We start from the raw sequence: 72,089 nt of genomic DNA, 5'->3' as shown, positions 1-72,089 counted from the left end.
AAATCCCAGCTACCTGTCGCTATCGTTTTCTACCTCCATATTCTTCCCTGTCTTCCCTTATTTCTTTTTTTTTTAAGACCTCCTTTAATCCAGGACTGGACAACCTTCGATCTTCCTCTTCTTCCCTGAGGTTACCTAGTAATATTATATTAGTATCACACACGGTCAACCTTTATGTAGTACATAAAACAGTCTAACAGTTGGCGTGGCAACAGTAATTCCTCAGTAGAGCACTAGCAACGCGCATTTTTTATCTTCCGCATTGTTCGATCTCCTTAACCTTCTCAGTACCCGGACGGCAGCCATCGCACACTCTGACAATACACTGGGCACTTCCTAGGTTGTGTTGTCAGATGCTGTACTTATTACATGTTGCTGTCAAACGCATATAAGCGGGTCGACTTCCGGAAAGTTTCACCGCCAGCATGAGCTGCTTCCTTTCGCTCATTGGTGGTCCCCAAAACATGTTGGAAATAATTTTTCAGTGTATTTCACTAGATTAATTTTATTACTTTTAGTAACTAACTTTATTTTATTCTTCATTCAACCCAGGATCCGGATAACATTTACGAGGGCCATTTTCTGTTGGTTGACATAGACTGACTGGAACATTTTTATCCGAAAAATGATTGTTCGTGATTTTCACACACGTCAGATCCGTTTTTGACAGTTGTTCCAACAATTTCCCTGAACTGAATTCATAGTACAATTCTCACTTATTTTCCATAAAAGAACAACTTCGTAGGTAGATGAATTGTCATGATATTTTTTCTCATTGTCAGTCTTCTTTTTGTCGACATCATTTGTTTAGCACTCGCCAGTGATCGTTCTAATTTTACTGGGTAAAGGTGCAGAAGTACAGTAGTATCGTCCAAGCCAAAGAAGACACGTAGAAATATGCAAGTTGAGACATATCGTCTGCAAGAAACGTTGTTTGACGTACTGTTGACGGCGGGGTCGTTATATGGAGAGCACAAACGCGGATTGGACGAAGACTCAATAAATCTTCCTCTCTTAAGAGGAACGAGGGGAGACGCAAATCTGGGTGGCCGGAAGAGTCGTGTATTTTAAGTGAACCCTGTTAGTGATCTATAAACATAGAAATGTACACACACAGTGTACCCATACATCCACAACCAGCACAGATCTTCGTAAATAGAAACTCTTATGGGAAACTATGCTTCAACTGCAGCAAACTTAAGACGAGAAAACCAATAACAACTGGTTATAACAGCTGTCGAAGATGAGGATGCCGAGAAACGTGTTGTCTACCTCCTCTTTATAGATGGGTGGTAATGTTATTTAACTAGCTCCTCTTTCGTTCACTGTGGTTACCAGATTTATCTACACGAATGGTTCCCAACCCCAGAAGGTCTGTCCCCTATATTTATTTCATTTATTTAATTTCCTTTCAAAAACTTTTGACCATAATCTGCAATGCATATTTTAGTAAAAGAGGGTTGTCAAATGTAGAGTAATACAAAGCTACAGTGCTTCAAAGAACTTGGTACCCATAACATAAATTCAATTTTTGTTATTGGTACTAAAGAAAAGTAATGTTAGCTCTAATTTCATTTCATGTGTTAAATTTCACATAGGTATAGTGGACTTTTTCAAACAGTAGTTGGTATGTTACGCCAAAGACGTTCTCACATACAAGCACACAAGAGCCGTGATCATTGGGTGCTAGTAGCATTGTCGTTGCAGTAAGCATTCCAATCGTAAGAGCAGCTAGTGTGAGAGTAGCTAGTGTGAGAGTCGACTGTTGAGTAAGCTACTCAGTCGGTGGAAATGGCTGGCAGAGCAGAGATAAAGACATACAGAGAAGGCTGCATTTTCAGTAGTTAGCCAATACCTTTACGATGGCACAAGTCTAGTCTAATTCTGATACTATAGTCCACACTTTGTATCATGTTCGATACCGATTACTAAACTACCTCCCTTCAGCACTGCTGTACGTGGTGTTGCCTTGCCGTTGAGTTTACTCTGAACGCACCGCCATCTGACAGTTACAACTTGTTGCGTTCCTCTCGGTTGACGTCCATCTTGAAGTGGCCTTTAACAGTCGCACGTTTCTTGGGCGATCTTGTGTTACATAGTCTCCTACTTGCCCTAGGTCATCTGAACTGCACAGAGATGTTGAGTGAATATATATTGAAAATCACTTGTTACCCACGTGTAAGGGCTAATACCGACCTCCGAACATTGATTGTTCTTGTAACAAGGACCGTTCGTTTCACTGGTATGACTTCAAGACGGCAATGGTCAGTAAAGTTCCATTACAGAAACTGGATGTAGCTTCCCATTGGCTTTCACTGCATTTAATTTAACAGACGCTTGGGATGCTGGCTATATATAGATTAACTCGGCCTGTTGCATCAAGCGTGCGATACATTCTCGCTAAAAAGCAGCCAAACTGCAGTTGAGGCGTTGGTAGTACGAACAAATAACTCTCGCTTGGAAGTTCCCTTGGCTGTTAATGACTGGCCATGGCTAGCAGGACTAACGCACTCGGCCGCTGTTTCCATTACAGACCTGACCTCTCGGAATGAGGTGTATTGTTTACACCCGATTCTCACAACCATTATTTGTTGTATGAATAAAGGGTCCCCGTAAATTGAGCATGAAGTTCCTTTTTCACGTCTTTCTTTCCATTATTATGTTTCGAGTCGCTATGTGGAGTTTAATAAACGTAAACATCGTCCGTAGTAGTCTGTAGTGCGATGCTTGTTTAATCGTGTGATTATCTGATTTAGAGTAACCGTGATTGTCAATTACCTGTAAAACCAAGATTAAAAAGCACTCAGAATCTTTATTTTGGCGCCTGACCATGATTTAGTCCAAATTAGCTGATCGCACGATTAACATAGCATTACAGCCTACTACAGACAACGCTTCAACAGACCTTTTTAGAAGCTCCTTTCCCTTACCTTTAGAGCTTCCGATCCAGGTACTTAAATGTGTTGAACAATTTGTGGTTCACTAGGATGTATGGTTTATGGAATGAGTCAGCCGTTTCCTTTGCGGATATGATACGTAGTGTGTTGCTCAGCAGGCACGAATAAGTTTAATGATGAGCTGTAGTAATAAAATTAACCATATGTCCCCTTTCCATTTTACAGGTGTCTGGCATTCCCCACATTGCCGGAGTCACCGTGGAATACGGGAGTTAGTCTCTCATCTGTAAGGTGGTCTCCTGTTGCTGGAACAGGACGCCGCAACCAACGTACAGCGGTAGGTGGACATTTCGCAAAAATCGAAGCGCACCTTAAAGACCTGACGCCCAGGAATGTTAACGACAGGCTTCCTTCTACCGAAGGGTAATGCACGCCCACGTGATGCCAAGGCTGTGTAAACTACGCTGCAGAAGTCTGGCTGGGAAGCCCTTACATACTGTCCACACATTCCGGACCCCTCCACATACGATATCCATATTATTGGAGCTATGAAGAAACGCATTAGTGGCAATCTATTTGCTTCGGACGAAGAGGAGCGCGCATGGGTACGTTGATGATTTCGTAGGCAGCCGCAAACATTTTCAATAAAGGCACTGACCGTCTTGTCACACAGTGGGATAAATGTTTTAACTGTTACGACGATTATTTTAGAACATCTTACTTTCCTTATGTCCATCTGTGTCATTTTCTTTTGACTGTCTCGTATACTCAATGACTACGTTAGCTGATGGGTCCTGAAATTACTCGTCAGATTCTTATCTCCTGCATTCAGAAACCATGAGCGTGAGGGACGCCGGCTGAACAAACGGCAAACGCCCACGAAACAGACCAGTGTCTGCTGAGTCGACACAGCAGGCTGAGAAAATTATTGGAGAGACTGACTGCTGGAGCCTCCGGTATTTGTCTCCACTTGAAGCAGACTGCTAAGGGAGTCGGGCATAATATTTTTCGTTCATTCTATTCAGGGATTTAAAACTTTTTATTGCAGCTTGTGGTCTTGCGGTAGCGTTCTCGCTTCCCGAGCACGGGTTTCCGGGTTAGATTCCCAGCGGGATCAGGGCTTTCTCCTGCCTCGAGATGACTGGGTGTTAATGTGTCGTCATCCATCATCATCATTCATCCCCATTACCGTCGGAGGAAGGCAATGGCAAACCACCTCCACTAGAACCTTGCCTAGTACAGCGGTGCGTTTATCCCGCTTTGTCCTCTACGCCCCTCGGAGTATGGAACCTCATCAACAACTTGGTATTCGGGTGTGCATCTGGAATCGCTGTTCGCATAACTGAGTACCTGTGTCTCAGGTTCCTACGGCTTGCGAATGGCAAGCGAAACGCAGACGTTCATCGCTGTTGCCAGAAAGAGCGAACACCATTTGCAGCGAAGCATCTCGTAACGAAGTATTCTCAAGCGGCAACTGGCGAATTGCGGTGCGGGGTGTGTCCCTTCATCTCTGCCGCGGGATCCAGCGAGATAAGGAGGGGGATAGTCTTAAGTAAACAACACGCTCTCCACTAGCAGAGGTCAGGTTTCCCGGACGCTATAGTCTTGCATTGTGCTGTTGTGTTGTTTAGGGACGAGGAAATCTCACTATTTCCTGCAGTACAAAAATTCTGACATCCTTGAAAGGAAAACTGTGTGGCCAACAAAGGAGGGAAACAAAAGCATTTAGTTTGGGCTGCTTAGCTTGTAGTTATTTCACGTCAGATAACCCAAGTAAACAGGCATTACAAGACAACAGTGAAGGCAGAAAACGGAATCTCCTACACAGCCTGTGTGTCTGTCCTCGTTGCAATGGTTACAACAGTGGAAACAGAATATCAAGCTGCAAAAGAGAATGGATTAACTAGCTTGGCTTTTTGACAAGAGTAATGAGTAAACACAATAAAATCGAAAATGCATAGTCTTGGGTTCACCATTTGTCACCTGAATTTTTAGCATTCATGACCAACACCTCTAAAATGCCTGGTTTAGTACGTAATTGTAAAATGTGGCTGCCTAGACATAGCATGGATATTTTAGACTTCGTTATCCGTCAATAATAGGATTATATGAAGGTCATATTTCAATATTGATAAAAGTCCGTTACCTCCTCTTTTCTGCTTATAATGCTTCTGCAATTAATGATCCAAACAAATAGAAAGGTTCATCTCTAATCTCTAGCAACAAGCCATATGCTTGGATATATCTGGTATTTCTACTGCAGATTTTTCAGCGCTCATTAGCTTTAGGACTCTGTATCTCACAATGAACAAAACTGGACTTGTACCACTACTGAAATAAGCCCTTCATATAGGCGATTATTGTTGCTTGTAACACAGAACATACATACAGAACTTATGTACGCTATTCTTAACTACATTCGCGAAATATCTTCAGAAGCACTGTTCTCTACTGTGTCGCACAAACGTACTGCTTCGGCAATGCTTTGTGGCGAAAGTTAACGCTTAGAAGCAGTTATGCTGAAGGCCAACACTCAATTTGGAGTCGCAACACATGGGAATAGGGTGTTAATGATGGTAGTATCCCGTAACACAAAGATTTCTTCATATTAGGAAGTCCTGCAAATGACAGCCATTCTGGGAAGGGAGGGGGAGGGAAAGAAGAGGAGAATTTCACTGCACGTCGACATAGTGAGAAGAATGGTGGCCGGGGGGGGGGGGGGGGTCGGGGGGCGGCTTGGGGAATCACACTCCCTTTAAGCGATTCGTGAAACCATAAGGGACATCGGCCGCGATGCATTGGCGGGAATTTCAGGTTTGTCTATCTGGAAAAGGAGTCCAGCATCCTAAAGCACTGAGACACCTCGGTCAGTAATTTGTTAGAGGCACACTGGAACTCCAGTATTAGCAAGGAAAAGAAAAATGTTCTCCACGTGTTGTGGTCAAAGAGGGTGTGGCGCGAAGCATTAAGAATTTGATGCGATTGGGGAGTGTGGACGCCGTTTCGAGGAAAATATAGGTGGACACGGGGATTTGCGGTCGCAGCCGGTTCACGGAAGACGCTGCCAAGTCTCTCTCCCCTGTCGCACGTCTCGTCCAGTACATCCCGCCCTCCCCCACCACTCAATAGCTGTGTCAACGTCGCGCTGGGGGAGATACAAATTCCTGTGCTTACTTTCCTTCCGGATCCACAGTGCGGCATGGTGGTGTTTAAAATGGGAAACGCAAATTGTTCAAGTATTAGTCAACATTTTCTAGTCTCTGAATAAGTAGAAAGCAGATTTGGGCCCCGGAATATGTTTGAAATCGCATTACGTGAATCCATGCATAATTTCTTGCTACATATGTAAAACGAAACAAAAACAGTTTCTCATATTGAATTTTCTTGAATAACATTTCGATACGAAATTCTTAGGTAGCGCACGTTTATGCCACAATAATTATTTTTAACATTTTGGAGCGTTGTTTGCATATGATTATGAGGGAAACTGTTTTTATTTTAGATACTAATTCACAGTTTTAGCTTGTCGAATTAAATCTCAACAGTATTTTGCATTAGATCTTCAAAAATTAGAAACTTTGTTCCTGCAGTACAATAAGACATTATAGATGTTTAAGTTTACTACTGTCAGACATTCCAGTTTAATGAACAGAGGTTTACAATTTTCTGTTTATCAGACTCAGTTATATTTTTTCTGCAAGAGTAAAATGTCATACACAACTATTACCCAGAAATAAAATTCCATATGGTATGATACCCCAGAAGAAAGCAAAATATGCTGATATAACATACTTATTCCGAAAAAATTTAAAATTTATAATTAAATAAACAGCCCTTGAAGGCCTAATAATTTAAGATTCAAATTCATGATGGTTAGGAATCCATTTGAGGCTGAAGTAATGTACTGATCTGAGCTTTTATTTAGAAAACCTATGTCGTCAGCATACCATTTTGTGTAAGAATTTGAGTAGACAGGTCATAGTTGTTGTTGTTGTGGTCTTCAGTCCTGAGACTGGTTTGATGCAGCTCTCCATGCTACTCTATCCTGTGCAAGCTTCTTCATCTCCCAGTACCTACTGCAACATACATCCTTCTGAATCTACGATTTTTACCCTCCACGCTGCCCTCCAATGCTAAATTTGTGATCCCTTGATGCCTCAAAACATGTCCTACCATCCGATCCCTTCCTCTAGTCAAGTTGTGCCACAAACTTCTCTTCTCCCCAATCCTATTCAATACCTCCTCATTAGTTACGTGATCTACCCACCTTATCTTCAGCATTCTTCTGTAGCACCACATTTCGAAAGCTTCTATTCTCTTCTTGTCCAAACTGGTTATCGTCCATGTTTCACTTCCATACATGGCTGCACTCCATACAAATACTTTCAGAAACGACTTCCTGACACTTAAATCTATACTCGATGTTAACAAATTTCTCTTCTTCAGAAACGATTTCCTTGCCATTGCCAGTCTACATTTTATATCCTCTCTACTTCGACCATCATCAGTTATTTTACTCCCTAAATAGCAAAACTCCTTTACTACTTTAAGTGTCTCATTTCCTAATCTAATCCCCTCAGCATCACCCGGTTTAATTTGACTACATTCCATTATCCTCGTTTTGCTTTTGTTGATGTTCATCTTATATCCTCCTTTCAAGACACTGTCCATTCCGTTCAACTGCTCTTCCAAGTCCTTTGCTGTCTCTGACAGAATTACAATGTCATCGGCGAACCTACTCCGAATTTTTCTTTTGTTTCCTTTACTGCTTGCTCAATATACAGATTGAATAACATCGGGGAGAGGCTACAACCCTGTCTCACTCCTTTCCCAACCACTGCTTCCCTTTCATGCCCCTCGACTCTTATAACTGCCATCTGGTTTCTGTACAAATTGTAAATAGCCTTTCGCTCCCTGTATTTTACCCCTGCCACCTTCAGAATTTGAAAGAGGGTATTCCAGTTAACGTTGTCAAAAGCTTTCTCTAAGTCTACAAATACTAGAAACGTAGGTTTGCCTTTTCTTAATCTTTCTTCTAAGATAAGTCGTAAGGTTAGTATTGCCTCACGTGTTCCAACATTTCTACGGAATCCAAACTGATCTTCCCCCGAGGTCCGCTTCAACCAGTTTTTCCATTCGTCTGTAAAGAATTCGCGTTAGTATTTTGCAGCTGTGACTTATTAAACTGATAGTTCGGTAATTTTCACATCTGTCAACACCTGCTTTCTTTGGTATTGGAATTATTATATTCTTCTTGAAGTCTGTGGGTATTTCGCCTGTCTCATACATCTTGCTCACCAGATGGTAAAGTTTTGTCATGACTGGCTCTCCCAAGGCCATCAGTAGTTCTAATGGAATGTTGTCTACTCCCGGGGCCTTGTTTCGACTCAGGTCTTTCAGTGCTCTGTCAAACTCTTCACGCAGTATCTTATATCCCATTTCATCTTCATCTACATCATTAATCATTAATAAAAACAATAAAGGTATGAGCATCGATTCTTGCTGTACTCCTGGCCTGACATAAACCAAACTTGACTTCTTGCTTCCAATGTGCGTAAGTTGATGGCGCTTCCCTTGGAAAGATTTAAACATATTTCCTCTGTTGCCATCAAAACCATAATAGAATAGCATTTTCAACAATGTATCATGGTCTACGCAGTCAAAAGCTCTACTCTGGTCACAGAACGTAGCATATGCGTAGCCCCTAGCCATGAAAAAATATAAAACAAATTTTACTAGGGAATCCATTGCATCAGTTGTGAATTTACGTTTTCTACCTCAATATTATCACTAATTGTATTTAATTTATCCATACATACACTAACTTGATAATAAATGTTTCAAAAATTTCAGCTAGTACAGGGGTTGTGGATATAGGACTGTAACTAGTGAAGTTGTTCTTTTTCCTTTTTTTTTATATGCACGGACAAATCTAGAAATTTTTATTATGTCAGGCAATTTATTATCAACTAGCTTTTTACCTCATTGGAAGCTTCAATTATACTAATCCAATGGGCCATTTGACATAAATTTCAGCTTGATACCTCTACCCCTTCCTGAACACGGATAAAAAAATGATATAAATACAAACTACAGGTTTTTGTTACGGCATTAAGTCAAGCGTAGGCACCCCAGTCGGAAACGATAGAGCGGAAAACGCCGTGACGTCAATCAATTCCAAGCTAACAAATCACATGCAGAGAGTGAATTTGTCCAGAGGTTCCAGGTGGTATGGCTTGCAATGTCACACTTAAAGGACGTGACATATTGCTCTAAAGGATTTCTATTTTTATACACAGACCAGGAATCGAGAAAAAGCAAGTTAGTTTGACCATCTACTGGCCAAAAGCAGTGGTCATACTGTAGTTATTTTCTTATGCCCATTTTCCCACTTTTTCTTGGTGTGACGTAAATATTCCCTACTGCCATTGAAAGATCACGTACACGAGAAAGAATCTTAGGTGGCAGAGCAGCTCCATCCAGATTAACAGTCGGCGTAATTGTATACGAATGCGTTAAGGCACTGACGCCACTTGATACATCTCTCTTGGTACCACCAATTTGCAGGGTTGCTATAATGTGCATTTCCTCTTCAGATCCCCATTGCTCGGAGTTGAAAATAAATTCCGTACGGAACGATGGGAAAGGTTTCCGTCTACTAATTTTCGGTCCGACCCCGCAGTTTCCCATGCATCGTGAAGTTGATGAATTGTCCGCAATTTAATTAACTTACGTCTTCCAATTCTGTAGCACTGTTTGAAGTTCCGCAACCATCCACTGGTTCTCTTTAAATCACTGTAATCTATATCGTGCGGAATTTGATGTGGATATCGTAGTAGGCCGTTATCATGCATATATAGTAAATTGCATCGAGCATCCTTCAAATTCCCAAACACGAGTTTTTGTAAAAAGTGCACCCTGACTTTCGTTTTCCTTACGCACAACACGGTCATACTCCTGCTGTCTTAACTGTTTTTAATTGCTTTTTTTTACTACGCTGCGGAAGATTTGCATGTGAGTAATTATGTTTAGCACCCGCTCCTAGGACAACTATTGACCTTTACTACGTTTCAGTGGGGGTGGAATTTGTGGCTCCCTCTCTCACATCGATAATTCACTACATGGCTCGACACCTGTTTCAATATCACTTTCACAGGTTATGTACGAATCGTCATAATTGTAGTGAGCATGAACATGGACCAAACCGTCGAAAGTATTAAGACACAACACATTCCACCGACCCGTCTTACAGAAATGCTAATATTTCATCTTTCACGTCACTACTATGAGAAATTTCGTAGCGTCTTATGACGAAATGTCAATTTCGGCAACTGTTGTAGATTTAACACAATGTCGATTTCGGCAACTGTTGTAGAATTAACACAATGTTTGCTTTGTTTACCGTTGCCATAGCCCTGCTTTGTATCAACACCACTAGCACTGTAGCAGTGTTGTGAGCCACTCGTCGACAAAACAATTCAGTACGCTTTGGAGCATCATTCTGTGCTCACCATTGGGTACGTACATCTCTCCTCCCCCCCCCCCCCCCCCCCCCAGCCAACCCTGTTGCCATTAGCTGCCAGTCTTGTGGTTGCATAATAGACAATATGTGGGGTGCCGAATGCCGTAAACGTTATCGGCCTTTGGCGACCTCGCTGTCAAGCGGTTTCTTGCTAGGAGCTTAAACTTGTTTCACCGCCGAGGAACCGTAGACCTTAGTATGTGACATAAATCTCAGCTTGATACCTCTATTAGTTCCTAGGTAAAAGGGCTCTTAACTGCCAGATAGACGTATTATATCCCTATCGACTGAGGTACGCAACCGTAAAAACAGATTGCTACATCCCATCGCCTGAGAATTAGAATCTCAGAAACGAAGAAGCTGACAGCCTGCTTGTGTGCTGCTGTCGTTAGAATCCGTGGGAAAGTGGTTGAAAGACTACGTATCCACGAATACACGGCAAAATGGTGGACGCTCGCGTCTCACCACAAACCGGAGGCTTACTCGGTCTGTAAAGCATGTTAGGCGGCGATCTGTGGTAGATCTGGCAACAGAGCGCAATGCTGATGCAGGCACAACAGTGTCTCGGAGCAACCGATTGGCGCCCGTTGTCAAATTTAGACATCTGCAGCAATTATGTGAATCGGACAATGCAGTCAACTGCGATAGCAGTGGGCACGGCATCATCGAATTAGACCATGGATAAGTGGAAACGCGTCACCTGGTCTGATGAAATCCATTTGTTACTCCACATCGATGGTTGTCTGGATAATTGATCATACAAACGAACAACTGCTCCAAGTATGTATCGCGCCACCGACGCAGGACTGTGGGTACGTGTTACGCTAAAGGGGGATGTGGGGATGGGGGAGCATTCGTCTGGGGTTTCATGGAACCATCGGTAGTAATCGACGGCATCTTGACGTCTCTGGGCTACGTGATCTTAACAACATATCATTTCAATTTCTTTTTGCTTATGTTCCCGACACGATTACATTTTCCAGCAGGACAACAGCCCCTGTCGTAAGGTACGAATCATGGAACAGTGGTTAGAGGAGCGCGACAGCAAAGTCACCAAATTCTCCGTATCATAAGTGTGACGCTATCGTGGAGCGAGCTCCGCTCCCATAATACACCGGCCGAAAACTGATGCAAATTACGTGACGTGTGCTTAGGCGTCTGGCGCTATGTAACTCCGTAAACGTACCAGGGTTTGGGCGAATCCAGATCAGACAGAACAGCTGCTGTATTTCGTTCTAAGGCAATATTAAGCAACTGGTCGTAATTTTTCGGCTCGCCAGTACCTGTGCAGATGGTTCCAGCAACGCAGCTGACATACGCAGTTACATGCACAAAAAATGAAACCACCTCACTGTTTCTTTGTTGACGTGCATATTTAAACTCGTCTCACATGAAATACAGTACTGCACTAGAAACTGCAGAAAACTGTGATGTGGTAGGTGCTCACCAAAGTCCAACTTAAAATGAAAAATAAGTTTGGTCACCAGTAATTGACGTGATTAGGAAATATTGATCTTGAAACCCAAATGACCACACCCTTAGAACAAATGAAGTAGAGTAGTTGATGCAGACCTGCTGTAAATGCAGTTTGTATTCAGTAACTTGATACATCGCGAGTACACATGCACACGGAAATATAGTCCACTGACTTGACACCAAAAGAGGTATCAAGCCTACTGATTTTCGCCTGTCTGTGGAGCTAAATGTTAGTAAAACAGTCTGTATACACTGGTTTTACTTTTGAATTCCCTTTTAAATTAAAAATCACAAAATTTTTCAGTATTTCTCCCTTTCGTACCACAGGTAATACCCAGTTATTGCCTGAAAAGAAATCTACAGCTGTCCAAAATTACTCAGTGATAGCAGCACCTCTTGCAGTAGTTTCTTATTAACCTCCCACATTAGTAAAGATATTGGTGCTGGTGTCTCTTCGGTAATTCAACATACAATTATACCACTTTCTCTCTGGTCTTAAGAATTCCAGTCACACCTTTGATATGTGTCCGTAACTTTAGGATCCAAGAAAATTGCTCCATTCGAAGTATATCGATCTGCATTAAACCGAGAGTTCATCAATCCTGTGCTTGCCATCTTTGTGATTTTACGAACCTCACTAACAAAGTTAATATATGGCTTTCAGTCGCTACGAGGAAACGTTCAAATTTCGTTCAGTCTTTCGCAAATGAACTCTGAAATTCAACAAGGCAGGAAATAATTTCCGCTATTACTTCAAGTGAAGTCATTTAAACAGACTGGAATTCAGCAATATAAAATACAATTTGCACATACTGTTTCCGCTGCTGTTCTAGACGTAAAGAGTGCGAAATAAAGTGATAGCTACACCTCCATTAATATGGAGACCCCTGCCCCCTGGACTTTTCAGGTTCGAACATCGATTTATTTCTACGTAGTACGGTAGTTCATCAGGATCCACAAATTAAGAGAGAAATTGTCACCAGACCTCACATGGAGAGGTCAGACCTCGCAATCCATCGTTCTACACGAGCGTCGGCGTGCTGCACGGGGGCTGCTTGTAAGTCAGTCAAGTGTCGTTTTTCGAATAATTGGAGATCAAAGTTAACGACGCAAAATCACACCCAGACCTGCCGAATCGTTAGAAAACTCCAAAATAATAAAATATCTGAAGGTATTTAAATCCGTTTTCGCAGCTGCAAGGAAACGCGTATCGCTTTCGTTTTATTCAAGTAAAACATCATTGCTCTGTAATGAAAGTTGTCTATTTCGAATTTGGCTTGCTTTCTAAATCAGTATTTCGATATTCCTTGTGCGATTTTTGTTCACATCAGGAACGCCGTCTGCTTGCAGTTTTTTTGATATATTTCCTCATTTGGCATTGCTGTTTTCATCAAATCCCATATTCCAATGCGGAGCTATGTATTTCTTGATGTGAAAAACGGCGTAGTGAAGCATTACTAATGTTTCTTTACATCTTTCTGGCTGAATATGTTTGTGTGTTCTGAGAGTAGCGTTGCCAACCTAACCAATATGTTTCCTTTTGATCTAAGCAAAAGTGTGAATCGGCGATGCTAGCCACTGTGTCAAAGCTTGGGCTAAACTAGTTATTCACCAAAGGCCGCGATCGTCAATGCAGGGACCCAGCCCTGTGTACACTACTCATGTCCTTAATTCCCCGAAAACTTCGAACATGGTTTTCTCTGAAACGGTAAGTAAACTACGGATAAGCCCAGATACGTGTTCGCTGATTTTTGACTGCTCCCACTGAACGAAGTTCAGGTTATGGCACTTCCGTGTTCTCCTCGTGAATCCCACGTAAAACGTATGGTAACTGCTTGGCGGCGTAGCATTCGATTCGGTGTGGTTCAAACTCCATAGGAGGTCCCATATATGAGACGCCGTAGGGGGCTGGCGAGAGTGGCCTGGAGCTAAACTGCGAATGGAACCGACTGCTGGCGATCGCGCCGCGGCGGAGGACTATCCACGGCCTCTTAGTGTGCACGTGGCAAGCGAACGCAAAGTAGACTCAGACAGCAGCTCCGTCTACGGACGATGGCAGTGTTAATGACAGTGATGGTGGCTTCTTGTGGCACTTGACAGCGTTAAGCCCTCAAACAGAAAGCTTGTAATGAGCACCGAATCCAAACACACGATTTGCTAACGAGACGCGTGAAGTCTTTAGGGGGAGCGCCTGAGGACCGGGGGCCGGCAACCCGCATAGCGCAGGCGATGGGCCGGAAACTGGTGTACCCGACGACGCAGGGGCCCAGCCCTGCATGCGCTACACATGCCCTTAATTCAGCGACAGACATCAGTATCACGTAGCTGTCACACATGCACGTTCATCACAGTTTTTAATATTTCAGAAAAAATATTTTAACCAAAATATTGCACAAATTTTCCCACGGCTTTCATTTTCTTCCCAGACAATGAAACACGTAGCAAGAAACGCGACTAGAACCGAAGCACAGAGAAGTTGACTTCGATCTCTAAGCAAGGATGATACCGCTTGTTCTTCTTCTAAGCCTCCATCCTTGTTAACAGACTTGGGTTTCGCTCACTATTCACATCTTATATGGCCTGTCTGTACTACCACATCTTCTTGGCCAGAACACCAGTAAACAAAATATTTCCTAATTTATGTTTGCAGCGGCTTAGAAATGACTATTTCTTTAGTTTCTCGGAAAATATTAGGTCGTATGCCTGGTATCTTGATATAAAATTCACTTATTTTCGATTGCCTTATCAACACACACCAAAAAAGTTTTACGTCACCCCGGTTCCCAGGACTCCTGAAGATAGACGTTGACTGTGCATATTGTATCACAGACACAGTCTCTTTGACTGTTCAGAGATGTCACTAAACCCGCCCAAAGATGTAAACAACCATGCATGAGGAGCGCCTACTAGATGGAGGGGGTCCGACAGTCGATCAGTCAAACCACCAGGAAGGAGGTACACACAGCTCGTGTTGTCTGTAGTTGAACCATGCCTAGACGGTCAATACCGCGGTTGTATCGCGTCCACGTTGTTACTTTGTGCCAGGAAGGGCTCTGTCAAGGCATCTCGGAGTGAAACAAAGCGATGTTATTCGGACATGGAGGAAATAGAAAGACAGGAACTGTCAACGATATGCCTCACTCAGGCCGCCCAAGAGCTATTACTACTGTAGGAGATGATCCGTACCTACGGATTATGGTTCGGAGGGACCCTGACAGCAACCCCGTCATGTTGAATAATGCTTTTCCTGCAGCCACAGGACGTCGTGTTAAGACTCAAACTGTGCGCAATAGACTGCATGATGCGCAACTTCCTCCGAACGTTCATGGCGAGGTCCATCTTTGCAACCACGACACCACGCAGCGTGGTACAGATCGGTCCAACAACATGCCGAATGGAATACTCAGGATTGGCATCACTTTCTGTTCACCGATGAGTTTCACATATGCATTCAACCAGACAATCGTCAGAAACTTGTTTGGAGGCAACCAGGTCAGGCCGAATGCCTTAGACACACTGTGCAGGGAGTGCAGCAAGGTGGAGGCTCCCTGCTGTTTTGGGGTGGCATTGTGTTCGGCTGACGTACGCCGCTGGTGGTAATGGAAAGCGCCGTAATGGCTGTAAGACACTTGAATGCCATCCTCCGACCGATAGTGCAACCATATCGGCAGCGTATTGGCGTGGCATTAGTCTTCATGGACGACAATTCGCGTCACCATCGTGCACATCTTGTGAATGACTTCCTTCAGGATTGCTCGACTAGAGTGGCCAGCACGTTCTCCAGACATGAACCCTGTCGAACGTGCCTGGGGTAGATTGAAAAGTGCTGTTTATGGACGGCGTGACCCACCAACCACTCTGAGGGATCTACGCCGAATCGCTGTTGAGGAGTGGGACAATCTGGACCAACAGTGCCTAGTTGGTGTATAGTATGCCGCGACGAATACAGGCATGTATCAATGCAAGAGGACGTGCTACTGGGTATTATAGGAACCGGTGTGTACAGCAGTCTGGACCACCACCTGTGTGTGGTGGTACAACATGCAATGTGTGGTCTTCGTGAGCAATAAAAATGACGTAAATGATGTTCATATTAATCTCTATTCCAATTCTGTGTACAGGTTCCGGAACCCTCATAACCGAGGCAATACAAAACTTTTTTTGCTGTGTGTATTAAGGTACCTGCAAAATGATGCTGCGTCATGGCTCTCCAGAACGCTATTCTGATTGCCTACACCCTATCACAGGAATTACTATGGAATGCGCCCCCTTCCCACCCCCCACCACTCCTCTCTACACTACTGCGTTAAACGTTACATAAGCTGGCCTCTCCTTGGCAGTCTCCAGAGTCAGAAGCAAGTTTCAGGAATTTATTGTGCTTTTAAAGGTCTCTCAACAAATATCCAGACTCCAAATGTTACATAGTAAAATAAAAGCCACCAAATGCATAGTTTTAAGGTACCTATTACACTTAGAACACAGATATTAGTTGTATAGGAAGTTGTTCTAAGACGGACATCTTGATCTGGAAACTAGTAGTATGATGTAAACGACTTCACACTACCTACAACTTATTAACACACATATGATGAGAGATTTTCGTAAGTACTACTCAGCCAAACAGCCTGACGCAATAACTTTGTGCTCAACTGTGGATAAGTGTCGAGTGCTTCCTCAGGTTCTCGCATAACTCGCCGTGGTTTCCAGTTGCTGCATGGAGCCGTGGCGTGAATTCTGTTCAGCGCAGCACCAGGAAAATTGAATAGAACACGTCTCTACCAGATGGTACAAAAGGTTTGAAGAACGTATAAACACATGTTCCAGAAGCTATTCAAGCACTGCAACATCTGAACTGGGATGACTGTTTACTTGTTTTCGTTATTTAAAGCGAGGCGACACGCCTGGTCGCTCTGCAGCGCACCGACTTACTGTAAAGTGATACTTATTCGGCAACACTCAAAGCAAGAACGTTAGTCAGCCTTAGAATTACATTTTCCAGGGGATTCAGTACGTATTACACGTAACTCATTTCTTTACAATGAAGCGAGATACTAAATTTATCAAAGACACTCATCAGGTATTAGAGCTAGGTGTCGTTATCAACAGACATTGGAGGGGTTATCGGTCGACAGTCTTTATTTCTGGCGGTTGTAGAGGTTTATAAAAAGTTAGCACTGAAGTAATGGTTAGCACACTGGACTCGCATTCGGGAGGACGACGGTTCAATCCCGTCTCCGGCCATCCTGATTTAGGTTTTCCGTGATTTCCCTAAATCGTTTCAGGCAAATGCCGGGATGGTTCCTTTGAAAGGGCACGGCCGATTTCCTTCCCAATCCTTCCCTAACCCGAGCTTGCGCTCCGTCTCTAATGACCTCGTTGTCGACGGGACGTTAAACACTAACCACCACCACCACCACCACTGAAGTAATTCTAATCTGATTCTTAATTTTCTGAGAGTTGCCTAATACGACAATCAAGGATTCGTTGCCAGCAGTATCTTGCAAATTTATACTAATTTTAAGTTTGGTCACGTAACCGTGACTTTACATTTGACAATGAATAGGTTCCTTGTTTCTAAATAACAAAACATCGAGTGTTATCTGTTAGAAGTGATTTTGTCCAGCTGCATCCTGCTGTAACTGCGACGGGTGCTTCTGACGATTAATCGGCTTCTGCAATTCGTTTCTTCGCCTCATGAAATTGACACTACTTGCATACAGGTGCTGTTTGTGCAATAAATCCTGCTGCAGAAGCAAGTGTTTCAATACAACTCTCTTTCGCGTTCCATATTCACGCACTTGGGTACAGAATACGGGTGCCTGTTTTTGAATAGTTTCCGTCTTGATCAAACTCTATTCTTTCTTCTTTCCTACCCAAGGTGAAATATATCAAGTAACGAGTTGTATGTGTAAGTAAACTCTGTCCCAAGAGTGAGCCTCAACCTCATGGTGTGTACAGCAGGCTGGCAGCTGGTATCGCCGGACTCCTGGTCTGGCAGACCGGAACGAGATGAAGAATAACCTGCTCCTCGAAGTTACAGCCGTTGAGGTCTCACCTCCTTAAAAGACACGTACAGTCTACATTATAATGGCCGAGCTTTTAAGGTTCTGTCATTTTTCATACGTTACAGTAATATGAACAGATGGAAGAGGCACAGTTGGATGGTATTAATCTACACAAACATTTGAATGTATTGAACCACATACTACCAAAAAATAGTCGATGGGGAACACTGTCTCAAGAAGAACGTAACACATACAGAGATCCCTTTAGTCCCAAGAAGCTTCAAAAAGGCACTACTTGTCAATTAAATGTCCCAAAACGAAAGCGACCACGTAAAATCTGCCGTTCCAGATCTCAATGCGTTGTGGTAATTTAATTCTGAAGGGGAAACCTAAAGCTGAATGGGTGAACCCGGATTTGAACTGTCGTCCTCGTGAATACGCGTCCAATGTGCAAACCACTGCGCCACCACTACAAGTACCACTTCCCTACATGTTGTGGTCGTATTCATGCTACAGCTATAGTCACTCATGTATCACGATTTTATGAGTTTACAATTGACGGGTCCTTCCTGTACGATTCCCTTTCCATTATGTAACAACTCTGCAGATACGGAATTAATTCTGACTTTCACAGTTCTCACTTGCCTCTACACATACGCGTCCTAGTCACGTGGTAACTCCGGCGCAACTCTGCATAATTTTTCCACAAATTACTTTACTTTTATGCGCGAACGCGAGAAACAGAGGCACTCGCGTGTGCACTGTACGCACTTTTCGGCTCGACCGACGTTTTCACGCCAAAACATCTCCAAGCGCCAATCTGTCCCCTATAGGCCTATGGGGGGGCATCCCCGCCAGCGATGCCGCTGCGCTGTTGCAAAGACGCGTAGGTGTAGCTTTGATCCTTCAAGTGTAATATCAATATCTGCAGACTTACAACTTGTAACAAATACTGCGATATTACAGTTATTGGCTTGACGTATGTTGGAAAGGTATGCATTTGTGCTATGTGATTTCTCACACGAAACGACTGTTATTCTGTACAGACGTGATAGCAGAAGTCGAATTTATCAGTGATATCCAAACCACTCCAATCCACATTGCATACGGAAACGATAAAAGTAAGTTATACCTAAACTCCTAAGTTTCCATTCTAGGGCGAACTACCAGCAATCCCTGTCCAACAACGCCACATGCTCTTCAATCACCGCCACCGTCGTAAGGGAGGAAACTCGTAATAACGGTCACTCAGTAGGTTAACATGCCTTTATTTGCATATATGTTCTAGAGGTTCTGTGTTCTACTCCTTTGAAAGAGCACCTTCGGTTGGTACCTAGGAACCACCATACTGGTTTTCATCAAGTATTTGGTGTGTTTTAGATTATGACTTCAGTCCCATGAATACATACTGTCTTCCAAAACACTCCCATATTAAGGATCTCTCAAAAACGTACAATTTGTTTCAATGAAATGAAATGGTGGAGTTTGTACCTTTGTAATGATTTATGACACAGAGAGTCACCACTTGCACTTGGACATTGTGGTGTAGTGGATATAGGCATGGGGTTACGAATTCGAAAACTCTGGTTGGTTTCCTGTCATTTGCTAAAATTTTATTATTCACTTCCGAATTTCAGAAACATTCTGGTACTTTTCTTACCAATGTCATACATCTAAATCTTAATAATGTCACAGACCTAAGTTCTGTAAAATTCTACATTACGTACACAAGAACACTATCTCACGAGTGAGTTACCAGTGTCAATAATTAATAAATTAAGCATGCAATATGGAAATAGGAGTAGCTAAATATTGAAAACATGGCAAGCCTTTGGAATCCTCTTTTTTAGGCGAAAAAATACTAAATATCACCATAAAAAAACGGCTACAATGAACTGAAGATAACTCAATTTTCTTCAAAAAATCATTAAAATCGGATGAAAATTGTAGATTGGGTGACGACAAACTTGCCGAGAAACATGCTTATCAGAGAAACACATTTAAATTTGAGAAGTAATTATCATGTAAAAATAAAGACAAAGCCTGAAACTTACGGGGTATCAACGATTCATAGTCCATAATTACTATCACCCCAGCTAGTGAATGGCCGCTTTCTGTTACTACGACCTGATAAGCCTTCCCCATTTTCGTTGTCGAAGCCCTTTTTGTTGTTGAGCACGTCGCCGCTGGCATTTCTATCTTCACATAATCCGAGAATATCAACGCCAATTTTGATTTCAAGTTAACGTGCCACGAGCATTAATGCAATATGGTCTACATTGAATGGACATTTCGCTTCGTCTGGATATCAGCTATGGAGCGTATCCTCAAATAAGGCTATTGAAACTTTCGTTCACATTTTGAGTAAAACCGCCAAAACAACGACTCAGGTCGGTATAAATAGGGCGATGGCATCGATAACGACATGTGGCAATGGTTCTCTAACGCCGAGGCGTGCCGTGCACGCTCAGCTTCACACTCTCACAGAATCGTCACTTTTTGGAGTTTGTGAATAATATTGTGGGGAATAATTCTTCAATGTATAAAAATTCGAATTTCACATTTAAAAATCGATTTTTCCAACCGTCACGCTGTCGTTTCCAGTTAAGTCACAAAGTAGGTACAGGGTGTTTCAAAAATGACCGGTATATTTGAAACGGCAATAAAAACTAAACGAGCAGCGATAGAAATACACCGTTTGTTGCAATATGCTTGGGACAACAGTACATTTTCAGGCAGACAAACTTTCGAAATTACAGTAGTTACAATTTTCAACAACAGATGGCGCTGCAAGTGATGTGAAAGATATAGAAAACAACGCAGTCTGTGGGTGCGCCATTCTGTACGTCGTCTTTCTGCTGTAAGCGTGTGCAAGTGTGCTGTAGACAACATGGTTTATTCCTTAGAACAGAGGATTTTTCTGGTGTTGGAATTCCACCGCCTAGAACACAGTGTTGTTGCAACAAGACGAAGTTTTCAACGGAGGTTTAATGTAACCAAAGGACCGAAAAGCGATACAATAAAGGATCTGTTTGAAAAATTTCAACGGACTGGGAACGTGACGGATGAACGTGCTGGAATGGTAGGGCGACCGTGTACGGCAACCACAGAGGGCAACGCGCAGCTAGTGCAGCAGGTGATCCAACAGCGGCCTCGGGTTTCCGTTCGCCGTGTTGCAGCTGCGGTCCAAATGACGCCAACGTCCACGTATCGTCTCATGCGCCAGAGTTTACACCTCTATCCATACAAAATTCAAACGCGGCAACCCCTCAGCGCCGCTACCATTGCTGCACGAGAGACATTCGCTAACGATATAGTGCACAGGATTGATGACGGCGATATGCATGTGGGCAGCATTTGGTTTACTGACGAAGCTTATTTTTACCTGGACGGCTTCGTCAATAAACAGAACTGGCGCATATGGGGAACCGAAAAGCCCCATGTTGCAGTCCCATCGTCCCTGCATCCTCAAAAAGTACTGGTCTGGGCCGCCATTTCTTCCAAAGGAATCATTGGCCCATTTTTCAGATCCGAAACGATTACTGCATCACGCTATCTGGACATTCTTCGTGAATTCGTGGCGGTACAAACTGCCTTAGACGACACTGCGAACACCTCGTGGTTTATGCAAGATGGTGCCCGGCCACATCGCACGGCCGACGTCTTTAATTTCCTGAATGAATATTTCGATGATCGTGTGATTGCTTTGGGCTATCCGAAAGATACAGGAGGCGGCGTGGATTGGCCTCCCTATTCGCCAGACATGAACCCCTGTGACTTCTTTCTGTGGGGACACTTGAAAGACCAGGTGTACCGCCAGAATCCAGAAACAATTGAACAGCTGAAGCAGTACATCTCATCTGCATGTGAAGCCATTCCGCCAGACACGTTGTCAAAGGTTTCGGGTAATTTCATTCAGAGACTACGCCATATTATTGCTACGCATGGTGGATATGTGGAAAATATCGTACTATAGAGTTTCCCAGACCGCAGCGCCATCTGTTGTTGAAAATTGTAACTACTGTAATTTCGAAAGTTTGTCTGCCTGAAAATGTACTGTTGTCCCAAGCATATTGCAACAAACGGTGTATTTCTATCGCTGCTCGTTTAGTTTTTATTGCCGTTTCAAATATACCGGTCATTTTTGAAACACCCTGTAGATTCCCATCAATAAAACACGAGCCAATAATGCGGGTCCTGAAAAACGCGTACCAAACGTCGACGGACCAAGAGGGTTGTTTTTATCAATTCTGGGTTTTCTTCTTTTTAATTCCCGTTTCTAGAACTTTTCTATAAAGTTTGCAAAACCAGATCATGAGTGTTTGTCGCGATCTGGATCCTCTTTGGCCTACAGCCGCACCGCTGCTCTATTATTTTGACGGTATCTCGTTAAGGATATTCACTTTTTCGACTATCATATATATTGTGAATGTCTGAATAGCCTTATCAGCAAAAGCAGAACACAGAATGATTGGCTTCAAGCGAACAGGTAAACACAGGAGCTATACATGAATTACGTGTTTGGTTACATTTAGTATAACAGGGCAGACGTTTGTAGAACCTCTTGTCCTAACGTGGGAACAGTGGTTTCCGGCGGTGAGCTTTGACACTGAATTTTCGTAGGAGTTCTTTACAAATGTCATAGAAAAAAATGTATATTGTTCCATTAGAAGAAACATAGTGTCGTAATTCGACGACTATAAACGTTAAAAATCACTCGCGAACATCAGGCTATAACTCGGTGAAAACTGCACCTCAGTAACGTACTGTTCCATTCTGCACCCAGTAAACAGAATCAAAAGGATGTAAGTTTCAGTAATTATTCGAAGATGATAACGCTTGCACAGGACAGAGATGCATAGAGAGCTGAAACCAGTTTTCGGACTGAAGAAAACAATATATTTGGAGTGGCCTGACTTAGCCCCCTTACCCTGTATACCTACTGATCTGGTGTCATTTATCGGGAGTCTTTCCGATAGCTTACGAATTCGCTGAAGCCCGAGACATGGGTCTATTAAAACAAAAACCTAGCAAATGTACCGCTAGGTTAAGAATTTTCCTTTTCACCTGTTGTTGGTACAACGAATCTGAAAATGTCCACTGTCCACTTCATTTTCCCATCAACACCCTTAGATACAAGTCAATATTTATGGTAAAGGAGAGGAAAGGGAACGGAGATTATAAGTTAACGTTCCGTCAACATCCAGATCCTTACACACGCAGCACACGCAGCACACGCGCCAAACAGCCAATGGTAGGGTATCAACATGTCACTGTCCGTTTCGGCCGGCCGACGTGGCCGAGCAGTTCTAGGCGCTTCAGTCTGGAACCGCGCGAGCGCTATGGTCGCACGGTGGAATCCTGCCTCGGGCATGGATGTGTGTGATGTTCTTAGGTTAGTTAGGTTTAAGTAGTTCTAGGGGACTGATGACCTCACATGTTAAGTCCTATAGTGCTCATAGCCATTTGAACCAGTGTCCGTTTCAAAGGCACCACACTTGAAATCGCCATAAATGATTCAGGCAAGCAGAACTGTGGATGGTCGGATTGAGGTTTTCACGCCACTCCTCTCGAATACCGGTATGAGTAATGAATTAACAACGTATCCCCTCCGCCCGGCCACACTAGGTGTTTGACGTATCCTATATTTCGACATGTTTACAAATTTGAGGTGGACTCTGCGCCAGCAAAACCAGCTTCTACTGCACTCGCCACGGATGCGACAAGTTCTGAGATGAGTACTCCTTATCCTCTGTTCAGTAAACAACGTGCTCTTCTGTACGGAGTTGATGCCACTGAAGAAGTAATGGGAATTGAAACATATGTCACACATCGAGACTGAACGTATCTGGGAGAACAATATCCTTCACTCAAATCTGTTGATTTATTACTGTCAAATATCTGATTTGAATTGTAATAATTAGCTTTCTTCCGGTATGGTATTTTTCGTTGAACATTACCAAAATGGCGAAACTCTGAAGTTAGGAAGGACGCCAAAGAAATAAGTGGTAAGTTGGGGGTTGGAGTCGTTCATTTGGAAGAAAACTACTTGTGAAAGGTTGGAGACTTGCACGAGTTCCGGTCCTTCACGCTACTTCAGTTTGTCTCTGATGGTGTGTTAGCTATTAAGCCATAACTAATTTAGCATCATGTAGAACACACTTAAAAACAAGTCAGCTGATGAATTATAATAGTAAAGTTAAAGCATTTTAGTTCTCTCAAGAGCACAACGTGGAACAGACCGCTAATTAGAATGTGTCTTGTCTTCATTACTCTATAATATTCTTGAACGTTGGAGAAACCTAACGTGGATGACTCAGTGATGAATCATCCTTCCATCTTCCTTGTGAAATTCCCTGCCTGCTGAGTGGTTGCTGTCTGCTGCTACTGTAGTCACATCCCACTGAACAGCCGCTATTTTGTTTCCATGAGGCAAGCTTTGACTGGAAGTTTTACTGGTGGTCGCAAGCAAGAGCAGACAATTCCTGACGCAGAACTACTGTCGATCGTTTTGCATTACCAGTGCTAGTAATGTAATGACAGGAGTAAAGTCTTAATTACTTGCACAGTAGCTACGTAACATTGTATACTTACTTAACGCAACTGATGAACCACGTAATTAGATTAACTACGCAACTGTAGGCCGTAAAATGATAGAAGTTATTTGTTTATTTGCCCAGTGAGTATAAATGCACCGCAACCTGAGATCATAGAGACAAGAGCGAAATACTGAATTCGATCTTGCAAAACTGTTTCTCAGCAAAATTCTTAAAGTCTATTTTCAATTGCTAAATAAACGCCAAAGTGCCACATATTTACGTAAGTGATCTAGGAATAGAAAATTAACAAAAATCAGTCAGCAGCGTAGAATAATCAGCACCTAGTAGGATACCTGTAAGATTCTAACTGAAATTGTGCGAAACAACTTGCTCCTTTAACTATGAGTAAAATGTTCCGGGATATTATGTCGTGTTCCAATGGATTTCACCTCAAACCCCGTGGAAAAACACCACAGGAATTTCAGCAGGAAGGACGGCGGGGTGAAAGTGAGTGACATTTGCAAATTTGGATTCCGGTGCTGGAGAAGATGTGTACCAGTCTTCCACCACGGGATTACAGCATGGCGTGTGAGACCACCAGACTTTAGTTCCGACGTACGAACGGTTTCGCTTTTGTCTCTGAAAGGGAACGTCGATATCCACAATGACTAGTGCAGTGAATTCAGAACCAAACGCGTGATGAACCAAACAACGTGGCTTCGCAACAAGATCACTTTGCATACTCTGAAATGAATAAATAAATAAATAGGCACTTATGAAAAAGTAATGACTTAATCCCTTTATTCGATGTTTCCAGCACGTTAATTATTTAGAAAGCGCTTGCTCCGTACAAGTATGAAAAATGGTACAGTAATGGAAAGGTTATATGAGACGCACTTGGTTAACTTCTAAGATCTAATTACATCAGTACTGCCTTCGTAATAGTTTAACTGCACCGGGACATTATATTAACGAAAAGTTAAGCTGTTTACTACTTTATTCACGAATTTGAATTTTACTTTCTTTTGAATCTTACTGATTTTGGTAGAAAAACATTCTACGATGCGACAGCAACACAGATTCCGCAAAAGCAGCCGGACTGCCCACCCACCAGGCTTCAGGACTTAACTCCCTCAGATAATTGTCTCATCTGAGCACTTTTACCATGCTGGTACTGGTGCTAGCTTTTGTTATGGAAGTATCTGGCAAGTTATTTAGGGAGATAGCAGCTAACTGTCGTGTGGGCAGATCGTCGGAAGAAACCGACTCTTGTAAACAAATGCAGTTCATCTGCAAGATATAATAGGAAAACTGATATCAATCCCACATATGTGCAATATATTCTGTGCAAGCAGTCATCCGGATTTTCGTTAGTCATGTGTCTATGGAACTTTACGTCACCTGCCACACAATACTTGACTCTGAAAACAGTATTTTTTTTATTGATAGTTACAAGAATGGGATTGCAAGTCCCTGATTAGTTTGTCTGGTAAAGACTACAGCTGGTCCACAAATTTTGTATCTACATCTACGGCACGCGGCGTGCGGCGCGCGGCGAAGGGTACATTGTACCGCTATTTGTCATTTACTTTCCTGTTCCACACACCGAGCGAGCGAAAAAATGTCTGTATACCACAGTACGAGCCCTAATTTCTCATCCCACCTTCGTTTTCCTTACGCGTACTGTATGTTGACAGCAATAGAATCGTTCTCCAGTCAGCTTAAAATGCCGATTTTCTCAATTTTGTCAATAGTGTTCCTCGAAAAGAAGGTCGCCTTCCCACCAGTGATTCCAATTTGAATTCCCGAGACATCTCCGTAGTTCTTGCGTGTTTTTGTAATCTACCGGTATAGAATACAATAGACCACTGAATTGCTTCGATGTACTTCTACAATCCGAGGCGCTGGGGATCCCAAACACACCAGCATTAGTGTTACATACCCTATCTCCTGTACAGATGAACCACATTTTCCTGAACTTCCCCCCAATAAACGGAAGTCCACCATTCACATTCCCTACTGCAATAATTACATTTTCCTTCCATTCCGTACCGCTTTACTCCCAGATATTTAATGTAAGCAGCTGTGTCAAGCAGCATACTGGTAACGCACTATTCGGATATTACGGGCTTGTTTTCCCTACTCATCTGCAATAACTTCCATTTTCGTACATTCATCACAACTGGAAATTTGGTTTAAATCATCTTGTACCCCCTACAGTCGCTCAATGACGACACCTTCCCGTACAACACACCGTCATCAAACCGCCACAGACAGCTGCTCACCCTGCACGTCATACCATTTATGTACTGTGTATACAGATAGTAAGAGCGGCCCTGTCTCACTCCTGTGAGGCACTCCTGGCGATAGTCTTGTCTTTGATGAACACTCGCCGTCGAGGACAACGCACTAGGTTCTGTTACTTAAGACGTGTTAGAGCCATTCAGTTATCTGGCGACCTTTCCTGTATGCTGTTATCTTGGTCTGCAGTGGGGCGCATTGTCAAGCGTTCTTCTAGAATCTAGGAATGTCGAATATGACTGCTGTCCTTCATCTGTGGTTCGCAGGATGTCATGTGAGAAAAGGGCAAGGTGAGTTTTGTAGGGTGTGGGAGTCAGTGTGATGTTCAAACGATAGTATGTTATTAGTGTCCTCCTGCGTGAACGATTTACAAATGCGAAAATTAAAACTTCAGCTTTCCTGTTGCTGTCTTCTGTTGCCACACCAGCCCGGTGGTTGAGTCTTCATTGCATTTCCTTATCAGCTGGCGCGATCAGTTATTTACAGATGACAATGCGCCGACCAGCCGCATACCTGGCGCACACACTGCGTGGCCCAGATCGCTTACGCAAGAGATAACGAGGTGAGCTTGTCGCCGCCGCTAATGCGATGACTCATCTTTCGACATGTGTTACTGGAAACTGTTGCTGTGCAGGAATGGTGTAACTGTGAAGTAAATGTGTTTTGTCTGTTACGCTTTGCACATTGAGCATGGTATCCTTCCACTCCTTGTGGAAGCCCGCACTGAATACTGAAGAGGGGTAGTTGTTGAAACGTATTGGTTGCGCTTCCAGTAGTTCCCCTGTATGCATGTATGATTCTTGAACATTTGATAATCTTTATAGAAGAAGTATACGTCTTTTATACTGTCATAAATTTTTCTCTATAAAATATAGTTTGTGGTTACATTCCTATCGTGCAGAACTATGTGTCGCACATTAATCAAGAGAGGAAAACATTTCTCTGTACGCTAAAAACAGTTCATTTTCACCAATGCTGAACTGAAGAATATTTCCCACTGATTGGAATTTTGCCATTGCGCACTAGAGCAGGAGAATGTGCCGAGAAGGGCACTTTACACCTCTCGTGATATTTTCGGCTTTTTTTCTTGAGGGGACGAGAAATTTTAAGAGTTTGTGATAACATGAACGTGGGTGGAAGTAGGCTGGTTATTAAACAGAATCAAGCACGTTATGAGACACCGAAATGCCAATTTAATCTGACTTGAGAAAACAAGCGGAATATGTCATTTATGCACGAACTAGCTACGTGTGTCGGGTGTATTTGTGATACCCTAAGAGAACAATTTCTTTGTCATTTCATTAGAGTATACGTACAGTATATTTTCTTAGTGATAAATGGAAGTGATAGATGGAAGGGTACCAAATTAGTCAAGATAAGCAATGGGATTATCCTTTATGGCGACTGTGGTGAGTGTCATCAATTACACACTGGCATTTATGACATGACTCAGCAGTGAAATCGGTGTGAGTGTTTAAATCTGTTATCAACCAAATCCGCTAAATTACCATCGCTTTCCACAAAAGTGGCGTAACGTTGATATCTGCGAAAAAATAAACAGGAAATTAGTAAAGTGGAATTTTACGCGGAATTGGACTGCGTGCATCACTCGTTGTCAAACCATAATGTTAAAATAGTACTGGGTGATTTTAACCCCAAACTGGGTCAGGAAGGCATGTATAAACCGATGATCGGCAATACCAATCATCATAAAGAGAGCAGTGACAATGGCACCCATACGAGCAATTTCGCACTCGCCAATGAATATCTGCATCGTGGTTACATTGCTTCAATATAAAAAATGCATAAAGGAATATGTATGGTACCAGACAGGCAAACCCTGTATCAGATGGACCATCTGTATACCAAGAAGTGCTACACAAACAGCATCACATATACGTAAATCTATAGAGCAACAAATGGTGACACTGATTTCTTCCTGCTGATAAGTAAGATAGACATTAAATTTTAAGGTGGGTGGAATAGCTAGGCACACCTCATTATCATGTAAACAGATTAAAAGAGGGAGAGATTATAAGAAAATAAGACTCAACAGTGGCAGAAAACTAAAGTAACTGAGAGGAAAAGGGCAGGAGACTGTGATATCAAACGCGACTGGTCTCAAATTAAAGAAACAGTAAACAGGGTAGAATCCTAAATTCTAGGCAAACGCAGGAGGTCACATAAGGTGTGTTTCAGTGAAGGCAGCCAGCAAAGTACTGAAGAGAAAACGTTTGCGGGGAAGAGGTGGTTAGAAAATATGAAGGCTCAGGAGTTAAAACACAGGCATATCACAATAATGAAGGAAATGGTAACTATACGGACGCAGGATTAACGGAAACATGACAAGGAAGTAATAGAAGAAGCAGAAGAAGTCTTCATCCATCACAGGGCAAGACAAACGTACCAAAAAGTAAAGAAAGTGACCCAAAAATACGAGAAAAAAGGATAATTTGTTAAAGATACATAGAAGAAGATTCTAACGAATGAAACTGAAACAGAATATCGATGAACAGAGAGCTCTTCGCAGTATTACTTAACTGTTATGATCCCATGACAGCGAAGTAGAGGCCTTCGACGAAGAAGTAGTACGACAAATAACAAAAAAAAAACAAAGCGCAATTATACTTTCGGTGAAGATCAAATTGCAGGAGAGCTAATAAATAATGCGGCACTTGTAGTTACAAAAATAGCTACCAAACTGCTAAAGAATGTTTGGGAATGTCGGAATTTGCCTGACGACTCTAAACTGGCCATAATCTGCCCTGGAATACGGTAATATTCGAGGGATTGCATTCTTTAATGTAAGCTACAAAATTCTATCTCAGTGTCTACTAAAGACAATCACCCCAACTGCAGAAGCAATTATGTGGAAGTAGCAATGTGGTTTCAGGAGGAACAGATCGATTACAGACCAGATTTTTGCGTTCAGACAGGTAACCGAGAAAGATTGGGAACATTGGTATTCACATGGTATTTGTTGACTTCAAAAAAAGCTTATGACAACATACGTAGAGAAATAATAACCTTTGTTTTGAAAGAATTTCAGTTTCCACAAAAGTTGATACGTCTAGTACAGACGTGTTTAGCGGAAACCTTTTGTAGAGTAAAGATCGCTACGGGAATGTCGGAGCATTTTCATCTCAGAACTGGTTTTGTACAGAGAGAAGCATTAGCTCCAACACTTTTTAGTTTAATTTTAGAAAAGGCACACAGAGAACTCCAAACATTAAACCATGCTGAAATATAACTGGATCATAAAAACAATATGCCGACTTGCCTATTTGGAAGATGGCTAATGGCTCTGAGCACTATAGGACTTAACATCTATGGTCATCAGTCCCCTAGAACTTAGAACTACTTAAACCTAGCTAACCTAAGGACATCACACACATCCATGCCCGAGGCAGGATTCGAACCTGCGACCGTAGCGGTCACGCAGTTCCAGACTGAGGCGCCCAGAACCGGCGGCCGGCATATTTGGAAGATGTTCTTCTAATAAATAGTAGTAAAAGAGAGTTGCGACTCCTGACAACTCATTACAGAGATATTGCAAGTAAATCAAGGTTACAAATTAATGAGGACAAAACTGAGTACATGGTCGTGTGTAGGGCAGCCAATAATAGTACCCTATTGACAGCTGACCTGAGCACTTATAAAAGAATAGACTTATTTAAACATTTGGGAAGCATAATTAGCGTGTAGAACAGAATGGAAACTGAGAGTAAGGCAAGGATCGCAGCGCCAAACAGAGCATATTTTGACTGACGGGACGTGCTGTGCAGTAGAGCTGTTTCGATAATTTTTAAAATCCGACTGTACCGGAGTGTGATACTCCCTGGAGCTCTGTGTGGCTGTGAAACGTTTAGTCTCCTTTACGGAAAAAAATGAACAAAACCTGCTAGTCTTCTAAGAAAGATATTAAGAAATATATTTGGCCCCAAGAGGGACACCCGGTCACAGGAATGGGCGATATTAAAAAACCAGAAACTGGCAGACCTAATGCTGAAGTGCGAAGGATGAAGGAAAGAAGACTTATGAGAGCTGGACGCCTAGTTAGGATGGAAGAGGCAAGACTATTGGGGGTATCATTCTCAGGTTCCGTGAATGGTAGAAGTAGCGCAGGATTGTCGCGGAAGAGATGGAAGGATGATATCAACAGCTACACGGAAGAGATGGGTCTGAGAAAAGCCCAAGCCCAAGCCCAGCACTTTGTGTCTGGTATATCCAGAGAGTGTGTGTGTGTGTGTGTGTGTGTGTGTGTGTGTGTGTGTGTGTGTGTGTGTGTGTGTATACCGGTTATTTATTGAAATAAATCAAATTTGTTCGTAAGTTCTTTGAAACATTTTGGATTTCGTTTCATGTTTGCCCTGTGTAAAAGGCAGGCAGATGTTCGCAGGGCAACTTAGGACACACTGTCTGTCTGTTCGTTAGCGTTCAGGTGCAGCAGTTGTTCGCTTGTAGAAAATGCAGTACGTTCGTTATTTCCCTTGATTAATGTGCTGACTTGGGAGGTATTTACTCACGGCTCAGAGGGCTGACGTATTTAATGGATATTCAATTTGCAGCATGTGGCTCGTGATTCCAAAGGAAACCAAAGAAAATACAATTTTTATTGGAATTCGTTCAATGGTGTAGCGTGATTGTTTTATAGGTGACAGACATTGATTTAACCATCGTCAATTTAATCAGTGGAATCAGCTATAATCACGTAATTTTTTTGTTTCTTTTTTTGTTTGGGGTTTAAGGGCGCTCAACTACTGAGGTCATTAGCGCCCAGTCACAATTGTTAGAGCACATAGAATCTAGTAAAACTGAAGGGGGGGGGGGGGGGGGGGACACCAGAAAGTTCTTACAAAGATGCAGATAAAATAAGTGAAAGAGTTACATGTCTTTGGACAATCCAGTCAAAGTAATGAAACGAAAAACACGAGCAGCTGCTCGAGCGTCATCCGCTAAAATATCCTGTAAAGTAGATGGCCGAGACAGGACCACACGAGATTGACTAAAACGGGGACACGACAATAAAACATGGTGCACTGTTAATGCATGACCACAAGGGCACTACGGGGCTGGGTCACCGGAGAGCAGGTAGCGGTGGCTAAACCGGCAATGCCCATTCCGCAACCTGGTCAGAAGGACCTCTTCTCGCCAAGATGGTCGGGAGGAGGTTATCCAAGCAGTTGGGAGCGGTTTTACTGCCCAGAGCTTGTTTCCTTGAAGCGAGGACCAAGTATCCCACCACAAGGACACAAGCCTCTTACAAACATCCCCACGAAGGTCAGATGACGGGACACAATGGGAGGCTGGCCGAGGCAGGAGGACTGCAGCCTTGGCCACAGCGTCAGCAGCCTCATTCCCAGGCACTCCTACATGGCCGGGAACCCACAGAAAGCTGACAGGAGAGCCACCCTCAGCAAAAGAATGGAGGGACTACTGGATCCGTTGCACCAAGGGATGGACCGGATATGGAGCTCCAAGGCTCTGAAGAGCACTGAGTGAATCAGAGTACATACGATGAATGGAGGTGGCGGCGGGCATACTGAACGGCCTGATGGAGAGCAAAAAGCTCGGCCGTAAAGCTGGAACACTGGTCGAGGAGCCGGTATTTAAAGGTGACGGCCCCGATGACAAAGGCACAGCCGACACCATCGTCATCTTTGGAGCCATCAGTGTAAATAAAGGTGTGACTGGCAAGTCGCGCACGAAGTTCGAAAAACCGTGAGCAATACACTGCAGCCAGAGTACCCTCCTTCGGGAGCGAGCTGAGGTCGAGATAAACATGAACCGGAGCCTGGAGCCGTGGTGTCGGGCTCTCACCCTCTCCGAAGGTGGTAGGGAGGGCAAAATCCATTTGTCGAAGCAGGCGACGAAAGCGGACTCCAGGGGCAGCAGGGCAGACACATACAACCCATACTGACGGTCGAGAGAATCGGCGTTCTCCTGGAGGAAGACGTCAGACAATACGGAACCCACACGTACCCTAAACTTTCGATCTGTTAGAACGGAATCAATAAAAAGGGCAGGCGACTGCGTAGACCCCACCTGTGCATAGTGTGGAGGATATCTCCTCTCCAACAGGTATCATAAGCCTTCTCCAAATTGAAGAACACGGCGACCGTTTGGCGCTTTCGCAAAAAGTTGTTCATGATGAATGTCGACAAGGTTACAAGGTGGTCAACAGCGGAGCGGCGGTGACGAAAGCCGCATTGAACATTGGTAAGTAGCCGTGGAGATTCAAGAATCCCAACTAACCGAGCGTTAACCACGCGCTCCATCACATTACAGACACAGCTTGTAAGAGAAATGGGGCGGTAACTAGAAGGAAGGTGTCTATCCTTCCCGGGTTATGTATAGGAACAACGATGGCGTCACGTCAACGCATGAGGACTCGACCTTCGGTCCAGACGCGATTGTAGGTACGAAGAAGGAAGCTTTTGCCTGCCGGAGAAAGGTGTGCCAGCATCTGAACGTGAATGGCATCTGGCCCCGGAGCAGAGGACCGGGACAGTGCAAGTGCATGTTCGAGTTCCCGCATAGTAAAGGGGGCATTATAATTTTCCAGATTCAGCGAGTGGAAGGAAGGTCGCCGAGCCATTTCTGCCTCTTTCCTGGGAAGGAAGGCAGGGTGGTAATGGGCGGAGCTTGAAACCTCCGCGAAAAAGCGGCCGAAGGCGTTGGAGACATCCACAGGATCAACAAGGACCTCATTACCTGAAGTCAGGCCAGGTACCGAGGAGTGGGCCTTAATGCCCGACAGCCGGCGCAAGCCACCCCAGACGACAGAAGAGGGAGTAAAACTGTTAAAGGAGCTGGTGAAAGAGGCCCAACAAGCTTTTTTGCTGTCTTTGATGACTCTACGGCAGTGCGTTCGGAGTCGTTTGTATCCAATACAATTTGCCAACGTAGGATGGAGGCGAAAGGTGCGTAAAGCACGTCGTCGAGCACGGATAGCGTCTCTACAAGCCTCATTCCACCAGGTGATGGAAACGCGACGTGAAGAAGAGGTAGTACGAGGAATGGAACGTTCGGCAGCATTGATGATAACAGCCATGAGGTATTCGACCTGACTGTCACAACTGAGAAAATCGTGGTCCGGAAAGGTCGCCAGGGAGGAGTAAAGTCCCCAGTCAGCTTTCGGTATGTTCCAGCTCGAAGGACGTGGGGATGGGGTGTGGTGCAGGAGACGAACGACACAGGGGAAGTGGTCGCTCGAATAGGTGTCAGAAAGGATATACCACTCGAACCGACGCGCAAGAGTGGTAGAACAGATCGAGAGGTCCAAGTGGGAGTAGGTATGAGTAGAGTCCGAGAGGAAAGTCGGGGCGCCAGTATTGAGGCAGACAAGATTGAGATGGTTTAAGACATACGCCAAGAGGGAGCCTCTCTGACAGGATGCAGGAGAGCCCCAAAGGGGATGATGGGCATTGAAGTCGCCAAACAATAAAAACGGCGGAGGAAGCTGAACAATCAGGTGCATCATGTCAGCCCGACTAACTGCGGATGACGATGGAGTGTAGACGGTACAAACAGAAAAAGTAAAGGCAGAAAGAGTAATACAGACAGCTATTGCTTGGAGTGGGGTGGTCAATGGGATGGGATGGTAATAGACATCGTCCCGAACGAGCAACATGACCCCACCATGAGCTGGAATACCGTCCACAGGGGGGAGATCAGACCGCTCCGAGGTATAGTGGGTAAAAGCAATACGGTCAGTAGGGCGCAACTTGGTTTCCTGGAGACCAAGGACGAGTGGACAGTGCAGGCGGAGGAGCAGTTGTAATTCCTCTCGATTAGATTGAATACCTCTTATGTTCCAATGTAACAGAAAAGAGGGGGAACGACACGGGTGAAGAGCTGGTCACCTCGACGGCTGCAGAGGGCCAGGTTTCGAGGGAACAACGCAACAACCGGCGGGAGGCGGATCCTGTTCCATCGAGTCGTCGCCAGCGGCGGCCGCTTTCCCGGGTTGCGTAGGAGGGGCAGCATCATTCGCCGACGAGAGGCCAGCTGAGCGCCTGGCAACAGAGCGTCCCGGCGAAACTGAGGACGGCCGGGAGCAGCAACTCACGGATGGAGCGTCGGACGAAACACGCCGGGATGGAGAGGGGGATAAAGGTTTCTTCTTGGAGGCCTTCTTGGAAGTCCGATGTGGCACGGGGATGGTGGGCTGGACCCGAAGAAGGTCCGCACGCGCGGGGTCCGTTTTGGAACGCCCGACCTCGGAAGCTTGGGTCCGGAATGTTTCCCCGATGGACAACTCAGAAGAGGATCGCTTCTCAGGCGGCGGAGGGGGAGGAGGAGGAAGGGTGGCCCCTGAGGCAGAGGGGGCAGGGGCCGCGAGGGGGAGGATTTGGAAGGGAGGGATTTGGGAGGTGGAGGCATAGACCCCGGATGGGATGAGGAGGTGGAGGGGGGACAGGATAGGGGTGAGAATACTGTGGAAGGATTGGACACGACTGAGGCAAACAAAGGTGTCAACGTCACGGGATGGAGGCGGTCATACTACTTCCTGGCCTCAGAATAAGAGAGACGATCCAAAGTTTTTAATTCTTGAATCTTCTTCTCCTTCTGATACGCGGGGCAAAGATCTAGGCGAGTGGATGCCAGGACAATTGACGCACCGAGGTGGTGGGGTGCATGTATGTTCCTCACGAAGAGGACGTCCACAATCGCCACAAAGGGGCTCAGCCCCACACCGTGACGATGTGTGCCCAAAGCGCAAACACCGAAAGCAGCACATAGGAGGCGGGACGTAAGGTCGCACGTCGCACCGGTAGCACATCACCTTTACCTTCTCCAGGAGAACGTCCCCCTCGAAGGCGAGGATAAAGGCTCTGGTGTCGATGCGATGGTCTCTGGGGCTGCGCTGAACTCGCCGGACGAAATGCACGCCTCGGCGCTCCAGGTTGGCCCTGAGCTCCTCGTCAGATTGCAGCAGGAGGTCCCGATGAAAAATAACCCCCTGCATTCTATTGAGTGCCAGATGCGACAATGGACACTGGGATGTCCCCTAGTCGGTCGCACGCCTGGAGCGCCGCCGACTGTGTGGCGGAGGCCGTCTTTATAAGAACGGACCCCGAACGCATTTTACTGAGAGCCTCGATTTCCCCAAAGATGTCCTCGATGTGCTGGACAAAGAACATGGGCTTGGAGGTGGCGAACGTCCTCCTATCGGTCCGAGAACAGACTAAACAGCAGGGGAAGTACTTCGCCCCAAGCCGGCAGGCCTGTCCATCCTCCCAGGGAGTGGCCAAGGGGGAAAGGGCAGGAGAACCAGAACCAGAAACAGTACCTTTCTTTTTAAAAGACTCGGCCGCAGAGCGACCTGATACATGTTGACGTTTCATCTGCGAAACGTCCGCCCCGATACCACCCACTCCAGGGGCTCTCCCCACAGGCTCCACCCACACTCAGCTAGGGCCACCTGGCAGGATGACCGTTGCCGGGAGTCCCGATGCCCCAAGCAGACGGGCATCTAGTCTTTGGCCGACGTGGGGAGGGTGCAGCTCAGGTATCGGCAGTACGATCCCTGTGTTGTCAGGGGGCTACAACCTAGAGGGTACATGACGACCCCACCACAACGGGCTGGCTACCGTGCTGGATTTCTGGTGCCATGGAAAGTCCATCATGATCGTAGGTGCAGATGGGGACGCACTATGGGCGTAACTTGTACAACCCATCGGGCATTTAGGCCCAATTTGAGGAATAGTGGGTATGGTTACAACGCCGTTACAATGCTGAGTGCCAAGGTCTTAGTGCACTGAGGACCAGTGATACACCACGTAAGGCGTCCTTCCCCAAAAGGCTCGTACTTCTGTAGAATTTTGAAAACAGGAGGTCAAACCCCAAGGGGGACCATCACATGGAAAGCCGAAACGATTGAAACTCCTTTTAGTCGCCTCTTACGACAGGCAGGAATACCTCGGACCTATTCTTCCCCCGGACCTGCAGGGGGGAATCACGTAATTTGTAGCTGTGGGAAGGGAGATTCCAAACTGGGGTCAACTTTGCAACAGTTCTTCCCCAAAAGAGGTCGCTAACAGAACTCGATCGAGATGCTGTCGACAATAACTCGTCAAGACGTGGAGAGAGAGCCTTTTATTGATATTCCTCGACAACAGGCCAGGAGTGGGTTACCAACCGCATTACCCACGCTGTCGGTGGTAGACGTGCCATGTGAATAAAGAGCACAGCGCTTCGAAAGCGTCAACTGAGCACCTGACATCGTGCGAAGAGATGGGAAATGGAATGAATTAACCACCTTCTCGGTCTTGAGATTGCACCACAGGAAAGCCAAGGTGTATAATCTGAGGTCCAAGAATGTATCACAAGATGAGGAACCAACATAAGCCGCCAAATCGGTAATCACACACAGCTTTCTGGCTAAACTTCAGTATCAGTCCAAACTGAAAAAAAAAAAAAAATTGGCTACGATAAACAAGGACTGTTGTAGCGCCTCTTCCTGAGAATATATAAACTAGATGGAATTCGTTGGGGAATTATTTCGTCAAAAATGCAATAACGGTGACTTCCAGTTAGACGTTACTAACTTGTAAGTAGTGTTTGGCATATTGTTTATTTTTTTAGGGGTACCTAGTAATTTCCGACGCTGTGGTTAGGTTGGGGCGAAGGAGCACAAAGTAAATTGCTAAGAGTGAAACGAGCGGAAATTGTGTTTGTAATCATGACTGTCACAAACTTTGGTGGTGCTTTCGCAATACGATTTGATATCCGATATGGTATTGTTGGGAGGTGATATCACAACGAAAATTTAACTGCACACTCAACTCTGTACCATGCCCTACAAAATTATATTTCTGTACTCCTTCGCGTTCATGTTACCTACGTAGGAATAACGTTTGTCTACCGCTATTTTCTGATTGGGTTTGCCAACTCTTGTTATCCTCAGGCGTCACACGTTGCTAACTGTTACCTCGTAATTTGGTATATTTGTCTTAAAAAGCGTATGGATCAGGTAAGTTCTGCGATTTAAAGTAACAGGCATGCTTCTGTTCCACAGTTTCGTGTCATATTGGCCTGTGTATTCATTTAATGTATGTCTATTCGCCTTCGGATTTCGCATGAATTTTAGCCTAGAATTTCCAGTTAGAGCACAGGAACAGAGTGCATGTCCTGTTCAACGTGAGGAATTTAAAAGCAGCGCTGGCGGTCTGTATTAACACGGCCACGATATGCCTAGTTCATTCGAGCGGTCCCACGGATGACACACATGTCAGTCACATGTAGCATGGTGGAAATTCCTTACAACTGAACTGGAAACGACAAACGCTGTTAATCTTAGACCCATGGTCGCAAACGTTTTTGCTCGGGAGACAATACTGACAGACATTGTGGGGTGGCACCTCGCGCCACGAATGTGTCTGATGTTATTTTTAATTGGTTATGAGCCCCCAATAGATATACAATAGGAAGGACTCGACAAGTTGGCTGCCACCACACTCCCTCCTCCCTCCCTCCCCCCCCCCCCCCAGCAAGCATTGATCGTTGAAAGTTGGCACCATTCAGAACACACTGTGTCGTTTGTTCTCTGTTTCAGACACACCGAGCGAGGTAGCCCAGTCGTTTGCAACACGACTCGAATTCGGAAGGGCAGCGCTTGAAAACCGCGTCCAGTCGTCCCGATTGAAGTTTTCCGTGATTTCCGTAAATCGCTTAATGCAAATGCCGGGATGGTTCCTTCTAAAGGGCACACCTGCTTTCCTACTCTATCCTTCCCTTATCCGATTTCGTGCTCCGTCTCTAAAGACCTCGTTGTCGACGTGAAGTTAGCCACTAATCTCCTCCTCCTCCTTCTCCTCCTCCTCCTCCTCCTCCTCCTCCTCCTCCTCCTCCTCCTGCTCCAAACTGCTTCCTCCTTCAGCGACCCCGAAGTTGTGGAGCAGTAGTTGCCAGGCGATATGTGGCTGTGTTCTCTCTGTGAGAGCGTGGTTAACTGAAGAATAGTTGTACTTACATTCAAATGCAGTATGTGACACCACCGAAAATGTTTTATAAATGTTTAAATGTCATTTTTCTTCTGTTCACGGCATTGCATTGCAACCTAATTTAGTTTCATATTCCTTGCTACAAATATGCACTGCATCTGAAGATGGTCATCTCTGTGACGCAACGAATCCATGTTACTTATGCTATGAACGTATACCATAGCAGCTGATTGGGACGAGTGGCGCATACCCAATGAGGTACAGACTGCTACGGCGTTAAGTCAAGTGCCGGCAAGCCCGTCGGAATCGATAGAGAAGAGATGGCTGTGAGAAGACGTCAGCACGGTGACCGGCCCCCCTCCAGGACGACAACGCGACATCAGCGGCTCCTGAGTGAAGATGGCATAAGCGCCACGACCGACTGGCGACGACCCAGTTGAATAGCAGCTCAAAAGTTAGGCACTTGTACAGCAGCATGAGTGGTGGATACTTCCCTTGTACTATCTATGTAGCACAGCCTTGTGGTTGTTTATACTGAAAAAAATTGCGTATTTTGTATGTCGCCCTTTGCTTGCGATACCTCTGTGTAGCTGTCAAAGTTAAGTATTGTTTCTTTTCTTTTTGTAATAAAACTCATTAACGAGATTTATTTGAGTGTTGTCTAGCGATTCGAGAAAGCAGGATTCCTAGACACCACATATTTGACAACGAGCATGCGGTTATAATACAGAACAACCTCACTTAGTTATATTATCGGTGGTGAATTCGGTCATGAGCTGTCTCTGTAACTATTTTTGTTTGTTAGTAGGCAGATAAACTACACTCTTAAGAAGCTCTTCACGTTAGTTGCTAGATGCATATTATAAAATTATTAAACTGTAAAATTATTAATTTATTATAAAATACGGCTGAGAACCGCGAGCCGCCAGAATACCTCACTTCTGGCCACATGCGGCCCTCGGGCAACTGTTTGACGACCGCCGCCCTGGTCAGACACTGTGCCTACAGCGACACCTACGACCTTACTGCTTGATGTCTTAAAAAATTCTTTTCTTTCTCATTTCTTATGTCTTTTGACTTCAATGAATGACTTCTAAATGGTTCAACTATTAATACAGTAGCAGTGTACTGGTCCGCCACTACCACCGGCCATCTCCCTCTGGTGCCTGAAGAGCCACCCCACCGCTGCAGTTGAAGCTGGCCGACTTCACTGCGCCATCCGCTGCAGCAAAAAGTGTGACACGCTCACAGAACGCAGCTGGCACTGCTTCGCATCCACGAAGCCACGTGACGCCGGTCGCTTACTGCTTTCCGTACGCTGGGCGGCCTTTATAAGAGCGCCCTGCCAGCTCTCCGTAGTCCAACGCCGAGCCTGACGCAGTGTGTGACTGAGTAAACGACCTGACAACAACGCAGCGCTGCTGGACCGAGACAAGATCTTTGCACCACCGAATGGTGACCGAGACCAAGTCTGACCTTACGAAGAACTTTTTTTTTATTCTTTTTAGGCTTCATACTTACGGCTGGGTATGCTGCCCGCCAAGAATTCCTCTCCCGTACCAACTTGTCCACCCCACAGCAGCAGTTACAATCTACGCCACCAATTATTTCCTGTATGTATTCCAACCTCTGTCTTCCCCTACAGCTCCATCTAGCATCGAGTAGTACAAGAATTTGTTTCCTGATGACGTAACACATGTCCTATTGTCCGGTCGCTTCTTCTTGGCAGTGTTCTCCATGTTTCCCTTTCCTCACCAATTCTTCGGAGGACCTCCTCATTCCTTACCTTATCAGTCCACCAAATTTTCAACAATCTTCAGTAGTACCACATCTCAAATTCTTAATGTTTCGGTTTTAATACAGTACATGTTTCACTACCATACAACACTGTGCTCGAAACGCATATTCTGAAAAACTGCTCTCTCATATTAATGTCTGTGATTCATATTATTAGACTAGACTTCTCTTGACCAGAAAGCAATTTTGCCTTCGCCAGTCAGCTTTTTATACTCTCCTTCCTCGTCCGTCATGGGTCATTTCTCTGCCTAGGTAGCAAAACTTTTTAACTGCATCTACTTCGTGATCACCAGTTTTGATAAGTTTCCTGATCTTCTCATTTCTGCTACATCTCATTACATTCATCTTCCTCGGATTTATTCTGAGTCCATATTCTATAGTCATTAGACAGTTTATTCCATTCAAGAGATCCTGTAACTCCACTTTCACTGAGCATAGCTATATAATCAGGAAATCTTACTACTGTCTTTTCACCCCGAATTTTACTCCCACTCTTGGAACTTCCTTTTATTACCATCAGTGCTCCTTCCAGGTATTGCTTGAACACTAAGGCGAAAGACTACTTCCCTGTCTTACACTGTTTTTAATCCGAGCACTTCGTTCTTGGTTTTCCACTCTTATTGTTCCCTCTTGGTTCTCCCTTACTTCGTAAGGTCAGAATTGGTCTCGGTCACCATTCGGTGGTGCAAAGGTCCTGTCTTGGTAAAACAGCGCTGCGTTATGCTCAAAGTCGTTTACTCAGAATCACACACTGCGTCAGGCTCGGCACTGCACTTAGCCGAGAGCTGCCAGGGCGTTCCTATAAAGGCCGCCCAGCGTATGGATAGCAGTAAGCGACCGGCCTCACGTGGGTTGGTGGGGCCTAAATAGTGCCAGCAGCGTTCGGTGATGGTGACACACTTTTTGCTGCAGCGGATGGCGCAGTGAAGTCGGCCAGATTCAACTGCAGCGGTGGGGTGGCTCTTCAGGCACCAGAGGGAGATGGCCGGTGGTCGTGGCGGACCAGTACACTGCTACTGTATTAACAGCCGAACCATTTAGAAGTCATTCATTAAATTCAAACGACATAAGAAATGAGAAGGAAAAGAAATTTTTAAGACAAGACATCATAGGAGATTGGAATACTATCTGATATGACAGCACAGATCAAAAGGGAATACGCTAAAACTATTAAGTAGAATGAAAGAGTAAGGATGAAAATAACTAAAAGCGACTAGTAAGGGATTAATTCTTAAAAATTATATACTGTAAAAAAGGTCTTTACGGTGACAGATCATGTGATACGTGAGTGAAATGACAAGACTTACGGAAACGAGAAAGAGGCACGGGGAACTTGGTAAGTATTCTTACAGCATAAGCAGGATTATTTCCAAGCGGACATTGCAAGAGTTGGAGCGTCTCCTTTCAAACCGTTTTCGAAGGGGAAGGTATGAGGTATCCGATATGATATAATAAATGAATGTGAGAGGGCATGTTCGCAGTGCTGGACATTACACTGTGTCTGGGCAGACCTGTGTCTGTGACCTCTGCAGTGGGAGCGACGGCCGTCCACCCCAGTGTGTAGGCCGAGGGCGGCAGCCGCTGCCGTCTGTACAACAGGTGGCACCGCAGGATGGGAGGGAGGGTGGGAGGAAGGGAGGGCTTCAGAAGGCCCGAGCGAGGCCAGCAGGCGCGGAACACGAGAGAAGCCGATGACCAAAAGTGTCATTTAATCATCAGAAAACAGAAATGACTATGGAGGATGCATGATGAACTCTGAAGTCATCGCAAATACCTTAGTTTAATAATGGAAGTAGTAATCATTAACAAAGAAACAGTACATGTAGATCTTGGTGGAAAGGGGGGGGGGGGGGGTAGGAGACTCCTTCTGATTATAAACTGTATCCGCTTCTTTTGGGTGACGGACCGTTTAGAACTGCAACATCGGTTATTTGGCTTGATGGTCTCGATAGAGAAGGACAATATTCAGAGTTCAGACCGACGGCAAAGTGTAGAGTATAAGCTCTCACTTTTCCAGTTTGGCTGTCAAACCTGACTGCTTCTTGAGCCATTCCCCACTGCAACCTATCTTTCACGACATCCGAATGGATCTTCATAGAGCTGGTACTCCGTTCACGAAGATTATTATTTATCAGAGTAATTTGTTTCAAATTTCTAATTAAATTGCAATTCTTACATTTGGATGCGTGTGTGTGTGTGAGTGTGTGTGTGTGTGTGTGTGTGTGTGTGTGTGTGTGTGTGTGTGTGTGTGTGCGTGTGTGTGTGCGCGCGCGCGCTTTTAAAGGAGTTCTTTCGAACTGTTTGCAGTCTGATTGTTAAATTAAGAGGCCAACGTATTGACTGAACTTTCTAAGGCGCTATTTGTTTAGACTGGCTGTAAAGGTGAAACCAAAGTCCAATAAGTTAATTGAAGTGTTTACGTCTCTGGCCGTTATTTTACGTGCGTGCGAGTCGACTTGCGAGTTGGCTTGTGCAAGCTGCCTGCCCACTCGCGAACTCAACACACAAACAACCAAACAAGCGACTCTGTGCTCGGAAACCAATACAATCGTACAACTGCTAAACAGATAATTATTTACGCTGCTGAGTGCTAATCCAGCTGAAGTTCCACTATCTACACAGTAAAATTTAATACAATTCATGCAATTAAAAGGGGCCCAGCTAACATTCCACATTAAAAGAAATGAATGTTTCTCGTAACGGCACTTGTGTTACATTGGAAACTGCATCGCTGAGACTGGAATTCAGTAAGCTGAATGCCCTCACCATATGCTTTTAATGTAAAGGGTCATCTCATGGGATCGTTGTCGATGGAAATGACGGAGTGAGGAAAAGTTATCTTAAAAATACTTATCTGCTCTCAGTCAATATTGTTCAGGTAGGGATTAGAATCATTTAAATTAATTTCGTCGAAAAATGTGGATAGCAATATACATACAATCTTAAGATTTTTTGAACCAACATTATGATAACATCGAGTTTTATAATACCGTATCTGTGCAGATGTCAGCCGAATACTCTGTGGAACACTGTAGACTGAGATGGAAATGACTTTCCAAAGTGTGGCCAACACACAAAAGGAACAGATACTGGATAGCGTCGACTTTTGATCCTAGTATGATAGAGGAGTGACGTTATAAAGCTTTCACATACACTCATACACACACACACACACACACACACACACACACACACACACACACACACACACCAAACGAACTGTCGTGTGAGTGCTCTAGCTTCCTCCATGCAGGGAAAGCATCTAGAATTTTCTCCTCCAGCGCTCTTTCTTTCAACCATCTAAAGTTGGCATTGTACCTGATACGCTATTAGATTGGTGTCCATAAGGTTTTCGTTCATCAGTGCACACACACACACACACACACACACACACACACACACACACACACCAAACGAACTGTCGTGTGAGTGCTCTAGCTTCCTCCATGCAGGGAAAGCATCTAGAATTTTCTCCTCCAGCGCTCTTTCTTTCAACCATCTAAAGTTGGCATTGTACCTGATACGCTATTAGATTGGTGTCCATAAGGTTTTCGTTCATCAGTGCATATAACAGGTACTTGAATAGTGGACATGTGATATAGAGTAACATTTGAAGGCATTGACGATGTCCTTATGCTACAACACGACTATAGTATCACTTAAGTGTTTGATAAAAGAGAATTTGTGATCTTATTACGTGACTTGCGAGATTATGTGTAAGTCATCACATAATGACGAAACACGTGAAAACAGTTATCCTACACGAAGTGTGGTACTGTTACAGTAAAATTAACGTAGAAATATATTTCATCGGAAATGGGGAGGAAAAAGAAAACGATTTTTTCATTCCTACGACTATACGAGTTTGAATCGATATTTTTGATTCGTCTACATCTACATCGATACTCCAGAAGCCACCGTGCGGTGCGTGGCGGAGGGTACCCAGTTCCACTACTTGTCGTTTCCCTTCCTGCTCCACTCGCAAATACAGCGAGGCAAACACGACTGTCTTTACGCCTCAGTATGAGCCCTAATTTATCTTATCTTCGTGGTTCTTATGTATGTTGGCGGGAGCAGAGTCGTTCGCAGTCTGTTTCAAATGCCGGTTCTCTAAATTTTTTCAGTAGTGTTTCCCGAAAAGAAAGCCGCCTTCCATCCAGGGATTCACATTTGTGTTCCCGGAGCATCTACATAACACTTACGTATTGTTCGAACCTACGGGTAACGAATCTAGCAGCCCGCCTCTTAATTGCTTCGGTGTCTTCCTTCAATCCGAACTGGTACGGATTCCAAACACTCGAGCAGTCCTCAAGAATAGCTCGCACGAGCGTCCTATATGCGGTTTCCTTCACAGGTGAACTAGTCTTTAAAAATTCTCCCGAGAAACCACAGTCGACCATTTGCCTTCCTTACGACTGTTTTCACTTGCTCATTCCCCATCATTTCGCTCTGCATCGTTACGCCCAGATGTTCAAACGACTTGACTGTGTCAAGCAGGACACTAGTAACACTGCATCCGAACATTACAGGTTTGATCCTCCTGCTCATCCTCATTAACTAACATCTTTCCACATTTAGGACTATATTCCATTCACGAAACCAACTGGAAATTTTGTCTAAGTCGTATTGCATCGTCCTACAGTCACTAAACTTCAACGCCTTATCCTACACGAAAGCATCGTCAGCAAACAATCGCAGACTGCTGCCCACGCTGTCCTCCAAATTATTTGCGTGTACAGAGAACAACAGCGGTTCTACCACACCTCCGTGGGTCACTCCTGACGATAGCCTTGTCTCTGATGTGACACTTGCCGTCGAGGGCAACGTGCTGGTTTCTATTATATAAAAAGGCCTCGAGCCACTCTCATATCTATGAACTTATTCCGTATGTTAGTACCTTGGTTAACAGCCTGCAATGGGGCACCCGGTTAAAGGCTTTGCGGCAATCTGGAAATACGGAATCTGCCTGTTGCCCTTCATCCATAGTTCTCAGTATATAATGTGAGAAAGGGACAAGCTGAGTTTCGAACGAGCGATGCTTTCTGAAACCACGCTGATTCATGGTCATAAGCTGCTTAGCCTCCAGGAAGTTTACTGTATTGGGACTGAGAATGTGTACAAGGATTCTGTATTAAAGAGAAGTTAGAGATATTAGTCTGTAATTTCGCGGATCCGTTCGTTTACCTTTGTTATATACTGGAGTCACCTGCGCTTGTTTCCAGTCGCTTGGGGCTTTGTGCTCGGCGAGAGACTCACGATAAACGAAAACTAGGTAAGGGGCCAATGCCACAGGGTACTCTTTGTAAAATTGAATTGGTATTATATCCGGATCTGATGATTTATATGTTTTCAAATTATGTTGCTTGTCTCCGTCAGGTTTTCGTCATAAACGCATTTCTATAAGATGGGCGAAATAATTATCTTGACAGGTATACAACTCAACATTGAGAGGATTTTTTTTTTTGTGGTTTTAAGGCGCACAACTTCAATGGTCATTAGCGCCCAGACTACGTTAGGAATGCACCGCGATGCACAAGTTTAAAAAAGCAACTAAAAGGGAAAACACGATAAAAGATAGATTTACAGGCATAGGATTAAAAAACCGCATAATCAAATGTCCTTAGACAGGTTTGTCAAGTTGATAAAACTAATAACGCGAGCAGCTGCTCCTGGGGCATCCGCTAAAATGGCATCTAAAATGGCATCTAGAGTACATGGCAGGCCAAGATCAAGACGCAGTGTAGTAAAATCCGGACAGGACGTTAAAATGTGGCGGACCGTCAGCAATTGCCCGCATGGGCAGAACGGCGCCGGCGCAGCCGGCAGCAGATGGCGATGGCTGAACCGGCAGTGTCCAAATCGTAACCGGGCCAAAACGACCTCCTCCCGCCGAGAAGGGCGTGAGGAGGACGTCCAAGCCGCGGGAAGAGGTTTCAAGGCCCGAAGCTTGTTGTCCGTAAGTGCAGCCCAATCGGCATGCCACAACGATAAAATGCGCCAACAAATGACCCTGCTACAATCTGATGAAGGGACACAACAAGAAGCAGTTCGAGGCTGGAGGACCGCAGCCTTGGCCGCGGCATCTGCAGCTTCGTTCCCAGGGATACCGACATGGCCAGGAACCCACATAAAGGTAACCAGAGAACCGTCGTCCACCAGCTGCTGAAGAGAGCGTTAGATCCGGTGCACGAAAGGGTGAACCGGATACGGATCACTGAGGCTCTGGATGGTGCTCAGGGAATCGGAGCAGATGACATAAGCAGAATGTCGGTGGTGACAGATGTAAAGAACAGCCTGGTAGAAGGCAAAGAGCTCAGCTGTGAAGACCGAACAATGGCCTTGGAGCCGGTATTTGAAACTTTGTGCCCCGACAATAAAAGAACACCCGACCCTCTCATTGGTCTTAGAGTCATCTGTATAAATGAAGGTCATATTAATGAACTTCGAACGAAGTTCGACAAAACGGGACTAGAACATCGAACCGGGGGTAACCTCCTTTGGAAACGAGCTTCGGTCAAGGTGAACGCGAACCTGAGCCTGGAGCCAAGGTGGCGTGTGGCTCTCGCCCACTCTAAAGGTTGCAGGGAGTGAAAAATCAAGGTGTTGAAGGAGGCGACGAAAGCGAATTCCAGGGGGTAGCAGGGCATACAACCAGTATTGCCTGATACATCAGCTGGGAGGCAATCCATTATTGGATTGATCGCTATGGCGAAGAGAGCGACGCTCAAAACTGAGCCCTGTGGCACCCCATTCTCCTGGCGAAAGGTGTCTGACAGGACAGATCCCACACGTACCCTGAACTGTCGATCCATTAAAAAGGAACGAATAAAAAGAGGGAGGCGACCGCGAAGGCCCCATGTATGCATGGTGCGGAGAATGCCCGCCCTCCAACAGGTGTTGTAAGCCTTCTCCAAATCAAAGAACACAGCCGCGGTCGGGCGCTTCCGCAAGAAGTTATTCATAATGAAGGTCGACAAGGTAACCAGATGGTCAACAGCAGAGCGGCGCCTACGAAATCCACATTGTACGTTGGTAAGTGGGCGTCGAGATTCGAGCAGCCAAACCAAACGAGAGTTAACCATTCGCTCCATCAGCTTACAGACACAGCTGGTAAGCGAGATGGGTCGATAACTAGAGGGCAAGTGCTTGTCCTTCCCCGGCTTAGGAATCGGGACAACAATAGACTCGCGCCAGCATGCGGGAACATGTCCCTCAATCCAGATGCGATTGTAAGTACGAAGAAGAAAACCTTTACCCGCAGGAGAAAGGTTCTTCAGCATCTGAATATGAATAGAATCAGGCCCTGGAGCGGAGCACCGTGTTCGGCCAAGTGCGTTTTCGAGTTCCCGCATGGTGAATGGGGCATTATAACTTTCACGATTCGAGGAGCGGAAGTTAGGTGGCCTAGCCTCCTCTGCCTGTTTTCGGGGGAGGAGGGCAGAGTGGTAATGAGCGGAGCTCGAAACCTCTGCGAAAAGTGGCCGAAGGCATTGGAGACATCCTCAGGGGCCACAAGGACGTCATTTGCGACCGTCAAGCCAGAAACTGGTGAGTGGGCCTTAGTGCCAGATAGCCGGCGCAGGCTACCCCAGACAACAGAAGAAGGAGTAAAACTGTTGAAGGTGCTTGTGAAAGCGGCCCAGTTGGCTTTCTTGCTTTCTTTAATAATACGACGGCACTGCGCACGTAATCGTTTATAAGTGATACAATTCGCCACTGTAGGGTGGCGTTTAAAGGTGCGTAAAGCACGTCGACGAGCACGTAAAGCGTCTCTACATGCTGCGGTCCACCAGGGGACCGGTACGCGACGTAGAGAAGAAGTAGTGTGAGGGATGGAATATTCAGCAGCAGTGAGGTGTGCGACCTGACTATCGCAGCTTGTGAAGGTTTGATCCTGAAAGGTCGCCCTGGAAGAGAAGAGCCCCCAGGCTGCTTTGGAGATGTTCCAACTAGTTGAGCACGGAGAGGGGGTATGATGCAGGAGATGGATAACACACGGGAAGTGGTCGCTCGAATATGTATCAGAAAGTGCATACCACTCAAACCGGCGTGCAAGTTGGGTAGTAGTACATATAGAGAGGTCTAAATGGGAATAGGTGTGAGATGTGTCCGAAAGAAAAGTAGGGGTGCCAGTGTTGAGGCAGACAAGATTGAGCTGGTTGAAAAGGTCTGTTAACAGGGAGCCCCTCGGGCAGGATGCTGGAGAGCCCCAAAGGGGATGGTGGGCATTGAAGTCTTCAGTTAACAAAAATGGTGCAGGGAGCTGAGCAATAATTTGCATCATGTTTGCCCTGGTAACGGCAGACAACGATGGAGTGCAAACGGTACAAATGTAAAATGTAGAAGTGGGGAGAGTAATTCGAACGGCAACTGCCTGCAGGCCGGTGTGCAGTGTGATGGGATCGTAGTAAATATCATCCCGGACCAGCAATATAACCCCTCCATGAGCCGGAATACCTACCACAGGGGGTAGGTCAAAACGCACAGAGGTATAGTGTGCCAAGGCAATTTGATCGCATGTTCGTAGATTCGTTTCCTGGAGGGCTACGACGAGCGGACGGTGCAAGCGGAGCAGCAACTTCCTCTCGGTTGGAGCGAATGCTGCGAATATTCCAGTGAATAAGTGGCATCGTGAGAAGAAGAAAAAGAAAAAGAAGATGCAAGAACGGGGTCACTTCGAAGGCCGCTGAGGGCCTGGCTTCGAGCGAGCACTGCCGCCGCTATCAGTAGGCGGACAGTCATCGTCCATTGGTTCTATAGGTTCATCGGCCATCTTGTTAAGATGGCCGGGAGGGGGAGCTTCTTCCGCCGGTGAACGGCCATATGTTCGGCTACCAGCGGTGCGGCCAGGCGAAACGGATGACGGCCTGGGGCGGCAACCGCTGGGTGGCGCAGGAGAAGAAATGCGCCGTGGCGGAGAAGGAGAACTGTGCTTCCTATGAGCCTTCTTGGAAGGGCGTTTAGTGGAAGTACTGGGCGATGGCTGCGAGTTCGAGGTACGTAGGAAGTCTGCACGGGACGGTTCCTTCTTGAAGGCCCGTGCATCTGACTTCTGGGACTTCGTCTTGGCAGAAGCTGATGAAGGTGCTTGTGTCTGAGGGGTGACGGGAGGAAGAGGAGACGTCGTCCGGGCGATCTTAGCACTGGCCGAACGGACGACCGTGGTGCTGAAGGTCAGATCGCATGTCTGTGTCGCCACCTCCCTGGTAGTCCGAGGAGAGGCAAGGACAGTACTGTATTTTCCCGCTGGGAGCAGCGAGGGCTTGCTACTAGCAAATAGGTGAGCAGCCGAGGTGGACATTTCTCTTTGAACCGAATTTCTTGGATACAGCGTTCTTCCTTGTAGATGGGACAGTCACGGAACGACGCTGCATGGTCACCCTGACAGTTCACACAACGAGGAGACGGAGGTGGACAGTCACCCTCATGGGCATCCCTGCCACAAGTGACACATTTAGCCGCATTGGAACAAGACTGGCGAGTGTGATTAAAACGCTGACACTGGTAGCAGCGCGTAGGTGTCGGGACATAGGGACGAACAGAAATAACCTCGTAGCCCACTTTGATGCGCGACGGCAACTGAACACTATCAAAGGTCAAGAAAAGTGTCCGGGTCGGTACAAGATCATTGTTGACCTTTTTCATGAGCCTATGGACAGCCGTCACGAGGAAAGACTGAATCTCCTCGTCAGTCAATCCGTCGAGTGATCTAGTATATACCACACCGCGAGACGAATTCAAAGTGCGGTGGGCCTACACCCATACAGGGAACATGTGCAGGAGTGTGGCCCGAAGCAGTTTTTGTGCCTGAAAGTCGCTCTCAGTTTCTAGTAACAAGGTACCGTTACGCAACCTGGTACAAGACTTGACAGATCCGGCTATGGCATCTACGCCCTTCTGGATAACGAAAGGGTTGACAGAGGAAAAATCGTTTCCGTCCTCAGATCGAGAAACTACGAGGAGCTGTGGGGCAGGCGGTAGTACTTTTGTCACTGGTGGCTGGTCAAGTTTCCGTTTTAGGGCAGAAGTCGAGAGAGAAGGAGAGAAATCCATTGCGGAGGAATCCCCCATGATTGCCAGCGTCTCCGATGGCGCGCTCCTTCCTTGTGGGGACCCCCTCAGAGGGCACTCCCGCCTTAGGTGAATGTTTACACCTCAAGTCACAACTCCCGAGAAACGGACGGAGGGACCAATCGGCATGGTCGGAAGATGTCAGCTCAGGCAATCACCCCTCCCTGGGCCTGGCCTTTACCAGGGGGTACGTGTGTGCCTTACTTGTCTACCCAGGGCGGAGAATTACGCGTTACCCCGTCACCGGCTACGCGTGCGAACGCGTGGGTCGGCCTTCAGGCACGCACAGGGAGGAAGGAAGAAGAGAAAAAAGAAGGGAGAGAGGGAGAGAAAGGACAGACTGTCTCAAACGCCGAGGCGGAGACCAGAGAAGGCAAGGAGAAGAAGGCAAGGGAAAGAGGAAGTAAGACAGTGAGACGGAGAAGATCAAAGAAAGGAACCAACCAAAGGAAGGAAGAAACGAGAAGATAGGAAAAACCAAAATAACCGCAAATATAGGTCGTGGAACCGTCCGGACGCAGGCGCTAACTACCCCCTTGAGGGGGAGGGATTCCTTTTAGTCGCCTCTTCCGAAAGGCAGGAATACCTCGGGCCTATTCTAACCCCCGGACCCGCAGGGGGGCACATTGAGAGGAAACTTTGAAAATTTAGTCCAAAAAACATGAACCTCTTTATGCGGAAAGCTGCTTACAAACGTTATTATCCTGCAAAATTACAGTTCATTTAATGAAACTGAAATGGCCGTACAGCGTTTTGGGTCGGGAGACTCCACCTGAGGTTTTTCGGCAGCCTGGCGCAAGTGATTTTATTTCACGCCACATGGGCGACGTGCACATCGATGACAATGAAAGGATGATGAAGATGTCACAACACCCAGTCCTCTATTGGATAGAGTCTCCGGCTAGGCCAGGAACAGAACCCAGGGCTCCCTGATCCAGCAACGTTAACCACTGCACCAAGTGCTGCGTGGAGTTAATCTGCTAAAAATCATCGTAATGAGGACGTGTGTGTTCTTGGATATCACTGCGTTATAAAATGTTGTTGTTGTTGTGGTCTTCAGTCCTGAGACTGGTTTGATGCAGCTCTCCATGCTACTCTATCCTGTGCAAGCTTCTTCATCTCCCAGTACCTACTGCAACCTACATCCTTCTGAATCTGCTTAGTGTATGCATCTCTTGGTCTCCCCCTACGATTTTTACCCTCCACGCTGCCCTCCAATACTAAATTGGTGATCCCTTGATGCCTCAGAACGTGTCCTACCAACCGATCCCTTCTTCTGGTCAAGTTGTGCCACAAACTCCTCTTCTCCCCAATCCGATTCAGTACCTCCTCATTAGTTATGTGATCTACCCATCTAATCTTCAGCATTCTTCTGTAGCACCACATTTCGAAAGCTTCTATTCTCTTCTTGTCCAAACTATTTATCGTCCATGTTTCACTTCCATACATGGCTACACTCCATACAAATACTTTCAGAAAAGACTTCCTGACACTTAAATCTATACTCGATGTTAACAAATTTCTCTTCTTCAGAAACGCTTTCCTTGCCATTGCCAGTCTACATTTTATATCCTCTCTACCTCGACCATCATCGGTTATTTTGCTCCCCAAATAGCAAAACTCCTTTACTACTTTAAGTGTCTCATTTCCTAATCTAATACCCTCAACATCACCCGACTTACTTCGACTACATTCCATTATCCTCGTTTTGCTTTTGTTGATGTTCATCTTATATCCTCCCTTCAAGACACCATCCATTCCGTTCAACTGCTCTTCCAAGCCCTTTGCTGTCTCTGACAGAATCACAATGTCATCGGCGAACCTCAAAGTTTTTATTTCTTCTCCATGGATTTTAATACCTACTCCGAATTTTTCTTTTGTTTCCTTCACTGCTTGCTCAATATACAGATTGAATAACATCGGGGAGAGGCTACAACCCTGTCTTACTCCCTTCCCAACCACTGCTTCCCTTTCGTGTCCCTCGACTCTTATAACTGCCATCTGGTTTCTGTACAAATATTGTAACAATTATTCTTTATTTCAGCGGTATTTTGCTCTATTCCACACAGACGTCTCCATACAGATTTGAAACATTAACAAGTGTTAACAATGAAAGCGGATTCTATCATTCTCTGTCTTTTGCTTGTGCCTTTGTACCGCATCTGCACATGCTCGGTGCGGTTATTAACGGGTGAGGCTAGGTCACTTTAAGGGGTGGTCGGGTGCCCCTCCTGTCGTCAGCCTGCCAGCCGCCCCCCTCCCGCCTAACCTCCCACCGTGAGGGAATATGTGTACCTCATCTGTCTGCGTGTAGAGTCAATCATGTGTATTTGAACGGAAGTTTTCGAAAAGTTGGGGAATCCTGTACGTGAGGCGGAACATTGTAGCACATGCAATATGGGAAACCGTCTAAAAAACCACAACCAGGCTCGCTTTATAGTTCGTTAGATTTACCAGAATAGCAGCTCTATATGACAGTGGTGATTAGCGTCATCGGAGTACAACATTCCGACACAGGCTGTGCGTTCGCTGCCTGTGGGCGGGTGGCAGAGCGGCGCCTGCTGCCATTGGTCAGTCTGGCGGCCAATGGCGGGACCCTCCGTGCTGACGTCACAGCCACCCACGTGGCGTCCTGGCGCTGAAAGCAGATACCGATTAGAATCACCGACACGGCTTTCGCACCTGAGTAGCTCTAGTATCTAATTTTACGCCGAGACAAGGCATATCGACAACAGCCTAAGGACAAATCTCCGCCCATGTACTTGTCTACTTGTGGAAAGAAATATGGAATGATAATTAAAATTTAACGTCACCTGGATGTACTTAGAGATGGAGCACAGATAAAGGCAGAAGTCGTTTCAGATTTAAGAAAGCGTCTCAGCATCGAGTCAGACTGATGTAAGGAAGACAAAAAGAAATCCCGATAGTTGGGCAGTAATTTGAGCAGCAGTCCTTCCCGATATGAGGCGAGTATTTTAACCTATACACAAACTGTCTGCTAGTGACACACAAGCACGTCAATCTAGCGCTTAGAAAATCATTTAGACTGCGGTATCTCGAGAATACACGTCGGACGAACTTCAAGTAAACTGCTTGTCTCCATATGCGTTATCCGCAATAGAAGACCTTCAGTAGTTCATCAGAATGAAATTATCTCTGCTTGAAAGTGAAGTGAAACCACCCATTCGGGAACATCTTGCAGTAGAAAAGAAAACATAAAAAAGACCCCAAATAGCAAACATTTTGATGTAATAAGCCAAAGGACACTTAACATTTCAATACAGACCTAAGAATTTTTACTTGTATCAATGGTTCAAGCTAAAAGTTTTGAAACAGAAGGTGTTGAGGAATATCATCTGTATTCGAATGGTGCTGGAATAAGTAAACTTATAATAAAAAATGAACATCTAGTAAGCCTTGAAAAATTTAGAAAATGGAAAAAACTATAATACAGCTATAAAATTCCAGGTACTCTTTGGAGACATATCCGTTTTAGAGCTCGAATTAACGTAAATAGAACTAATAAAAACCGAAGACTAACCTTCTGAGAGCGAAAGGACGGAAATGTAGCTACCTCAAACTTCCTGGCAGATTAAAACTGTGTGCTGGGCCGAGACTCGAACTCGGGACCTTTGCCTTTGCCGGCCGCGGTGGTCTAGCGGTTATAGGCGCTCACTCCGGAACCGCGAGGCTGCTACGGTCGCAGGTTCGAATCCTGCCTCGGGCATGGATGTGTATGATGTCCCTAGGTTAGTTAGGTTTATGTAGTTATAAGTTCTAGGGGACTGATGACCACAGATGTTCAGTCCCATATTGCTCAGAGCCATTTTAACCAACCTTTGCCTTTCGCGGGCAAGTGCTCTACCAACTGAGCTACCCAAGTACGACTCACGCCCCGTCCGCACATCTTTACTTCTGCCAATATCCTTTCTTTCAGGAGTGCTAGTTCTGCAAGGTTCGCAGGAGTGCTTCTGTAAAGTTTGGAAGGTAGGAGACGGGGTACTGGCAGAAGTAAAGCTGTGCGGACGGGGCGTGAGTCTTGCTTGGGTGGCTCAGTTGGTAGAGCACTTGCCCGCGAAAGGCAAAGGTCCCGAGTTCGAGTGTCGGTCCGGCACAGTTTTGATCTGCCAGGAAATTTCATATCAGCGCACACTCCGCTGCAGAGTGAAAATCTCATTATGTAGCTACCTGTTAAAAAGGCTCAGTACTAGCTGTAGGTCTCTGTGTAAATACGACGGTTGCTCATTAACTTTTAGTATCAGCTCTGCAAAATAAAGTTACATAGTTATTTTTTATGTATTTTCAGGTGCATGCATGCGGTCAGAGCACACGATGAAGTCTGCGCTCCATGCTAAATAGACCTGAACGAAAAGAGCCGCGTCATTGATGAAGTGCAGTATCGTGAGATAATTCATTTCTGATGTCGCCGAGAACGAGTTGTTGCATCAGTGGGCTAATGCTACGGCTTCTTATTTTGGCTCTTGTAGCGGCGTGCTAGGTTTCTGTGGTGCGGATATCTCAGAGTGCACACACAGCCTATACCTGTCACCAAACAAAAACTTTAAGGAAAAATTGAAGTATTTTAAGACGCACCTGATTACTTTCACACTGCAGGAGTACTTGAAACGTCATGTGGCTCTGATGAAGCGTATTTAGGCGAAACAAAAGGACGGTAAAACACGAACGGCTGAGGCGCATAAAACAAAAGTGTGAAATGTGCTGCAATGAATCATCAGCAGGACTGCGGATAGGCTTCCAGGTTTGAGGCTTCCCGCCAGCAAACACCGACCAGGAAGCCACCTCTGCGTGGCGAGAGTAGCACTTTTCTCTGTTTCGTTACCTATCTTGTAGCGATGGCCCATTAATAATCGCTGGAAAACTTTGACCGAATAGCCATATCTCTTCAGAATACTTATCAAGTAACAGGGGCACCGGAAGATCCGGAAAAAGGTACCAAGAGAGTGGTCGAAACGACGAGGCCTAACAGCCTAGAAGATTTTATCTCCAATGACAACGGGCACGAAACCCCGCAGATTGATTGTTAGTTGCGTGGCATTATACTTCATATGTGATAATTTAGGTCTGCGGCAGGTGCTTAGATGGATTCGGAGGCTTTCCTTTCGTATCTCACGTGTCTAGTAAGGCCATTTGCGAATACGCGAAACACAAACGATGACGATACTACATCTCGTGGAAGCTCTTTCGCCTTGTCGCAGGGTCCGCTTATTTATGTTACACTTTTAATACCGACGCACTCTCAAGAGCACTTGTGGTACACTGTGGTTAATTATTTTAGAGTGTTACTGTCAATGATCTGTCGAACAGTTCTTCAGCAGACTGATGGTCACAAAGCTGGTAGTCATTTAGTGTGGCTGTAGTTTCGTAGCTAAGACATACAGCACAACGTAATAGGCATTATGTGAACGCCGCCACAAGATATCCAATTGCAATTGCTTGAAGTTGAGAGTAGATCTGGGAATCTGACTTGTTTACACAACCTCACCAACCGCAGGTTTTTTTTCCAGGACCTGTAGGTGGCAGATTAGCAGCTTATGAGCTTGTCTAGGCGTATGAGTGTAAGCAGCACTCGCGAGAGAAAGAGACAGAGTTTGATATGAAAGACTCCTGTCGACATACAGTCCGGAATACAAGCTTCAGAGTCAAACATTTTATCAAGACGACTGCAGAGGGTTTCTGCCCCTGCACCAGCAAGTACGGTAACGGTGAGCGAATGTGTGTTGCCTGGATGCAGGGCCGTGCTATTACGCAGCAGCAGTAATCACTTCATCTCCTGCACAGTCTTTTTTTTTTGTCTTGCTTCTATTATCAACCGCAACGTCAGATCAGCGTCTCTCGTGCCTTTACCTTTTCTGAAGCCAAACTGATCGTTACCTAACGTATCCTCAATTTTCTTTTCATTTTTCTGTATGTTATTCTTGTCAGCGACTTGGGTGCATGAACTGTGAAGCTGATTGTCCGATAATTATCGCGCTTGACAGTTCCTGTAGTCTTCGAAATTGTGTGGATTACATTTTTTTTTCCGGAAGTCATATGGTGTACCGCCAGACTCATATTCTACACACCAACGTAAATACTCCTTTTTGTGCCACTTCCCCTAACGATTTTAGAAATTCTGATATCCTGTTATCTATGCATTATGCTTTATCTCACCTTTAGGTCACCCAAAGCTTTTTAAATCTGATACTGGATCCCCGAGCTCTTCTAAATCGACTTCTGCTTTTTCTTCTACCACATCATCAGACAAATGTTTCCCCTCAAAAAGGCCTTCAATGTGCTCTTTCTACCTATCAGCTTTCTCCTCTGCATTTAAAAGTGGTCTTCCGTTGCACTCTTGATGTTACCGCCCTTGAATTTAATTTTACCAAAAGTTATTTCGATTTTCCTATATGTTTCGTCAGTCCTCCGCCGATCATTTATTTTTCGATTTCATCACTTTTTTATTTAACCAATTCGTCTTAGCTTTCTTGCGCTTCCCGTTTATTTCATTCCTCACATACTTCTTTCTGTATTTCTGATTTTCCCGTAACATTTTTGTACTTCCTTGTTTCATCAATCAACTGAAGCATATCTTCTGTTACCTTTTGTTTCTTCGCAATTTCCTTTTTGTACCTATCCTTTTCTTTCCAACTTCTATTAATATCCGATTAAGAAACGACGATTCCTCTTCGATTGTAATGGCTAGTGAGCTCTTTCTTATGGCAGTATCTATAGGCTTAGAGATCTTCAAGCGTATCTCTTCATTCCTTAGTGCTTCCGTATCCCACTTCTTTACATATTCATTCTCCCTTATTAATCTCTTTGGTTTTGGTTTTTTTTCTTGCTTTAGGGCGCAGAAAACCACTAGCGTCATATGCGCCCAAGACAAAACTATAGAACACGAAGACAGAGAGGAGTTGAAAAGCAACTATATATCATTTCCTATTGACATAATAGAAGACAGCTAAAAACAGGCATGTTGGAAAAGGGCTAAAAAATACACCATACTGAGACGAGGTCCAAAAATAAAAGTTAAATGGTCTTCATCATATCGCTTTGGTGGATAAAAAGTAGAACGCGGTCGACAGCCCGTGCATCAGTTGTTACAACAGCTTGTAACACAGACGGCAAACCCAAGCGAGAACATAAACAGTTTAAAAATGAAGATTCCATCAGGAAGTGGTGGACAGTTTAAACTTGTACGCAATGTGTACAAAGTGGTGGGGTAGCGCCACTTAGCAAATGACGATGGCTAAAAAGGCAGTGCCCAATACTCAGCCTTAAAGTGACTCCTCCCTGCGGCAGGGCCGAGAGGAGGTCGTCCAAGCCACTGGGAGAGGCTTAATAAGCCAGAACTTATTCTCATGAAGCGATGCCAAAGGGACATCACATCCTGACAGACGGCAACGCAGAAATAATCGGAGGGAATATAGAAAATCGTGGGCTTTGGTATGAGGACTGCAGCCTTGGCAGCAGCGTCAGCAGCCTAGTTTCCTGGCAGACCGACATGACCAGGAACCCACAGAAGCAACACACTGGCTCCACCAAGAGTGAGCAAGTGACAGTTTTCCTGGACCCACTGCACTAAGGGATGGGAGGTGTACAGGGAACATAGATTTTGAAGGGCGCTGAGTGAGTCTGAGTGGGGGACACAATTGAAAAAGCTGTGTCGCCGAATGTATTCTGTGGCCTGATACAGGGTGAAGACCTCGCCTGTAAATACTGAGCAGTTTGTCAGATGCCAATACAGAAAGACAAATGTGCCAATGATGAAGGCACACCTGACCCCACAGTCAGGCCAAGAGCCATCAGTGTATACAAAGGTACTATCGCTAAGTTCCATACGAAGAACTTTAAACTGAAGGCGATAGACCGAGGCTGGAGTAGTGTCCTTAGGAAGCGAATCAAGGCCAAACTTAACACAGGCCACTTAATGAAACCGAGGGAGTGAAGTGTTCACACACACTGGGTAAGTGGGTAGTGTGGAGCTAAGCAGCCATATCAAGTGCAATAAGTAGACTCCCAGAGGTAAGAGGGTTGGGTTGTTTGGGGAAGGAGACCAGACACCGAGGTCATCGGTCTCATCGGATTAGGGAAGGAGGGGGAAGGAATTCGGCCGTGCCCTTTGAAAGGAACCATCCTGGAATTTGCCTGGAGCGATTTAGGAAAATCAGGGAAAACCTAAATCAGGATGGCCAGACGCGGGATTGAACCGTCGTCCTCCCGAATGCGATTCCAGTGTCTACCAGAGGTAAGAGAAAAGAGGGATGTGCCCCATACTGGCGATCAAAGGAATTGTCAAAGAAGGAGGCTTTGCATACGAATGGCATGCATACCTGCTGAGGAGAAAGTCACAGCAGTACGACAGTGGTAGTTCAGCATACAGACTCTCGACCAGACTAGTCTAAAAGGGACCCGAGGCGAAACAGGTACCACGATGGTGGATAGTGTTGAGACAATGTAAGAGGGATGAGGTGCAGACGCATAGACAAAACACCCATCGTCAAGATCCGAATCGACAAGGACCAGTACACACTGAGGAGGGTGGTTCGACCAGCACCCCAGGACGTACCATTAAGGACATGTAGGACACTGAGGAACTGAGTCCAGTGGGCTGCCAGGTAAGACACGGGGTGAGACCAACAGAGATTCCTATCGAGCATGAGCCCCAGGAGTTTCGTAGTTCCAACGAACATAAGGACAGCAGGACCCAAAAGTAAAGATGGTGGGAGAAACCATTGGCACTGCCAGAAATTCATACAGACAGTTTCATCAGTGGAAAAGCGAAAGGCTCTGTCAATTCTCCAGGAGTAAAGACGATCAAGACATTGCTGAAGACGCCGCTCAGTAGGACAGGTCCATGGAGAACTACAATAGATGGAAAAATCGTCAACAAAAAGGAAGCCAGAGATCCCTGGCAGGAGACAGGTCATTATAGGGTTAATGGCGATAGCAAAGAGGATGACGCTCAGGACAGAACCTTGAGGCACACTGTTTTCCTCGATTAAGGTATCCGACAAAGGAGAGCCCAAAAAGACCTTGAAAACTCGGTCGTTTAAAAATGCCTCAAGGAAACAGGGCACACGGCCATGGCAAGAGTGAGGAGGACACCAGATCTCCAGCAGGTGTTGTACGCCTTCTTCAAATCGGAAAACACCGCCACAGTCTGGGATTTCTGCAGAAAACCATTAATGACATGGATGGACAGAGTAACGAGATGGTCAACTGCAGAACACTGCACTCAAAATCCATGCTGTGCATTTGTCAGTAAATTGCTAGACTTGAGCCACTATAGCTGCTGGCATGAATCATAGGTTCCATCACCTTGCAAATGCAGCTGGTAAGAGAGATGGGGCGGTGGCTAGAAGCAAGGTTTTTGGTCCTTACTGGGCTTAGGTCTGGGTATGACAGTGGTTTCACGACAGCGTCCGGCGAATGTTCCCTCTGCCCAGATGTGGCTGTATGTGTTAAACAGAAAGTGCTTGCCCACAAAAGAAAGGTGCTGCAACATCTGAATGTGGATGGAATCTGGCCCTGGAGTGGAGAATCGGGGTGAACTGAACTGAGAGCATGATCTAGCTCCCTCATAGTGAAGGCGGCATTGTAGCACTCACGATTTGGAGAAGAGAAGGGTATAGCTCGAAACTCTGCCGTTCGTTTCCGATGGAGGAAGACAGGGTGATAGTGGGAAAAGCTCTAAAATTCCTGAAAATGGCAGCCCAAGGCGTTGGAGATAGCAATAGGGTCAATGATGACATCATCAGCTACTGTCAGGCCGGAAATTTGGGAATGGATGTTGGTCCCAACGAGGCGTCGGATGCTGGCCCACACAACAGAGGAAAGGGAGGAACTGTTAATAGACCTAGAGAATGAAATCCAGCTAGCTCTTTTGCTATCCCGAAGAAAGCGACGACACTTTCCATGCATCTGTTTATAATGAGTGCAGTTTGCCATCATGGATGGTGGTTAATGTTGTGACTTGGCAAGACAGCCAAGCCACTATGAGGTAGCCGAAAGGCACGCGTTTAAGCTCACGCAGGCTGGCGTGAGGTCTGGAACAGTTAAAGGAGTTGAGTCTAGTAAAAAAGTACGTAGCTTCTGGAATACTTAACTTTAATCCATAATTGGTGAACATCGGTCTGACGGTACATGCATCACAAGATAAATAGCAAATGATAATGGCGCCTTGCTAGGTCGTAGTAATTGACGTAGCTGAAGGCTATGCTAACTATCGTCTCGGCAAATGAGAGCGTATTTTGTCAGTGAACCATCGCTAGCAAAATCGGCTGTACAACCGGGGCGAGTGCTAGGAAGTCTCTCCAGACCTGCCGTGTGGCGGCGCTCGGTCTGCAATCACTGATACTGGCGACACGTGGGTCCGACGTATACTAACGGACCGCGGCCGATTTAAAGGCTACCACCTAGCAAGTGTGGTGTCTGGCGGTGACACCACATTCCTCCCCCGCAAATCGGCGTACGGTTGTGTTATAAGGCTTCCGCCCGCCGTGGGGAGATGTTGACGTATGCGACGAGGTGGGGAGCCTAACGACAGGCGAGGCTGTGCCACCCGCACCTTGCCATTCGGCCCGAGGGGAGCTAGGAAACGCCTGAAAACCTAGTCCAGGGTGCACGCCAACATGCGGTGTATACGCCCGTAAAGAGACAGGAGGGGCCGAAGGGTCGACCTCCATCGGGTCGGGGCACCCGACGGGCGAAGGCGACAGATGGTCCGGAGCGGGCAAGAGTTCCATGGCGGAGGACAACTAGTCACGGGAAGCGATCGGCGGCACGTGACCCAGGGAGGCGTCCGGCGGCTGCAACCGAAGCGTCCACTGCGGGCGTCGCTGGCGGGAGAACGAACGGCGGTGCGTCGCCATGGGGCAAAATGGAAGGCAGCGTCGGTAACACCTGGGGATGAGGCGAGCCAGTAGATGGGTCCCCAGGGCGCTGACCGGACGGCACCGTCGCTGAAAGCAGACGGGGAGCGGCAGAACCCGTGCGATGACAGAGGCGCAGCTGATTGAGATGCCGACGCACCTCACCACAGGCCCACAAAACTAGATACATAGCGCGGCCGAGGCAGCGAAGAATGCGCCCTTCGAGCCAACGCCGTGAACCTCGATAGTTGCGATAGTATACAACGTCGCCTGGGGCAAAAGCAGGTGTCTGCCGCTGCACAGGATCCTGAGGCGGCGGATGTAGCAAAGACATCAAGGTGCGAGGAGGGCGACCGTGCAACAACTCAGCCGGCGAGCGACCATCTCGGGGCTGAGAGCGATACGTGGACAAAAAGAGCAATAACGCGTCCTCCCGAGAATGAGACTCTTTTTACTTCAACATCTATGACTTGAAAGTCCTGACCAATCGTTCAGCGGCACCGTTTGACTGTGGCGAAAACGGCGCGGACGTCAGATGTTGAATACCATTGGCCTTGCAGAATGACTGAAATTCTGTGGACATGAATTGTGGGCCATTGTCGGAAACAATAGTCTGTGGAAGACCTTCAATGCAAAAGATAGCGGATAACGCTTGGATGGTGGCAGAAGACGTCGTGGAAGACATCCGGACGACAAAAGGAAAATTACTGAATGAATCTACCACAACCAACCATCGAGCATTCCAGAATGGACCAGCAAAATCGACGTGTAAGCGTTGCCAAGGGGAAGTGGCTTTCGGTGGTGCTGATTGTTGTTCGGCACACGCCATGCAAGAAGAGCACATATGCGTAATCGCAGCATCGATTCCGAACCAAGTACAGTGTTGACGAGCAAGTTGTTTCGTCCTCACTATACCCCAATGTCCTTCGTGGAGAAGCCGTAAGACAGAGGACTGTAACGAACGTGGGACCACGACCCTGGACTGATCATTATCAGAACGCAACAGCAAAACACCACGTCGAACAAAGAGGCTCCCCTTGTGAGCAAAAAATCGGCGAACCAACGGATCCTCGATCTGTGACTTTGACAAGGGCCATTGCGTAGCAACAAAACGCAGAACGGTAACAAGGACAGGGTCAGCCGCTGTGGCTGTAGCTACACGACGAAAATCAATCGGAAACGATTCGACCACGTCATCGGTTTCCGCATCAATGAACATGCAAGCAAGTTCGGAAGAATCGAATTCTCTATCCTCAGCAACAGGCAAACGGGACAACGCATCGGCGTTTCCGTGCTTAGCAGTGGACCGATACAAGATATCGTAGCGGTACTGCGAGAGGAAAATAGACCAGCGAATGAATTTCTGCGCTGTACGTGGAGGTACAGGCTTGTTCGGATGAAAAAGCGGCGTCAAAGGTTTGTGGTCTGTGATGATTGTAAAGTGACGACCATACAAGAAATCATGAAACTTAGTAACACCAAATACGAGAGCCAAAGCTTCTTTCTCGATCTTTGAATAATTTCTTTGCGCAGACGAGAGCAATTTGGACGCAAATGCAATAGGGCGATCGTGCGATCCATCTTTGTGCGCAAGCACCGCACCGATCCCGAAATCCGATGCATCCACCATCAACAAAAGGGGTTTCTGGGGATCGAATGGCGTAAGGCAAGTATTGGAAAGCAACGCCGATTTCAACTGGCGAAAGGCGCGTTCGCATTCCGTCGTCCAGACGAACGGAACACCTTTACGGCGTAAGCGATGAAGCGGAGCTGAAATGGAAGAGGCGTGGCGCACATAGCGATGATAATAATTGATTTTTCCCAGCACACTCTATAGCTGCTTCAAATTCTGCGGCGAAGGCAAATCTTGTATGGCACGGAGGTGCTTGGGACTGGAATGTATGCCTTGGGCATTGATTACATGTCCCAGATAGGGTAAGTCACGAGCAAAAAACACACATTTGTCCTTCCGCAAGCGAAGACCATTCTGTCGCAAGACCTGAAATAATGTTCTGAGATTGGCTAAATGTTCTTCTTCCGTCTTTACGGAGATTACAATATCGTCCAGATAGTTTGCTGCAGTAGGGACCGACGCACAAATAGTTTGTAGATATTGCTGAAACAATGCAGGGGTGGATGCACACCCGAATGGCAGTCATTTGAATCGATACAAACCAAGATGAGTGTTAACCACCAAAACGCGCTGGGATTCTTCGTCCACCAGTATTTGCAAGTACGCATCTGCGAGGTCCAACTTCGAAAAATATTTACCCAGGCACAGTTTGTCAAAAAGATCTTCCGGGCGGGGTAAAGGATAAGTTGCAATCACTAGTTGTGGATTCACTGTAGCCTTGAAGTCCACACAAAGTCTCAATTTTCCGGAAGGTTTTGGCAAAATTATTAAGGGTGATGCCCAGAGGGAAGCCTGCACACGTTCAATTACACCTTGTGATTCCAAATCGTGTAATGTTCTTGCGACCTCATCACGCAATGCGTGGGGAACATTGCGCGCTCTGAAAAATTTCGGTTGCGCGTTTACTTTCAGTTCCAAATGTGCTTATAGTTCGTAGCGCAACCAAGGACCGGTGCAAAATTGTCTGCAAACTGTTCACATAGACGAGAAACACTGTCTGAAGGCACAGTCTGGTTCACTGATAGAACCTGATTGACTATAGACAAGTTAAACAACTGAAATAAATCTAAACCAAACAAGTTCACTGCAGAAGAAGAACAAAGGACGTACAATGACACAAGTTTTGTTTGTCCTTTGTATGTTGCAAGAAGGCTGCACTGTCCTAACATAGGGATTGCATGTCCTGAATAACTACTTAACATTTGCGGCATGCAACGGAGGGGTGCCCAGCTGTTTGTACGTGTCTTGATTGATCAAAGAAACTGCAGCTCCGGTATCGAGCTGGAATGGTATCACGCTGCCATTAATGTCCAAGTCTACAAAAAGTTTATTGTCCTGCTGACGACAAGAGCGACTGTCTCGTGCAACGTGAACTGACACTGGTACAGAATCACTTGCGACTTGACGGGATTTCCGGCGATGTCGACGCACACTATTCGTGGGACGAACACAGTCACTGTTAGAGAGAGTGGCACTGGGCGGAGTGGAATGAACTACATGAATTTCCATGGGTGAAGGTTCACGAGCCTGAGTATTCTGGGTTCTATTCCGATTCCGGCGCAAAGCAAAGGGCCTGGAATGGTTGTGAGTGTCTGTTCTGAGCCTTTTCTGGCAAACACTTTGAACATGTCCTTTTTTATTACAGAAAAAGCAAATAGCTTGGCGTGACGGGCAATTCTTACGCGAATGTCTAGCAGCACACCGCGGGCATGATTTTAGCCCTGCATTTGCTTGCTTGTGCGACACACGTGGCTGAGAGCTTGGCGGCTTTGGCGAGGCCGGGCGCGAGGACTGTTTACTGTTCCATGCAGCTCGCCCGGCAGGATGGTTAACCTGACACACGGTTGGTGAAGTTTCAAATGATTCCTGAGCAAAGTCAAGTGTGTCCTGCTGATCCAATATGTCTATCACTTGTTGAAGGGAGGGATTGTCTAGTTTCAAAATCTGTTCCCTTATACGAACATCAGAAACGTTCTGGGCAATTGCATCTGAATAAGGGAGGCCACATTCACACTCAAAAGCACAATCCCTAGTAAGGCCTTGCAAGGTTGCAACACACTCCCGATTAGTTTGACCGGCCGTACGTGTTGTACATTGACGGATTCTTTGAAATAAGCATCTAATGCAGACAAAATTTCTTCGTAGGACAGAGTTGCTATGTCACGTCGGGGAAATTGAATTTTGTAGGCGGCGAGATGGAATCCAAATTGGCGTGACCACTCCGTCCAGCTTTCCAGTGCCACATCAAAAGGACGAAAATGTGGTGCCACAGCGTGTTGTGGCTGCCTGAGCGGTGGAGCGGCGGCTACCACATCGTTTTGCAGTGCACGTTGACCCTGGACTAAGCTGTCCAAGGGCATCCAATAAGGCCTGCATCTGCTGATTCTACAAGCGATAAAATTCGGACAGTACATCTGGAGATTGTGGCGAAGCCATGACACATGTAAATTAGGGCAACAGCAAGACGAACGCAAAATCCTCGTCGTCTACTTTTGTGGACTGGCAACACAGCCAATCCACTAGGACGGGAGGCCCAAGGGTACGCGTTTAAGCTCATGCAGGCTAGCGTGAGGTCTGGAACAGTTAAAGGAGTTGAGTCTAGTAAAAAAAGTACGTAGCTTCTGGAATACTTAACTTTAATCCATAATTGGTGAACATCGGTCTGACGGTACATGCATCACAAGATAAATAGCAAATGATAATGGCGCCTTGCTAGGTCATAGCAATTGACATAGCTGAAGGCTATGCTAACTATCGTCTCGGCAAATGAGAGCGTATTTTGTCAGTGAACCATCGCTAGCAAAGTCGGCTGTACAACTGGGGCGAGTGCTAGGAATTCTCTCTAGGCTTGCCGTGTGGCGGCGCTCGGTCTGCAATCACTGATAGTGGCGACACGTGGGTCCGACGTATACTAACGGACCGCGGCCGATTTAAAGGCTACCACCTAGCAAGTGTGGTGTCTGGCGGTGACACCACAGTTAAAATGCAGAGATCACGGCTCCGCATCGTGGCACGCCTTAGTCCACCAAGGGACTGGGACACCTCATGGTGAAGATGTAATGCAGGGAATGGAACATCCTGCAGCAGTAAGGATAACATTTGTGAAATATTCCACCTGCTAATCACAACTGGAAATCTTGTTCATCGAAGGTCGCCAGGGAGGAATACAGCTGCCATTCCTCCTTAGAAAGCTGCCATTTGGGCGTGCTCACAGATGAGGTAGGAGTCAGCCAACAGGTAGCACACGGGATATGGTCACTCGAGTAGATGTCAGAAAGAATGGACCATTCAAGATGATGGGCAGGCTAGGCAGTGCGCAAGGATAGGTCCAAATGGAAATAGGTGTGCATGGTGTCGGTAAGGAAAATGGGTGCTCCGGTGTTAAGGTGGAACAGGATATGTTGGTTAAGAAGGTCAGCCAAGAGGGCAGCTCTCTGACAGGTCCTGGGAGATTATGCACATTAAAGTCACTGAGTAGCAAATGTGGGGGAAGATGCTGCCCAATAAGCTGAAGGAATTCTGCCCTGGTGACAGCAAGTGATGGAGGGACATAAATGGTACAGAGGAAAAAAGTCAGGTGACGAAAGTAAAGGCAAACTGCAACAGCTTGAAAATTGGTAATTAGGGAGATGGGTTGACTATTAATGTCATCCCGTATGAGCAGTGTGACGCCTGCATGCGATGGAATGCTGACCTCAAGGGGAGGGTCAAAACGAATTGGTATGAAATGTGAAAGCTCAAAGCTGTTGTGAGGGCGCAATTTCATTTCCTGAAGGGAGAGTACAAGGGGATGCTGCAATGGGACTGAAAGCCACAAACATTCCATTGGGCTAGAGTCATCATGATTAACACGTTCGCTGCGGTCGCCAGTGCGAGCCGCTAACGCGCGAGGCGGACGCTTGTAAGCGCACGTGCGCTGAGAGCTGAAATCATAGCCCTGCGAAACCTGTAAGTTTGTGGCGAATAAACTAGATGCCGCCAGCTGATTCGTTTGGAGTTCGTACGCTGGCTACCAGAGGCGCAGCGTTCCACTCAGTCAAAACAGTTCGGGGCTAGCTGCCAGGAGCGCTGCAATCACTTCTCTTTGCAGCCGCACGGCCTTCTATGATTTTTATTTCGAGGAAATAACTTTACATAGTTACCGACTTAGCTCGCCACTGTATCCTTTCATAATTCTTATGGATGAATAAAACTTTGTTCTGCAAGGGAAGTCAGCAGTTTCAAGTTATAATAAGATACTGCTGGAATTTATATTCCGTAATTCATACCTGGCTGAATACAAATTATGAACACGCCTAAATTTTGATCGCAAGACTAATGTCTAGTTTTGCGACAAATTCATGTTGTGCACGAACGTAATATTGGCAACGAATATAACGTCTGCGGAAGAGGTGCTAGATATACAAATACACGTACACTTTAGCTGCATGCCGATCATGTGATAAATGCTGCCTGCTGTCTGTCGCTTATAAGCGTTACATGCATTTATTGCAAACAATTCTAACAAAGCCCCTTATTTATTTATGGTATTGCTAACTGGACAGAAAATGCAATTCACACAAGTGACAAATCCACTCCATTGAAAAAGAATTAGTCGGAAAACACCAAAAGATTTATAAAACGAAGAAAAAGAAACAGGACTCGTCTGCAATGTGGTGCTATGGAAACCCAATCACAAATATATACATATTATAAAAATGACTGTATGTGTATGTATGTATGTTCCACATCTCCTCCTACTGGACCGATTGCAACGAAACGTGGTACACATATTCCTATTATCGGAAAACTATCACTGTAGGGGTAAGAACCACATACGACACATACGTCAGGAGATATGACGTCATGAACAATGTAATTCGTCAAAAACGGCCGCATCATGTGACGATATTCCACATCTGCTCCTAAACTAGTACACCGATTTCAATCAAATGTGGTACAAATCTTCTCTAAGGTAATGAATCATTTGCTATGGTAGCAAAAACTACTTACGATATATAGTTCAGGAGATATGACGTCATAAACAATTCTGTTCTTGAATAACCGCAACATCAGGTTTGTGATTTCTATTTATTATGTCATTACTACTAAAGCTATTCGCGAAGAATTTTGCAGAGGATATGCATATATACCACTAAATGTAGCTTTGAAATTATATCATAGTATGACACGTAGTACAGGAGATATGACGTCAAAACTATGAAACGCACGAAAATCCGTCCCACTATGCATGTGGTTGTAATGTATTACGTCTGTAATACCAACTCCATTCGCAACTCATTTTGCAGTTTCCTAATATTCTTCCCGGGGAACATGGAAAATTATATTCTTGTGGGACACATAGTACAGGAAATATTATGTCATGAAGATTGACCTGTGTGAAAACGGAACTGAGATGAATGGAAAATAGATAGCGATAGAACAGGAGGCGATGGACAGAGAGAGAAGAAGCAGATGGACTAAAATAAGACAGGAATGAATACACACCCGGGCAACGCCGGGCACTGCAGCTAGTAACAAATACGTTTTCAAGGTGTAGAGGTGATGTTTTTATAGCAAACCACAAATAAGTCCACATACGGTACTGTACAGAAACATCATATTCTGAGCAACCAATGTAACTATATTTACATGGCTATCAAATAAAACAAACACTTTACAAATCAAACACAAACAGATCTTCCTCTGTAGATACGACGTCCCATTACATTATGGATGTGTAATTGTGCAGCAGTTGAAACAGAATCCAGGTTGGTTTGGACACGTTATACACACGTATGGTGCATCCGTACGCTTGCCCCGTGCCGCGCACGTTTTACATCGCTTCCGCATAACTTGCTTCGTCCCTTCCGTTGCGTCCCGCTTTTGCACAACATGTGTGTCTTTACATTTGTTACGCACACCTTTTGTAACGTCCATTGGTGGAAGTAGTCCCTTTATTATTTGTATTCTATAATCATACAAAGTCATATTATGCCCTGAGTATTTATTATATAGGTAATGTGCATTGAACATTAGCATGTCAACTACATGGAAGAATAGTTTCTTTGGCCAGCGGATTGTCTTTCGTTCACATAAATAATAAGACAACATCTGGTCCTGCCTATCGGTCCCAGACATACAACTATTATATCTGATAATTGGCAGTGGTTTCGCGACTATTTGCTGGCGTGCATTCTGCACACGTTCCATTGTATTGGGGTATTCTGTGGAAATATAGGAGACCTCTCGTCTATCCTTCCATTTGCCGATCATTACCCCGTCCGAATATCGTGCTATGGTGTCCCCTTTCCCCAGCTTGGCGCATACCACGTCTTTAGGGGTATTTTTCCTATTTACCCTTAGTGTCCCGGTGCAATGTGTTTTTGCATTCAACAGGGTTTTAGCTAAGGCAAAGCTGTTGTAAAAATTGTCCATGTAAATGTGATGGCCAACATTCACCTTCTCTACTAACAAATGCAATACTATCTTTTCAGCATGCCCTTTTCCCCCCATATCACCACGCATCCCCGTGTACACAGCGCATTTATTGATGAAGCCGTCTGGGTTATTTAGCATGTACAATTTGATGCCATACTTATTTCTTTTGTTTTTTATGTATTGTCTAAATGACAATCGTCCCCTCCAAAGAATCATTGATTCATCTAAAGAGAGATCCCTACCTGGATAATACACATTACACATTTTGTTGTTGAAATAATTCAATATAGGGCGTATCTTATACAGTCGATCATTTGGTTTCGGTTCTCCTGACTCTGGATTTTTTGCAAAATGCAATGCGCGTAAGATCAGCAAATATCTGTCTCTGCTCATACTCATCGTTATTCCTTTATTTTCGAACAGCGGATCCCTCTTCCAGTAGTCTTGTAGTCGGGCACATTTGACATTACCCATATGTAATGAAATCCCCAGGAAGACAAGTATTTCTTCTATACTTAAGGGTTTCCAATTACTAATTCTAGAGCCCTCTTGTGTATTTGCGCTCGCAAATATATTCCGTGCGTTATCATTTGTTTCGTCAACTATGAGCTGTAACCAGTAGCCTAAAGAAATCCATTGGCGTATTGCCAGCAGGCTTCATCAGCAAACATTCTGCTTTCGTAAACGGGTGATACTGCATCCCATGTGGTTCTTCATGCCACGTAACACCTGGTTTGCTTACCTCTGCGAGCGCTGGTTCTTTATCGTCGGCGATTTCCTCATCATCGTCGCCCGTATCGTCCGATTCCGAACTGTCACGAAACATACTGGACAGTTCTGCTTCCACACTGTCATCACTGTGGTCTGTTTCTGCAGTCTCCAAATGCCAGTCACCCTCATCTGGTTCGTCCTCTCTGAACTCTACATCACTATCTTCTAACACACGTAGTAACTCATGGTCAGTATATTGGTCACTCTTCCTACACTTTTTCGCGTTCGAAGGCCCCGGTGTCGGTTCAGTCGCCGCCATTGCAAACAATGCACAACACAGACGACAAAAAACGAAAACACACAACCGCAGACAGGAACACGTTACGTGATATGTCGTTGGTTACTTGAACTAACACGAGTGCACAGCCGAACAAACTAAACTGAGAACTCTGCTAGTGAACGCGCCGCTTATATGCGTCAGCCGCAGCGAACATGTTGACGGCGTAGCGTAATGGTCACGCGCATTGCTCACGAAACAGTCGACCTGGAATCAATCCCAGGTGCTTCCTAATGTTTTTCAATTGTTTTCATTCTTATTTTCCTTGGTTTCGTCAGATTTTTCAACTATTTACCGTAGAATTTAAATACATTCAAGTAGTATATTTATATAACTAGGCGAAAGTTTTAATGAAAATAAAGATTTTAAAGATTCTTGTGATTACGTGCGCTACTTTTTATTCATTACGACAGTAGAAGTTGTAACCTCCCCACAAAAATTTTGAAAGACATTACTTAATGGAAATGGAGCCAAGCGTAACCTTCCCGCAAAAATATTAATAACAATGACAATTAAATGAAAGCTCGCTATCTGACTCAAGTACAAGTTCCCATTAAATAATGAACGCTAATCCCATGATAATGAAACTGTAATGATAACCTAAACTCAATTCAACCGAAAAGTCGGTGTTTGCCCTGTGCGAAACGAGAATAAATTTCTTACCTTAGTGAAACTGCATGTCAAAATTCTGCTCTTATTGTTCTGTGGCGCTTGCACGAAAAGCATTGGAAGTACCTTTTAAAAATCTTTGTTAAAAGGAAATGGAAGGAAATTTGAATGATTGTCTCTAAAATTGGTTTTAAATCAAAATTATTATTGGGGGCGATTTTGAAAGTTAAATTACAATGAGTGTTCGTTACATTATCTGATGAGCGCAAAGCTGCATGATTATTTATTTAAGTAAATTATACCTCGTCCTGAATCTCGACCATTGCGATGCCGACGCCCGCCGACTGCTCTCCGCTACTGCTAGCAACCGACTCCAAGCACTACTGAGGACTGACTACTGCAGACTGACTGACTGCTCGCTACTGCGAGTCGAGCGCAACTGCTCTGGTCAGAGATTCTACAATGCCTCAGCATCGCTGCCGCACAACATACGTGTTTCATAACCCTCCACTGGGGGGGGGCAAAAATTTGGCAGCGATGGTGAGTCATTTGGACTTGCCATCGTAACAAATTTTTCTTTTAATTAATTAACATTTACAAAATATTTAGATGTATCACATGAATTAAATGTTGTGCGCATGCACCGATTACAAAACATTACAGACAAGACAAAATATAAGTACAATGAGTAGAGAGCGTATGTATATAGAAGTTATTTGACAAATAACAAAGTGTACACGCACTGTAAGATTCTGTAGCATGTTCAGAACAAAATCATGTTGACAAGTGTCATGAGTGCACATGCACTGCAGTGGAGAACATATCAGTAAAAGACGAAATGTATATACAAGAGTAACAAATGACATAAATCATAAAAGGTATACAGAATGAACACAAATCATATCGAAAATTGAGAAGAGTGCACAGGCACTGTAGTTCAGTTGAAAAC

This window comes from Schistocerca nitens, chromosome 1 (genome assembly GCF_023898315.1).
Source record: "Schistocerca nitens isolate TAMUIC-IGC-003100 chromosome 1, iqSchNite1.1, whole genome shotgun sequence".
NCBI classification, from domain to species: Eukaryota; Metazoa; Arthropoda; class Insecta; order Orthoptera; family Acrididae; genus Schistocerca; species Schistocerca nitens.
This window is presented reverse-complemented; position numbering follows the sequence as displayed.